General features: G+C 36.1%; 4 protein-coding genes and 1 pseudogene across 4 annotated transcripts; all 5 read left to right on the plus strand.

The window, feature by feature from the left end:
* The first annotated feature begins 37,648 nt into the window (after window positions 1–37,648).
* On the plus strand, window positions 37,649–38,719 carry LOC141692577 (uncharacterized). The gene is made up of 6 exons (XM_074497459.1): window positions 37,649–37,789; window positions 37,880–37,901; window positions 38,024–38,103; window positions 38,192–38,249; window positions 38,332–38,388; window positions 38,475–38,719. The coding sequence occupies exons 1-6, from the start codon at window positions 37,749–37,751 to the stop codon at window positions 38,565–38,567; spliced, it is 351 nt and encodes a 116-aa protein (XP_074353560.1). The 5' UTR covers window positions 37,649–37,748; the 3' UTR covers window positions 38,568–38,719.
* A 797-nt stretch (window positions 38,720–39,516) lies between these two features.
* On the plus strand, window positions 39,517–52,117 carry LOC141690790 (26S proteasome regulatory subunit 7-like). The gene is made up of 7 exons (XM_074495561.1): window positions 39,517–39,640; window positions 39,834–39,955; window positions 40,219–40,284; window positions 40,402–40,620; window positions 40,705–40,883; window positions 45,789–45,967; window positions 51,319–52,117. Exons 1-7 carry the CDS (start codon window positions 39,517–39,519, stop codon window positions 51,474–51,476), a joined length of 1,047 nt encoding a protein of 348 aa, XP_074351662.1. The 3' UTR covers window positions 51,477–52,117.
* Window positions 42,043–44,363, plus strand: LOC141689548 (serine/threonine-protein kinase BSK1-like; annotated as a pseudogene).
* On the plus strand, window positions 46,758–51,309 carry LOC141689550 (serine/threonine-protein kinase BSK1-like). Its single transcript, XM_074493892.1, has 6 exons — window positions 46,758–46,890; window positions 47,051–47,196; window positions 48,280–48,355; window positions 48,709–48,794; window positions 49,233–49,421; window positions 50,593–51,309. The coding sequence occupies exons 1-5, from the start codon at window positions 46,758–46,760 to the stop codon at window positions 49,338–49,340; spliced, it is 549 nt and encodes a 182-aa protein (XP_074349993.1). The 3' UTR covers window positions 49,341–49,421; window positions 50,593–51,309.
* A 4,214-nt stretch (window positions 52,118–56,331) lies between the features above and the next one.
* LOC141690791 (uncharacterized) lies at window positions 56,332–56,985 on the plus strand. Its single transcript, XM_074495562.1, has one exon. The coding sequence runs from the start codon at window positions 56,332–56,334 to the stop codon at window positions 56,983–56,985; it is 654 nt and encodes a 217-aa protein (XP_074351663.1).
* The last annotated feature ends 15,104 nt before the right edge of the window (window positions 56,986–72,089 follow it).

Raw genomic sequence — 72,089 nt, forward strand, 5'->3', positions numbered from 1 at the left:
CAATTTTAGCAATTCATCTCTAACATAAAAAGCATCATCTCTCTCTTTCTGAGTTTGATGGAACATAACTAACTCATTTTCTAAATAATCGTTCCTTTTCTTAAAAGCAAGATTTTCAGAAGTTAATCTTTCACATGTTAAAGTTTGATCTCTGTAGCTAATAAACATGGTTTTAAATATAATCTCAACTCAGTAATATCATCAGTATGAAAGGCATAAGTTATTTGAGGTACCTTTAATTCAACAGTTTCAGGGTTGCCATCAGCATTTGCCATCAAGGCATAGTTCACCTCATCTTCAGAATCTGAAGAGTCTATCCAGCTTTTCTTCTTTGTGACAAGTGCTTTGCCTTTATCACTTTTTCCTTTCTTGCAATCAGGAGATATGTGGCCTTTCTCACCACAATTGTAGCATTTGACATTTGAGTAATCTCCTCTGTCAGACATTCCTCCTCTGCCTTCTGATTTTATGAAACCTTTCTTATCAGTACTTCCACCTCTCTTGAAAAACTTCCTTCCCCTTCTGAATTTCCTGTAGGCTATCTTTGTGATACCCTTCACCGTAAGAGCACACAATTTCATCATCTCTTCATCAGCATCTACTTCAGGTAAACTTTCAGTTTCTGAATCATCATCATCAGAACTTGGTGATTTTGAATCAGACTTTGTGATGAGAGCTTTTCCTTTTCCTTTCTTTGAGATAACCACTTTGGGGAATTCCTCTCCAGCCTTAAGAGCAACTTTCCTTGACTTTCTCCCTTGTCTATTGCTTCTTTGATCCATCTCAAGTTCATAAGTCTTGAGCATACCGTAAATTTCATCAAGAGTAGTTTCATCAAGAGCATAATTATCTCTTATAATAGTAGCCTTCAAATCCCAACTTTCAGGAAGAGCTAAAAGGAATTTTAGATTTGAATCTTCAAGATCATATTCCTTGTCCACCAGTGACAAATCATTCAAGAGTTTGACAAACCTGTCATATAAGTCAGTTAATGACTCATCACTTTTTGAGTCAAAGTGCTCATACTCTTGAGTGAGTATAGTCCTCTTATTTTTCTTGATTGTATCAGTTCCCTGGCATCTTGTCTCCAAGGCAACCCATATCTCCTTCGCAGTCTTGCAGTGAATTACCCTGTTTGACATGACATTATCAATGACACTATGCAGCAAATGCCTTACCTTTGCATCATTGGCAATGGATAAGATATCTTCAGCTGTGTACTCACTTTTCTCCTTTGGTATGGTCTTTGCTGGCTGATCTGCAACTACAACAGAGAGCTTGGTTGGCTTAGGCGGTCCTTCATTAATTCAGTCAAGGTATTCTGGATCTGTAGCTTCTAGAAACATAGCCATCTTCACTTTCCATATGGGTTACTCAGAAGGTCTTAATATGGGAACCCTAATAGTCTCATATCGACTGTGGATTTGAGTCTTTTGAGTTTCTTCAGTTTTGGCGGGCTTGGTTGGATTTTTTGCTTCTTCAGACATGATTGTTTGGATCTTTACTGTATGTGTGTTAACAGATAGGCTCTGATACCACTTGTTAGGTCACACAACACTATAGAAGGCGGTTGAAGACAGTGTAGAATACAATTACATCGATTTCGAACACAAGTAACAGTAAACAAATATATTCGATATAATAAACTCTGTTAAAATGGAACAGTTCTCTCTCGGTGATGAACAAATATAACGAGAGCTGCTAGGTTACAATATATAATCTTCTCGATAATGATAACACATATAGTATAAACCAATGTCTGTGTTTATATAGTACACAGTTACAAGATAACTTCTAATTGATATGGAATATAATTTTGTCTCCTAAAATATATCAATCAGATATCTTATACAATTCTTTCAGTCCTCTAACTCTTTCCATGCATATCTTCTTTTTATATTAGTCTCGATCTTCTTTCCTGTAAATCAGCTTCCTTCCTTAACCGTTAGTCCTCCAGTACTTAAATTCTGATATTCATCTTCTGATATTATATTCTGATAATCTAAGTCCTGATATCCTTAAGTTCTGACTTCCAGTAAGTAATGATATTTCCTGTTTGTTAAGATCTGAAAACTAAACATGAAACATATAAGACATGACATCATAAATATATCTAACATTATTTAAAGATAATTGATATTTACTTCAAATTCGATAATTATTAAAAATAAGTTACACAATTATAATTTATACAAGTCTTAAAATGTATGTCAAAGAAATAGAAAATAGCTATATAGAAATGAGTGGAATGGAAGAATAGTTCTTATATATGTATGGGGTATAATACATGTGACGCCCTCAATCTCGGGGTTAAGAAATGAGGACCCACACGCCTTTAAACTATGAGTAAATAAGCATAAACCCCGATTAACTACTAACAGGATCAACATGATAAAGTTTGAGACAAGATTACAACTACCAACCAAAATATATAATTTACAACCCAAATATAAAACCAAATTTACATAATCGATTTTGTATTGAAACCGATAGATAACCTATTGTATCTTTACAACTCTATGACTAAGCGCTTGCTCACACAAAACCTGCACTACATGCTCTGGCATCTGGAAGCCCACAACACAGTAGGGACCACCAGGTACGCTCTTACGAGCAGTGCGTCTAAGTCTGGCCATCCTCTTGCTTAACTGCCATGGTTAGATCAAAGCAAAACATATGAGTATAAAACTCAATAAGTAACTATATATGGCAGTTCTACAATACAATATCCACAATATACCATTTCTGAGTTCAAGGCATTCTACTTTAACATTTCTAGGTGGCAGATTTCTGTCTTTGGGCTTATGAAAGGGTACATGAAGAAAGGATTTGGGCTTTAGGAATCAAAGCTCAAGATAGGGTGAAAACCGACATTCATCACAAATCATTAACAGAATCTCAAATGATCTTTTAAATGGAAAGCGAGAATCTATTCAACTTTGGAAATCAACATGATTGCTAACAGGATAAGAATCAGGGTTCACAATTTGTACATAAATCGATATCATCATCAATTTTCTTTTCAAAACATTATAAGCCATTTAGGAATCAATTACTGAATAAGGAATTCAATTTCTCTTTTAATAGTATAGACCCTTGATTGGACTACTTTCACTTTTAATAATAATAATACGGGTGATCAGCCCGTACCGACCTCCATCCGGTCTTTAAGGTACCTATGGCATAATTTCAGCCTTAAATTGGACTAGCCTTGCTAGCCTCTTAACATGACTAGACTAGTCCCACTAGTCTCTTACGTCTTAATCCAATCCATCAGGAATTCGTTTGGAAAACCTTGTATTGGAAAAGAAAGGTTTTACTAAAATCATTTTAACATTACTAAGAATATGAAATCATTCAGATTCTTTCAAGTCGAAACTCATTCTTAAGTTCAATTTCAAGAAATCAAAGAAGGTGAATGAATCAAAGATAACAAAGTACAACACTAGGGATCTTGATCAAATGATCACAAAGTATACAAGTTAGGGAATCAAGCAGTTTCAAGGATCATTGTGGACATGATTATAAAGGAATGAAGGTTCATTACACAAATGGGTTCGCAAAGGTTCTTATAAGGTTTACAAGAATTCAAGGTATTAACAGGTGATTAGGATAAGAAAAGGTTACCAAAGGGTTTGAACAATAATCTTATCAATAACAAGTTCGCAAGGACAATGACATGGTATCTCAAAAATCAATAACAGGGGTACATCACTATAATAGTTCAATAATCTACATGGCATAAACAATATCCTCTTTATAACAATTTACACAAATAGAGTTACTTGTATGAATTCGCTTTCCTGTTTTACAAGGGTTGAACTACTGTCACCTAGTATACTTTTCCCTTTCCTAGCCCGAATGCCTTCACGCTCCGAATCTACAATCCAACAATCAAAACCCTAATTAGATTCTCACTCGATGTTCCCAGAACGCTTAACAATTAACCCTTTATTGAAAAACCCTAAGAGTATACATATACTCAATTATAATCACACAACACGCTTATACCATAACTCGTATACTCTAACTAAATAGACATCGAATCATATATTGTGATGCAAACACAACACATAGCATATAATCCTTATATTTTAAACTTTGTACCTTGAGTTATTATATTAGTTATATAACTTCATACAAAGACAACTCAATCCTTCCTTTTTCATCATTTAATTCGAACCAAAACACATACATAAATCACATAACTTCTAGAAATTACACATGCATTCACTTAGCATCAAATAAATCCCTTTTATACCTATATTCCATTCGGCTATAAGCATAAAACACAACCCAAAGAATCAAACATTAACATGCAAGCACCAAATTGCATAAAAACTTGAGATCAACCCTTTTTAAATCACTTTTAACTTGAACATTTACATGCAAAGATATTGATTGACATGCGTTAGATATGTCATCCCAAACTAATTCAATTTCATTCTTACAACCCATTTAAACACATAATTTAAACCTTAAACATGGTTGATCACTCACTTTAACATATAATTCAAATTAATTTCTCAAAAACAAGTAGGGACATTCGAAATTTCCAAGAACCGAAACAGGCATGCATCACTTTGGACCTCTAAACCACAACTCAATCTATTTACTCTATAATATTTCTAAAAAAAATTGTCAATAGATCATTTACACTAACAAAAATCAACTTAATCTTCTCAAAAAAATCAAGAACCATTCGGCTTTTTAAAGAAACACCACATGCAAACGTTATTCCAAATCCTTGAATCATTAATCACTCTAATTTCTCAACATTATCCTAGAATAAACATCCATAACCATTTAAATCAACAAAATCAACTCAACAACTTTTGAAACCACAAATCCCATTCGGTTTTTGATCAAAACACCACATGCAAACATAGAAAATTGATTTAAAGATACTAGAGCTCAGTTTTTAACATCATCACTCACCACCGGTTCACCGGAGTTCATCACCGGTGGCGGTGGCTTCACGGTGGTGCCCCCACTCGGGGATTTCCAACCTTCAACCACCAATTTTCACAACAATTATACGCATGCAAGCACATATCAACACTTCAAATCATTTAGAAATCAAAACCCTTTTTGTTCTCATAAGAACCGAAACAAAACCACCAAATCCAACTTGGATTTTTTAAAAATTTTAGAGATAGCAACATGCATCTACATATATAGATAGATGAAGCAAAATCTCATATAATCTTGGTCTTACAATTGAAAATGATTAAGAATCAAGGGGAGGGTTGAATAGAGAGAGAGAGTACCAAGAGTGAGAGAGAGAAGACTCGAGAGAGAGAAAACGAAATGAGAGAATGAGAGAAAAAGAGAGAGGTCGGGGTGAGAAAAGAAAAGAAAGGGGGTGGGGTGGGATTATATACTACCAAGGAAGGGTAGTTTGGTAATTAGGCAATTCTATTTCCAAATCACTCTTTATTCTCTTTTAAAAACGAATTTTTAATTTGTAAATATCTCTCTCGGAAAAGATGAAATTGATACGAATAATAATTTTAGAATGTAAATCTCAAAATTAGCTTTTCAGCCATATTTTTAAAAATAATTTTTGAGCGAACGGTTGATTTACTACGGATTTTACAAGATTGCGCTCAAATAGAATTATAACACGATAAATTCATATTAAAATGCACCGATCACGAAATAAATCCATCTATCATTTTTATAAAGTCCCTTGGACTATTTGGAGGATAATAAAACAACTTTAACACCTTGGACACACTCGGATAATTTTATAAAAATATTTAAAAGTCCAATAAGCCTTATTTTAAATCAAATAAATCCCTTAAAATCACTTAAAAATTAGCAGGGCATATAATCAAGCATATATCCAAGCAATAGCACATAATCACGTATCATGACTCATACTCGATCATAAATCTTCCTTTTATTATTATTATTCCCTTTTTGCGTATCGGGTCACGTTCTGCTTGACGGCCCGACGTTAAGCGTTTCAACTGCGCTTCACAATCGATTATTTCTACCGACTGACACGTCACTAGAATATATTACTTTCTTATACATTCCATTTCTCATAATACCACATAGATCACATTTAAACACTTTATTCCCTTTTTAAGACGGGTTCCGTTCTATCTAACGGCCCGACTATAGAGCTTATCTCTTAAGCTGACTCAACAAACTGGAACGCGTCATTTTACGCTCCCAGCTACTTATATATAATAAGGACAATTTAACCAACAAAATTATTTAATTTAATCACATACATTATAATTACACCACAGAATTATACCTTATTCACTTAATCACGTTGCGAAATTCCCAGTCGTTACAATACAAATTTCTGATAAATTTTATTTTAATAAGCTATTTTATATTTATGAATAAGAAATATTATTTTTGAAACTAAGATTATTAAATTTTTTTTATAGATTGATATTTACTAAGAATATATTTTAGAAATTCATAAATTATTATAGACATTAATGATAATATATAGGCATATATTATTTTTTTCATTTTGGAAGATGTTGTGCAAGACATGTCTGTATATTAACAAGATTAAGTTAAAATTGACAACCCTAAATAAGTTGTATGATATTTTATGTTTGCACTATATATTATAATTCTTAAGTTTGTAAAAATGTTCAAGAGCAGGCTGGAGTCTTTTTCTGTAAATAGTATCAACCCTAAGAATTTTATCTGGAAGAAGATCAAGAAGATCATGCCTCGGAAGAATTATGAAGAAATTTGGAGTTGAATAAATGTGTTTTGGGAAAAATATTGTAAGTCAAGTCCTCTACAAGTCACAGATTAAGTATTTTAGAGAAGTCATTCGAGAACTACAAATGACTTATCAAGAAGTCAGGAAAGCTACTAGAGAACTCAGGATATCGACAAGCCAAATTGAAGATATGAAGATTGGAGATATCGACAAGTCAATTCTTCACTAGAGTACTCTAGAGATATCGACAAGTCAAAATATCACTAGAGATCTCTGAGATATCTATAAGTCAAAATATCACTAGAGATATCAAAGATATCGACTAGTCAAGTGAAGACATGAAGCTGAGAGATCTCGACAAGTTAAAGTCTCTTATAGAGAATTCAAAGACCTCTACAAGTCAAAACTACTATGGAGTATTAGAGATCTCGATAAGCCAATATACTTATCGAGATGTCAAGTTTTCTATATGCCTAACTGGAGATCTCGAGGTAAATCTCAAAGTACAAATTGCAGACCAGTTTAATATTCAAGATTATCAAACAACCAACAATCTAACCAGTTGGATTGACAACTCTACAAAAGCAGCTTGAAGAGTACAAGATCAATGGCCAAGATTAACTGGCAGAGCAAAGTCACATGCGTGCAAGATTAACAAGATACACTCAGCCAGAAATAGAAAGATTTGATATCCAAAAATAGGGTTTAGTACATGTTGTTGCATGCTGTGTAATAACCAGTATTTACTATTCTATAAAGTAAACACTGGATGTTTTGTTAGAAATGACAATTAAGATAAGAAAATCTTGTATTCTCTCAAGAAAGAAGGTAAGCTCTTTATTAATAAAGTGCCTAGAAATTTTGTAGTAAGACATTCTTAATTTTAATATAAAATTAAGTGAGTTTTGAACATCTGTGTTCTCTATTATTAACTGCTAAATTTTAATATTAACACAGTTCACTACAAGATCTAATTTACTTTGTTCACCACCAAATATAAATCAAGAAAAGCATAAAAACACTAAAACACATTCACCCCCCCCCCCTCCGTGTGTTATTCATTACCTAACAAGTGGTATCAGAGCAAAATCTGAAAGTAAACAGATTCAAGATCTTGGAAGAATGAATACACAGAAAATTAGTAGCATCAAAATCCCTACTTTTGATAAAGCTAACTACACTCTATGGAAGAAAAAATGATGCTGTTTGTTAGGATGGTCAATCCACTATACATTCAGATCCTAAAAAATGGGCCATTCACTCCTATGGTTAGAGTTGAGGAATTTACATACGGAGACATGGTTATCCCAGCTCATTATGTTCCTAAGGATCCTTCATAATACACTGAGCCCAAGAAAGAAAAAGTCTCCCTAGACAGTGGCTTGCAGTTAATCTTAATAGAGTCACTTGACAATGTAATGTATAATAACATTGTCAATTGTGACAATGCTAAGCAGATATGGGAAAAGATAAAAATACTGTGTGAAGGAACTGAGGAAGTTAGGTCAAATCAAAGAAGGATACTGATTTCACAGTATGAGGGTTTTATGGCTAAGCCAAAGGAAAGCATTACTGATGTGTTTGAAAGGTTTAACAAGCTGATTAATGACTTAAAATTTCATGATATATATTATGAAGCTGAAGAAGTGAACTTGAAATTTTTGCTCACTCTTCCTGATCATTTGGAACAAAAAATCTCAGTAATCAGAGAAGGGAGAGACTTGAGCAGAATAACTCTGGAAGTTCTATATAGAATCTTAAAAATATATGAACTAGAAATGATTCAAAGAAAATCATTAAGATCTGGTCAAGGACATGTTGTAGATGGCTCAAGTGCCCTAATTGTCAATGAAAGCTAGACCTCTAATGATGAGCCAAGATTCCAGACTCCGGTTGCCTCAACAAGTGAGAAAGAAACAATGATTCACAGGAACAAGTCATACTGGAATTGAAAGAAGATGAGTTGTACACCTTGGATTAACTTGATGAGCTAGATCAATCAGTGGCCTATCTGGCAAGAAAATTCTCTAGCATTAGAGTAAAGAAGCCAAGATTCTTCAAGGGTAAATGACAATCATTCAATAAAGACAACAACTGGAAAGAAAAAAGGAAGTACACATCTAATAGCAAAAATGGTTACAAAACTGGATCTGTGGATAGATCAAAGATAAGGTGCTTTAATTGTGATGAGTTAGGCCATTTTGCTACAGAATGCAGGAAACCCAAGAAAGCAAAGAAAGATAAAGCTTATCTTGAATTGGAAGCAAAGTATGAAGCTTTCTAAAGAAACAACAAAACAAAGCTTATACTGCAGAGGGTAAAAGTTAGGATGATTCTGATAATGATGAAGATGAGGAAGTTGGAAATTATGCACTAATGGACTTGGATCAAGGAGAGTCATCCTCATCAAAAACACAAGTACCAACTCTTACCATCATTGATTTAAATGTGAATCAATATAAGGAAACTGTTGAAAAGATGAACACATAAATGTTTCACATTCATACAAGTATGGTTGCTGCTAATGAAGAAGTTAGAAGACTGACAAAGATAAATGAGAAGCTTGAAAATGAGAAATAAGAAACTGAATTATTGATAGTGGAGCTTGAAGCTGTAAAACAAGAAAATGCATACCTGAAAAACAAGCTCAAGTGTGCAAATAAGATTGAAGTTGTGTTAAGGGAGAAGCTAGAGAAAAAATGAAGTCAAATTGAAGTCTTTCAAGAATGCATCTGAATTGGTTAGATTATACCATGAGAAAAACAAACCATGTGCTAACATAGCCATTGTATTTGATTATGAGGCCTTGAATAGCAAAAAGAAAGTTGCAGACGACAAAGACAAGAGCATTGCTAGTGAAGATGTCCCAGTAATTTTGAGAGAAGTGAAGTCACCCGTGTTCAAGGCTGGAGAAATTAACTTCAGTGAAAATGAGTTAATAATAAAAAAGAAGCTGGTAGATGAAGATGATGCAAAGACAAATAAAGGAAGCTCTTCTGTCACTGAGATTAAAATGAAGCTCATGGATAATCAAGACTCCAAGACACCTGTCAAGGAAATAAAAACTGAAGATGCAAGAAAGAAGAAGAAGAATATGAATGGGAAAATTGGAATAAACAAAAGTAATAACTTTTCTTATGTTGCAGATGCTCCAAGAAAGAAATGTGAAAAATGTGGTTTTGTAAATCACCTAACCTATCTTTGTAAAAGGTTGGTTAGCAAGCCAGTTGAGGGGGCCTGCAAGTACAATAAAGCTAAGGAAAATGATCCCTACTCATTCTGTGATAAGTTTGATTGCATTCCCTGTAATTTAAAAGTAATGAAGAGTTGCCACAAGCTGGGAGTAGATTTTAAAGAAGTTAGTATTGGATCTACAGCTGCAAGGGAGAATGCACAAACATCTATGAATGCTATTCTTTCTGAGACTTCTAACTCTAATTCTGCTAAATCAGTTAACAAGAATAAAGTACCCAAAACTGCTTGGGTTGCTAAACACACATAAAACTCATTGTGTGCTTGGAAAAATGAAGAAGGTCATATGGATGATAGACAGTGGATGTTCGAGACATATGACAGGTGATAAGGCCCTGCTATCACAATTTGAGGAAAAGGCTGGCCCTTTGGTGACCTTTGGAGACAACAACAAAGGATTCACAATGGGATATGGCAAAAATGTTTGTGGAAATATTATCATTGATGATGTAGCATTGGTAGCTGGTCTTGAAGTAAATCTTCTCAGTGTCAGCCAGTTTGCAGATAAGGGTTTTAAAGTTCTAATTGACAAAGAAGAATGCATCTTCATCAGCAAGAAAACCAATGAAGTTGCTCTAAAAGGAGCAAGGAAAGAAAGCTTGTTTGTTGCAGACTTGGACTCAACAAATGAGGATGAAATTTGTTGCTTCTACACCAAGGCATCCACAGGGCAAAACAAATTATGGAATAAGAAAGTCTCACATCTAAACTACAAGGAAATCAACACTCTGGTCAAGAAGGAGTTGGTGAGAGACATGACAAAGTTAGAATTTGCTCAAATTGAAGTTTATGAAGCCTGTTAGAAATGAAAGATAAAAAGATCAAGTCATAAATCAAAAATTATAAATTCCATAAGTGCACCATTGCAACTTATTCACATGGACTTGTTTGGGCCAGTAAATGTTTTATCAATTTCAAGGAACAAATATGCACTTGTGATGGTGTATGATTTCTCAAGATATACTTGGGTAGAATTTATGCATTCTAAGGATGAAACTCCACACATCATAATTGAGAACATTAAAGAAGATAGAAAAATAGGCTGAAGATCAAAACTGTGTGAAAAGATTGAAAAATGATAATGGGACAGAATTCAGGAATGCAACATTGAGTGAAATCTGTAAAGGCAAAGGCATTGTTCAAGAATTTTCTGCTGCTAGAACACCTCAACAAAATGGTGTAGTTGAGAGAAAGAACAGAACATTAGTAGAAGCTGCAAGGACAATGTTGCAAGATGTCAACTAGTTTTTTGGAAGAAGCTATTAATACCGCATGCTACACTCAAAACAGGTATCTCATCAACAAAATACATGGAAAATTATCCTACTCAATCATGTCTAAAAGAAAGCCTACTGTAAAGCATCTTCATGTGTTTGGAAGCAAGTGTTACATTTTAAAAGACAACTTTGAATATGTGGGAAAATTTGACTCAAAGGTTTTTGAAGCAATTTTTCTGGGATATTCATTGGAGAGAACTGCTTACAAGGTTTATGTGGTAGATCAAAAGAAAATCATGGAAAGCACATATGTGACATTTGATGATGACAAATGTCCAGGCTTGGAATGCCTTAATGAGAATGAAGCTGAAGCCCTTGCATTTGAAAATCTCAATATTAACAGTGATTCTGATGAAGAAGGTGAAGTCAATGCACAACAAATAATGAATGAAGAGTCTACTGAACAGGGAAAATCATGGAAATGGAAGCTCATCTCAAACACCTGATTTTGATAGCACAAACTCAGGGGAAGAAAGAGAAGAAGGATCTACAAAACATACCAATAATGAAGAAAATGATGAAGGCACTAGTCAACAAACTTACACCAAAAAATGGGATATAATTCACAATCCAAATGCAATTATTGGTGATCCAAATGTTGGTGTGAGTGCCTACATGCATGCTTTCTGTCTCAAGTAGAACCCAAGAAAACTGAAGAAGCTCTAATGGATCCTGATTGGATATCTGCCATGCAAGAGAAGCTTAATCATTTGAAAGAAACAAAGTTTGGGAGCTAGTTCCTGCACCAAAGAATAGAAGTGTAATTGGAACAAAATAGGTGTTCAGTAACAAGATGGATGAAAATGGTGCAGTTACCAGAAACAAAGCAAGGTTGGTTGAAAAAGGCTACTCACAGGAAGAAGGAATTGATTATGATGAAACTTTTGCTCCAGTTGCAAGACTTGAAGCAATAAGAATTTTTCTATCATTTATTGCACATTCAAATTTCAAAGTGTATCAAATGGATGTGAAGAGTGCCTTCCTAAATGGTGAGTTAGAAGAAGAAGAAGTATATGTGCAACAACCACCTGGATTTGAAGATCCAGAATTTCCCAATTTATGTACAAGTTACTCAAGGATCTATATGGACTAAAGCAGGCACCTAAAGCTTGGTATGATATATTGTCAGAATTCTTGCTTAATATGGTTTTACTAGAGGTACCATAGACAAGACTCTCTTTTACAAAAATCACGGTGATGATATGATCCTATTTCAGATCTATGTGGATGACATTATCTTTGGTTCTACAAATGAAAAGTTTTTCCAAAGATTTTCTAAGCATATGCAGAGTGAATATGAAATGAGCATGATGTGGGAATTAAGTTACTTTCTTGGACTTCAAGTTAGTCAAAGAAATGACGGGATCTTCATCAGCCAAACTAAGTATGTCAAGGATTTATTGAAGAAGTTTGGTATGCTTGATTGTTCATTTTCTTCTACACCTATGTCTACAACACAAAGTTGGATGAAGATAGAAAAGACAAAAGTGTAGATATTTCAAGCTATAGAGGAATGATTGGATCATTGCTTACTTAACTGCAAGTAGACCAGACATCATGTTTGCAACATGTTTATGTGCAAGATTTCAAGCTAATCCAAAAAGAATCACATTTGATGGCTGTTAAAATAATTTTCAGATATTTAAAAGGGACTCCTAACTTGGGATTATGGTATCCTAAGGGAACTGATTTTGAAGCTTTTGGATACACAGATGCATATTTTGCTGGATGCAGGGTGGACAGAAAGAGTACTAGCGGGAGCTGTCAGTTTCTTGGACAAAGACTTATATTCTGGCATAGCAAGAAACAACAATCTGTGTCAACTTCCACAGCTGAAGTAGAATACACAGCTGCTGGAAGTTGCTGTACTCAAGTGCTTTGGATTAGAAATCAGCTAATGGACTATGGCCTAGTGTTACACAAAATTCCAATTATGTGTGATAATACTAGTGCTATATCTATTGTGGCTAATTTAGTTAATCACTCTAGAACAAAGCACATTGATGTAAGGTACCATTTTATTAGAGAACATTCTGCAAATGGTACCAATGAGTTCATTTTTATTCCAACAGAAAAATAATTAGCTGATATTTTTACTAAACCTTTGGATGAAGCTACTTTCACTAGACTTATAGGTGAAATTGGAATGTTAAATTCTTCATCCTAAGGCAAGAACTCAGCTAATGTGTTGCAGCAGATTAATTTCAAGTAAATCAAAATTTATTTGATTTTTTTAGATTTAACTGAAATATGAATTTCAAAACCGATTTCTCTCTCATTTCAAACACTTTTTCACTAATTTTTCTTACCCATTCACTCCTACTCAACAACAATGGCACTCAATATTGTTAGAGCTACTATCCCAGAGAAAGGAACCAATTATCTAACTTTTACTGATGCTAAGCAAGCCCCTGATAGTTTCAAAAGGTTTGTGAAATTCTTGTCTGAATCCTATTTTGCAGGAGCTTTAACTGCTAACCCGATCTTGTACTTGGATGTTCTGCATGAGTTTTGGACAACAGCTACGGTGAGAACAGTTATGAATGATAACTTTGTATCTTTGGTGATAACTCTATATTGGAGGCCAACAAATAGAGTTCAATGAGCAAGATGTGAATGCAACTTTGGGTCTTCCAACTACAAATCTAGTGGAGATGCCAACACACGATGAGCTTGCTGAGTTCATCGACTTCATCAACTATGATGAAAGAATCAACCTGGCAAGCTTGAATAGAACAAACCTAAGGAATGACTGCTCCTTTGTGTTTGATTCTATAGTAAGGGCCTTCACATGCAGGAAGACAGGGCATGACAACATCTCAAGTGTGGTGTAGAAGCTGATGTTCTCAATAGCCCACAACAGACACTTGAATGTTGGTCTATTGATCCTGAAAGAACTTGTAACCAGGCTGACCATGCCCCAATCTGCTAGAGGTAAGGAAATTTTCTTTCCTAGATTTATTATGTCTACGTTAAATCATAAAGTAACAGACATACACTTGTTGAATGGTATAGATAACACTAAAATAGGCAATTGTAAGCAAGTGTCCACAATAATATTTGGTTCACTTACTACAAAGAACGAGATAAATGTAAGTCTGAAAATCACTCCATTCATGATGGAGAGGTTTAAGACTTACCCTTACCCAATACCTGACATGAGATCAAATGTACAATCTAGTACAACTATGGTCCCTGAACCTGTAGAAGTTCAAATACAGGAAAACCAGCAGTGACCTTCCCAAGCTGAGACTATTTCTTCAAACCAAGTAGCAGCTAGGAAACCAACCACTTCATCCTCTCAAAAGGGTGAAGTAAGTAAAAAGAAGAGAAATGAGATAACCCTGGGGAAGTACTTGGAACCAGTTGCGGGGAGTTGTGCGAAGAAATCAGCAAAATCATAAACAAGAAGTGGAATTTTCCAGAAGGTGTGCAGGCGCCCGCCTGGAGACTGCAGGCGACCGCCTGGAGAGCAGGCACCCGCGTTGGATTGGAGGTGACCGCCTGGGGTCGGATTGTCAGATTCTGGATTTTCTAATTTGAGTTCTATTGGGCTTCTGCAATTGCTGTTTCTTGTGAACTCTTATATAAGTAATCTTGGGAGACATTTTCACAACAACAAGTAACAAGCAAGGAGCAAGTAACAAGGAGAGAAGATTAAGAAGACCGTTTTAGCACGCAACAACGAAGAAGGGGAAGCATACATTTATCTTGTGATTCTTTTAATTCATTGTAACAGTGGATGCTAGTTTTCTTTACTCTTTGAACCTTAATGTTAGGTCAAGCAACACTGTAGAAGGGGCTGAATACAGTGTTTATATAATCAAATCGATTTAACACAAATATATAACAAAGATCAAGTATATTGAATAAACTCTGTTACAATAAGAACTGTTGTTCTCTCTCAATGATGAACAAATATCACTAAGAGCTGCTAGGTTACAATGTATGATCTTCTCGATAATGATAACAATTATAGTGTAAACCTATGTCTGTGTTTATATAGTACACAGTTACAAGATAACTTCTAATTGATATGGAATATAATTATGTCTCCTAAAATATATCAATCATATATCTTATACAAGTTTTTCAGTCCTCTAACTCTTTCCATGCATATCTTCCTTTGTTTTAGTCTCGATCTTCTACTGCAAATCAGCTTCCTTCCTTAACTGTAAGTCCTCCCATACTTAAGTTCTGATATGACCTTAAGTCCTGATATCCTTAAGTCATAACTTCCAGTAAGTCCTAATTTCAGTAAGTCCTGATATTTCCTGTTTGATAAGATCTGAAAACTAAACATGAAACATATTAGACATGACATCTCAAATATATCTAACAATCTCCCTCAACTTGTAAATTATGCAAAAATATAGAAGTTAACAGATTTGATGATGTCAAAAACATTTAAGTTCAAATGCAATAAGAGTTTAATAAGACTATCAATTACAACATATAGAACATCCAGTTTTACCAACATCACTGGATCAATTTGAATCCATAATGATTCTTAACAAAATCTTTTACCAGCTTATCTTCAGCTTTTCCCAGAACTTCAACTAACTGCGCTTTGACCTACATCAGTCCTTCATCTTTACTATCACCAATTTGATAAATGGTTATTCTGGGAGCTTGAATTGATGTTCTTTCAAGTCCATCACCAAGTCTGATAACTTTAGGATGTGAAGAGTTTTCATTATTAAATAAGCATCTTCCTTTCAGAATAACTTCCACCTGAGCAGAATTCTTCAGCATAGAAATTTCTCTTTCATCATCTTCGGTAATTATTGGACTGTAATGAGAAGTCTTTATACCAGAATTCTGAGTAGATCTCTTATAGCCTTCAAAATATATTCTGACCAACTTCTTGTAACATCAGATTTTACATCCAAAAGATAATGAATATGTTGAAGCTCTCTGACATACTTCTTTAGTACATCGATATCAGCTAGTCTATAAGTCATTCCATTATTGAGAAATAAAATCAATTTCTCTTTCAGATCATCCTTATCATGAGCATCTATCACAATTTGAGCGGACAACACCTTGTCAAGGTGCTTTTGTTTGATTTGTTCATATGGTTTGTCTGTCAACATGAAAGGATCTCTTAGAGTAACCTCTACTCCTGTTTGTATCTTTTCTTCATCAGGACCTAATTCAGCTCTATCTCTAGGTTGCTTGGCTCTCAACCCAAATGTAGTGAGTTGATTAATCATAAGATTGGACTTTGGTTCAGCTGGAGTAGAATTTTTCCATAACAGCTTCTTCTTATCAGCAATTGTCATCTTTTTCAAATCAACTTAAGTATTGTCAGTAGTTGATGTCTTGATAGCTTGATCAGAATTTTTTGTTTCTTCTATTGCTTGTTGTCCTTCATTCTGAACAACTTGAACAATGTTAGAGGTTGTTTTAGATTCTTCAGTTACCTTTCTTCTTTTCAAAATTTGAACAGTTTCATCTTCAACAAGATTATCATTAGTAACTTGAACCATTTTGCATACTGGTTTCATCAGAACTTGAGGAATTTTCATCTTCAGTGGCTTGGTTGGTTCATTAACTTTTCTTTTCCCTTTGTCTTTGGGATCAATCTCAGTCTGTGATCTAGTCTTGGACTTTGAAGTCTCAAAATTTGACTTTTCCTTGATCACAATGCCTTTTTCCTTAGGCCTTGGAGGTTTCTTTGCATCAGAAGCTTTAGACTTTTGATTTGTCTTCTCAGTTGCAAATCTAGCTTCCTCCTCCTTGAGATTTTCCAAATCCATTCCTGGATTGTGCTTCATGAATAATCTTCTAGCAATTTCTTCATCAAAAGTCTGAATCTTAGGATCTTTGTAATAGACAGTAGTCTGCTTCCCCTTGTACTTCAGAGTTTGCATGAACTTCTGTGAGTCTTGACTTCCACCTTGAATCAGAATATCAGGCTTTGTCATCAGACTTTGCTTATCAGAACTTGACTCCAGACTTTTAGCATTCACAGTATCAGAACTTGACTTTTTCTGTGTAGAAGATTTTCCTTTAACTTTTCCTTGTTGACCTTTGCTCTTATCAGAGTTTCCCTGGTCATCACCTTTGTCATCCTTCTTCTTCAGTATTTGAGTAGGTGAGCATTTGGACTTAACTACCTTCTCCCCCTTTTTGGGATCATCAAAAAGTAAGAGAGAGAGAGAAGAAGTTCAACTGAAGATTGGATTTCATCCAATTGAGCTTTCTGAGAAGCTTGATTTTCTAGGACCTCAGTAATTTGGGTCTGTTGCTTCTCTTGAATCTTCTTAATGGCTTCAATTTCCTCAAGAGTAGGTCTGATATATATGGTCTTGTCAAGCTTGATCTATAGATCTAGCTTATCAGCTTGTTCCTTGAGTGTATCAACCTTAGCATGAGTAATAGAATGTAGACCATGAAGACTTCTTATACTCATAGCTGTAACCTTGAGTTGAGTCTTGAAATCAGAATTTGACAATAACTCATCAGCTTTTGATACATGCTCTGTCAGAATTTTGGTGCTTGGAATAAAATCTGATTCATTCCACTTCTTGGTCCACTCAACTCCCCTATGAGTTTCCTCCCAAGATACAGGAGCATCCTGTTCAACAAATTTCTTCACCAAAGCTTCCTTGCCCAGAACGGGAACTGGAGTTTCAACAGAAATACTGTCTCCAGAACTTGAGGAATATTCATTATTTTCTGACAGCACAACAGTGTGTGAAGAAACTGGAGATTCAGAAATAGCATCATCTAAATTCTAATCATCGGAATTTATCTCCAGAGCTAGTGTCTTTGATGTAGATGGTATCTCAACATCTAAGATTGGAGAATGAGTTGGTGATGTATGAGCTGCTGTTGGTGGAGCTTCCAGAAAAAGAACATTGAGTATATTCAGATTATGAATATCTATTTCAGAATTTGTAATTTGTTCTTCAGCACCATCTGTAGCTTCAATGAAATAACCGAAAACTAAAGTGATAATTTTTTCCTAACCGAACCGAACCAAACTTATGCACAATCCGAACTGAAAACCAAACCGAATTATTTCAGTTAATTCAGTTCGGTTTCTAAAAACCGAAATATTTAAAAAAAATCAAAATAATTTAAAATGAAAACAAAAAATAATTTGAAATGTTAAAAGAATACATATTATATTATATTATATATGTAAAAAATGGAAGATACATACATTAACCAATTGAAGATACATACAGTCTATTTTTTTATTTATATTTACTATATTATATTATATATATATATATAATATAATTCAAAAATATATATATTTAGATTTTGGTTATTTCGGTTAAACCGAATTAATTTTTAAATTAACCGAACCAATATTATTTAGGTTAAAACCGAAAAACCGAATTAATCGAAATTTTTGAAAAAATTCAAACCAAACTGAACCGAAATTATACGGTTCGGTTCAATTTTTCGGTTTTGGTTCGGTTTTGCTCACCCCTACTTTAGGTGGGGATGACAAAGATTCAATTACAACAGGTTTTGATGAGATCAAAGATTCCTGATCCCCTTCCTCAGCTTCTGCAATATCTTTAGATGGAGATTTAACATTATACCTCTTTGCCCTCATTTTCTTCAACCTCCTTGCTAATGAAGGAGTTGTTATTGCAGCATCAGAATATACAGATTTCCTTTTCCAAGTAACAGAACTTTGAGCTACAGTTTCTTTATGAGAAGTAACATTCTCAGCTTCAATAATCACAGGTTCTGATGCATGAACCTGTGCTTCACCTGTTTCTCAAATCATTACAATTTATTATCGACCATTATTTTAATCTAAACATTCATCAAGAGATATAGTTTAAATAGATGAAGTAAAGATTAACAAACCACAACAAGAACATTCACATCACATAATACGAGAGAAACAGAGACTAGATCTTGCAATCAAAGGGAATTTCATTAATATATCAAACAAGTACATGTCATAAAATTTAAAGATTACATGCAAAAATTACAAAATATCCTAGTCTAGGTCTTCCTGCTGCTGACAAACAGCACGACAAGACGGATGATTTTCTCCCGCTGTTTAAGAATGCGGAGATGAAATTCTCTTTGAAAAGACAACAGATCATTTTTGATGTTATCTGGAAGTGGAATCCAGATGTCGTATGGAATGTTGTTGATAGGATATGAAGTCTGAATTCCATTTCTGAAAATGGTCACAGTGTATGTGCCATAGCAGTAAAACCAACTGAAATTTTCCATTGTTTGAGAGAAATGAAAAGATGTGTTTGGGTAGGAAAAGATGTGATTTTACTAAAGGATGAGCAGTCATTTAAATAGCCAAGTGAATATCAAGGGACTCGAGGACTGTTTAACGATTAAGAGTAGAAGTAATGATACCTCGTCTCCCTAGACTGATGTGTAACAATAACAGTCAGTAAAAAGTTAAAACAGGAGTTAATGGGCACGGGAAATAAGTAACAATTACTGTGCATATGATGTTTTTCAAGACAAACACGTACCACTAACCCTTAATGATTATGACTGTTTTTCATCTCACCTAATTATATTCTGATTAAATATGACCGTTCAGTATCTACCACAAATAAGCCAAGTAAACAAATAATGCCACGTAAGCATCAGGGTTTCCATCAGGATTTACATCAGAACTTGACTATTATCATAACTTAATGGTCATCAGAATATGGCTTCTGTACTCAAACAGTGAATGTTTGTTTCTGTAATTCTCCATACAAATACTGACTTGTTTTCTTCATAGTTTTAATCATCATAACTTCCATCAGAACTTGTCCTCGGAATTTATGCAAATAACACGTAACTGTTTATCTGAAACAACTTGATCACCACAGTAATTTTCATCATTTACATGGAGTGAGAGTGTGTGCATTTAGCAGAATATCAGATAAAGATTAAAGTCTGATCAACTTTGGTACATCTTAGAAATAAGGCATAACTGAGAAAGGTGCTTAAAATCTGTCATAAATCATGAAGTCTACTATAGAACAAATTTATGCAAGAGTCCACCTCAACTGTTTGTGCTCATTTTTATGCATCTTTTGAAATTCCTTTTTATAGTGGCTTCCCAGTGTAAGTGAGTCACGACTGCTCATCAGAATCTATGTTGTTGTCAAAGTATTTCTCCAATAATCAGAGAATGGGAAAAGTCACCGAGAAAAATTTATTTACTTTTCTAATGCATATAACCTAATACCAGCAATGCACTTGGGTCTTCCCTTCCACATATTTACTCTAGATCTCAAAGGAGTACCTGACTTTAATTTTCTTTTCTTTTCTTTTCTTTTCTTCAGATAAGTGAGGCTTATCAAGCATGTAGTTCATCCTTAAGATTTACTGACATCAGAATGTGACAGATGAGAAGCAAGAATCTAGTTTGTGACTTAGTAATAAGATACACAAAGTAAATTTGACTAAGCTCTAAATTAGAATTTGCTTGTGTTAATGAGTTTCCACATAAATAACTAATTCAAACATGGGATTTCTAGTATGTTAAAGACTACTAGGTCAGTATCTAACACATGCATCCTCATTGGATTGAATAGTCACAGACCCTTCAAATCACTATCAGAGTTTAAGAATCACATCAGATAACAATCAGTATTTAATATATTAACAATTTAAGCACAGATCACATAGAGATAATGCAATCTGTAGACACTGATCATAAAGTCTGATACATGAGAACAAAAACTAAGCATATTTTGAGAAAGAACCTGAAACCATTCCAAGTTCATTTACCAATCTTATAAAAGTAGCTTCACATAGTGGTTTTGTGAAGATATCTGCTAGCTGTTGATCTGTTGAAACAAAATGCAATTCCACTGTACCTTCATCCACATGTTCCCTTATGAAATGGTACCTATGCTGATGTGCTTTGTCATTGAGTGTTGAACTGGATTACCTGTCATAACAATAGCACTTTGATTATCACAGTAAATAGGGATTTTAGAAATTTTTTACCCATAATCCATTAACTGATTCTTCATCCAAAAATCTTTCACAAAGCTTTGTATTTGTAGAGCCAAAGATGATATCATCAACATGGTCCTTTACATGGTTGAGGTAGAATAAAGTCTTGTCAATTATACCTCTGTTAAATCCACTTTCCAGAAAAAATTGAGCTAAAGTCTCATACCATGCTCTTGGAGCTTGCTTAAGGCCATAAAGTGCTTTGTCAAGCTTGTAGACATGATTGGGAAATTTAGGATCTACAAAGCCTGGAGGTTGTTCAACATATACCTATTCCTCCATTTCTCCATTGAGAAAAGCACTTTTCACATCCATTTGAAAGACTTTGAACTTTTTGTGAGCAGCATAAGCCAAAAAGATTCTTATGGCTTCCAATCTAGCAACTGGTGCAAATATTTCATCATACTCAATACCTTCCATTTGAGAGTAACCTTTAGAAACCGGCCTTGCTTTATTCTTTTTAATTATGACATCACTGTCAGTTTTGTTTCTGAACACCCATTTTGTACCAACAACTGATATGTTCTTTGGTCTTGGCACCAGGGTCCAGACTTTGTTTCTTTCAAATTCATTTAACTCTTCCTGCATTGCTTGCAATCAGCATCTTGAAGAGCTTCTTCCACTTTCTTTGGTTCAGTCTGAGATAGAAAGGAGTGATAGAGATATTCATTTGAAGTTGCAGTTCTAGTTCTGACACCTGCTTCAGGATCTCCAATGATTAAGTCAGGTATGTGTGCTTTAGTCCACTTCCTTGCAGATGGAAGTTGATCTCTAGAAATGGATCCTCCCCCATGATCCATGTTGTCTCCATTAGCATTTTCTGATGCTCCCCTGTAGTTATGCTCTCTGAGACTTCAGAATTTGAGTTTGATTTTTCAGGAGTTGAAGAATCAGAGTTTCCATAATTATCAGAATTTGGCTCATCATAACTTGAAGAGCCAGTGATAGGTTCTGATGCTTCTTGAGAGTCTTGAGTTGTGGTAGGATCTATAACTTGCTCCCCTGGACATGTGCATTTTCCCTTGGAGTAGTTACCATAGTTTCAATGACATCAGAATTTAGCCCGTCAGAACTTACAGGATCAGGATTTAAGTTATCAGAATTTACAGAATCAGAATTTAAATCTTCATTTTCAAATCTCAGCTGATCATGATCATTGAAATCTTCAAGTCCAACAATCTTCTTATCATCAAAAGACACATTGATAGATTCAATGACATCCCTTGTTCTTACATTGTAGACTCTAAAGGCTTTTGTGGAAAGTGGATATCCAACAAAAATTCCTTCATCAGCTTTTAGATCAAATTTTGACAGTTATTCAGGATGAGTCTTAAGAACAAAACACTTGCATCCAAATACATGAAAATATTTCAGATTTGGCTTCTTTTTCTTCACCATCTCATATGGTGTTTTTCCATGCTTGTTGATCAGTGTAACATTCTGTGTAAAACAAGCAGTCTGCACAGCTTCAGCCCAAAAGTAGGTTGATAGCTTTGCTTTATCAAGCATAGTTCGTGCAGCTTCAATGAGAGTCATGTTCTTTCTTTCTACAACTCCATTTTGCTGTGGAGTTCCAGGTGCAAAAAATTCCTGTTTAATCCCATGCTCTTTGTTGAACTCTTCCATGATTGAATTCTTGAACTCGGTACCATTATCACTCCTTACGATTTTCACAGAATCTTTGACCAATTTATCCAGCTGTCTGACATGTTCAATTAAAGTATATGCAGTTTCACTCTTCTTGTGCAAGAAATACACCCAAGTGTATCTTGTGAACTCATCCACTATAACCATAGCATATTTCTTCTTTACAATAGACATGACATTTACTGGACCAAATAGATCATGTAGTAGGTGATAAGGCTCAAGAATTGAGGATTCAGTTTTGCTCTTGAATGAAGATTTTATTTGTTTTGCCTTTTGACATGAATCACAAAGACCATCAGGAGCAAATACTGATTTTGGCAGTCCTCTCACAAGATCTTTCTTTACAAGCTCATTTATATTGTTGAAATTTAAATGAGAGAGTTTCTTGTGCCAATCTCACCTTTCTTCAATTGATGCTCTGCTCAATAGACAGATTACAGAACTATCAGAACTTGTTGAAAGTCTGGCTTCATAAATGTTACCATGCCTGTAACCTTTCAGAACCACTTTGCTTGTAGAATTGCTTATAACTTCACAGTGTTCTTCAAAGAAATCAACATAATAACCTTTGTCACAGATTTGACTTATACTCAGCAGATTGTGTTTAAGTCCAGAGACAAGAGCTACTGACTCAATGATGACATTCCCAAGATTGATCTTGCCATATTCCATAGTTTTTCCCATGTTGCCATCTCCATAAGAAACTCCTGTGTGAGCTTTCTCCACAAAGTCTGATAGTAGGGCTTTATTTCCAGTCATATGTCATGAACATCCACTGTCCAAAACTAGGATGCTTTTCCTGTTGCCCTGCAATCACAAAGACCACTAATGATTAGTTTTAAGGACCCGGACTTGCTTGGATCCTTTGGCCTTATTAAGTTTGTTAGCATTTGCAGCGGATTTAACTTCAGAGTTTATGCTAACATTTTTCTTATCATATTTTACAGTATCAGACTTTGCATCAGAACTTACACTAGAAGGAATAATGCTACTTTCTTTAAAGAAGGTTTTATTTGATAATAATCATAGATAAACTATGATATTCCTTACAAGTATAAATGGAATGCCATAAACTACCACAATGAAAACAAGGATTTTGTGGTTTATACCTAACAGTCTGACTCTTAACTCCTGATTTAGGAGGTAAAGAGTTTATATTCGTATTCTTCCTGCAAAAAGAAGCAAGATGGTTAGTTTCCACAGTTATAACATTTCTTTCTATGAGCATTACGAACAGGCATATAATTATTGCTTTTATTCACACCTTCCTTTCCATTCCTATTTTTCCTAGCTGCCTTTACCTTGTTCACACTGCTAATCTCTTTCAGCTTATGCTTAAGCTGCTTCTTTGTCATTAAGCCTATGTTAACTTCAGCTGCTTTATCCTGTTTTAATTTGTCAGAAGTAGACTTTTCTTTGACTTCTGTCTCAGAATCTTTCATCTTTTCAAAATTAGACTTTACAGTTTTAGCTACAAACTTAACAGGATTTACCTTTGGCTTGACAGTCTGTTTAACAGTAATTGGCTTAATTTGTTCAGTTCCTATTTCACTTTTATTATCTCCATAACCTAAGCCCTCTTTCTAGTTTCCACTACTTAACAAATTCTGAGTTGTTCTGCCAGAGTTAGTCCAAGTCCTGATAATCTCTCTTTCCTTTTCTAACTCAGTTTTTAGAGATTCATTCATTTTTAGCACTTCATCTCTAACATAAAATGCATCATCTCTTTCTTTCTGAGTTTGATGGAACATAACTAATTCTTTTTCTAAATAATCATTCCTCTTTTTAAAAGCAAGATTTTCAGAAGTTAATCTTTCACATGTTAAAGTTTGATCTCTATAACTAATAAACATGGTTTTAATATATAATCTCAACTCAGTAATATCATCAGTATGAAAAACATAAGTTGTTTGAGGTACCTTTAACTCAGCAGCATCAGAACTGCTATCAGCATTTGCCATTAAGGCATAGTTCACCTTATCTTCAGAATCTGAAGTGTATGTCCAGCTTTTCTTCTTTGTGACAAGTGCTTTGCCTTTGCCACTCTTTCCTTTCTTGCAGTTAGGAGATATGTGGCCTCTTTCACCATAATTGTAGCATTTGACATTTGAGTTGTCTCCACTGTCAGACTTTGCACTTTTGCCTTCAGACTTTCTGAACCCTTTCTTATCAGCACTTACACCTTTCCTGGAAAACTTCTTTCCCTTTCTGGTTTTCCTGTAGGCTATCTTTGTGATACCCTTCACCATAAGAGCACACAATTTCATAATCTTTGCATCATCATCCATTTCAGGTAAGCTTTCAGTTTCTGAATCATCATCATCAGAATATGATGATTCTGAATCAGACTTTATGATGAGAGCCTTTTCTTTGCCCTTCTTTGAGACAACAACTTTAGGAGATTCCTCCTCATCCTTAAGAGCAACTGTCCTTGACTTTCTTCCATGTTTCGTGCTCCTTTGATCCATCTCAAGTTCATGAGTCTTGAGCATACCATAAATTTCATCAAGAGTAGTTTCATCAAAAGCATAGTTGTCTCTTATAGCAGTAGACTTCAAATCCTAATTTTCAGGAAGAGCTAAAAGGAAATTGAGATTTGAATCTTTAAGATCATATTCCTTGTCCACAAGTGACAGGTCATTCAAGAGTTTGACAAACCTGTCATATAATTCAGTTAATGACTCATCAGCTTTTGAGTCAAAGTGCTCATACTCTTGAGTGAGTATAGTCCTCCTGTTCTTCTTGATTGCATCGGTTCCCTGATACCTTATTTCCAAAGCATCCCATATCTCCTTTGCAGTCTTGCAATTAATTACCCTGTTTGACATGACATTATCAATGGCACTGTGCAGCAAATGCCTTACCCTTGCATCCTTGGCAATAGATGAGATATCTTCAGTTGTATAATCACTTTTTTCCTTGGGTATGGTCTTTACTGGTTGATCAGCAACTACAACAGAGAGCTTGGTAGGCATATGTGGTCCTTCATAAATTCTTTCAAGGTATTCTGGATCTGTAGCTTCCAGAAACATAACCATCTTCACTTTCCATATGGGATACTCAGAAGGTCTCAGTATGGGAACCCTAATAGTCTCATATCGACTATGAGTTTGGGTGTTTTGAGTTTCTTGAGTTTTGGTGGGCTTGGTTGGAGTTTGTGCTTCTTCAGACATGATTGTTTGCATCTTTACTGTATGTGTGTTAACAGAAAGGCTCTCATACCACTTGTTAGGTCACACAACACTGTAAAAGGGGGTTGAATACAGTGTTTATACAATCAAATTGATTTAGCACAAATATGTAACAAATATCAAGTACATTGAATAAACTCTATTACAATAAGAACTGTTGTTCTCTCTCAGTGATGAACAAATATCACTAAGAGCTGCTAGGTTACAATGTATGATCTTCTCGATAATGATAACACTTATAGTATAAACCTATATCTGTGTTTATATAGTACACAGTTACAAGATAACTTCTAATTGATATGGAATATAATTCTGTCTCCTAAAATATATCAATCAGATATCTTATACAAGTCTTTCAGCCCTCTAACTCTTTCCATGCATATCTTCCTTTGTTTTAGTCTCGATCTTCTACTGCAAATCAGCTTCCTTCCTTAACTGTAAGTCCTCCCATACTTAAGTTCTGATATGACCTTAAGTCCTGATATCCTTAAGTCATAACTTCCAGTAAGTCCTGATTTCAGTAAGTCCTGATATTTCCTGTTTGGTAAGATCCGAAAACTAAACATGAAACATATTAGACATGACATCTCAAATATATCTAACACTTAATATTCTTGTGACGTACTCTATTTTTATTAAGTATTTTTATTAGTTTATATCGTTGTGTTATTATCATGTTTTCATATGAACCCATGGTGACAATGACTTCTATTATGGGCTAATCGTGATCATGGGGTCGTAGCAGATTTACTATGGATTTCTTTAGTTAATTATTTAATACCTTGGTATGTGATGATTTTTTGATATCTAGCATAGGTTGTGCTTAATCGTCTTATGTGTGTCGTGAACATATAAGATAGTGTGTTAATCTCTTGTGAAGCGACAGTGAATCTTGAGATTTAGAACTTGCCATGCTAGCATAGGTTCATGTATTGTATGCATGATTAGTAGGTAACTCTAATCATTTTACTTGCCCTGTGTAATCATAATGAATAACTTGCGCTTAAATAGTTATGTTCTGAAATTCTGTAGACATATAGGGTCTCAACATAATTGATGCTTATTCAACTTCTATCTTAATTGTGGATGCTTGGTAGAATGGTACTTGTGCAACGAAAGTTGGCTTTTATCAGTTTGATGTTGTTCGATTAATATCATCACCATTACATGCTAAGGGTAATAACAATGACTATTGAATAAAATAGTAATGAAGTTATGATCTCATGTGTGTTTAATATTGTTAATTCAAGTGTTAATTTAAGTGTTTAATTCTCATAGTTAATAATTAGTTAATCAACCTTAAGTGTTATTGTCTTGACATTGAAGAGTAATCATATATTGGTGAGTAAGTGCTAATTAAATATAATTAATCAGAGTCTCTGTGGGAATGAACTAGAAATCATTATATTTTACTTGCGAACGCGTATACTTGCGTGAATTATTAGCGCATGCTTTGTGCCTAACAAAAAGCCTAAAGTTAATCCTGTTAAGTTTGTAGCAAAAATTGTTATGTCTGATTCTGAAAAGATGAAAGATTCTAAGACAGAAGTCAAAGAAAAGTCAACTTCTAACAAATTAAAACAGAACAAACCAGCTTCAGTAAACATAGGTTTGATGACAAAGAAGCAGCTTAAGCATAAGCTGAAAGAGATTAGAAATGTGAACAAGGTAAAGGAAGCTAGGAAAAATAGGAATGGAAAGGAAGGTGTAAATAAAAGTAATAATTATATGCCTGTTCATAATGCTCCTAGAAAGAAATGCTATAACTGTGGAAACTCTAACCATCTTGCTTTTTTTTTACAGGAAAAATAAAGATATAAACTCTTTACCTCCTAGATCAGGAGTTAAGAGTCAATCTGTTAGGTTTAAACCACAAAATCCTTATTTTCATTGTGGTACTTTATGGCATTCCATTTATACTTGTAAGGAATATCATAGTTTGTACTATGATTATTATCAAATAAAACCTTCTTTAAAGAAAGTTAGTGTAATTCCTTCTAGTGTAAAGTCTGATGCAAAGTCTGATATAAAGTCTGATAAACAGCATATTAGCATAAACTCTGAAATTAAATCCATTGCAAATGCTAACAAACATAAAAAGGCCAAAGGATCCAAGCAACTCTGGGTCTTTAAAACTAACAATAGTGGTCTTTGTGATTGCAGGGCAACAGGAAAAACATCCTAGTTCTGGACAGTGGATGTTCAGGACATATGACTGGAAATAAAGCCCTACTATCAGACTTTGTGGAGAAAGCTGGCCAGGAGTTTCTTATGGAGATGGCAACATGGGAAAGACTTTGGGATATGCCAATATCAATCTTGGGAATGTCATAATTGAATCAGTAGCTCTTGTCTCAGGACTTAAACACAATCTGCTAAGTGTGAGTCAAATCTGTGACAGAGGTTATCATGTGGATTTCTTTGAAGAATACTGTGAAGTTATAAGTAATTCTACAGGCAAAGTGGTTCTAAAAGGTTACAGACATGGTAACATTTATGAAGCCAGACTTTCAACAAACTCTGATGGTTCTGCAATCTATCTGTTAAGCAGAGCATCAATTGAAGAAAGCTGGAATTGGCACAAGAGACTCTCTCATTTAAATTTCAACAACATAAATTAGCTAGTAAAGAAAGATCTTGTGAGAGGACTACCAAAATCAGTATTTGCTCCTGATGGTCTTTGTAACTCATGTCAAAAGGCAAAACAAAGAAAATCTTCATTCAAGAGCAAAACTGAATCCTCAATTCTTGAGCCTTATCACTTACTGCATGTTGATCTATTTGGTCTAGTCAATGTCATGTCTATTGCAAACAAGAAATATGTTATGGTTATAGTGGATGAGTTCACAAGATACACTTGGGTGTATTTCTTGCACAAGAAGAATGAAACTGCATCTACTCTAACTGATCATGTCAGACAGCTGGATAAGTTAGTCAAAGATTCTTTTAAAATCATAAGAAGTGATAATGGCACTGAGTTCAAGAATTCAATCATGGAAAAGTTCTGTAAAGAAACTGGAATCAAGCAAGAATTCTCTGCACCAGGAACTCCACAGCAAAATGGAGTTGTGGAAAGGAAAAATAGAACTCTTATTGAAGTTGCACGAACTAGGCTTGATGAAGCAAAGTTACGAACCTATTTTTGGGCTGAAACTGTGCAGACTGCTTGTTTTACACAGAATACTACACTCATCAACAAGCATGGAAAAACACCATATGAGATGGTAAAGAAAAAGAAACCAAAGCTGAAATACTTTCATGTATTTGGATGTAAGTGTTTTATTCTTAAGACTCATCCTGAACAGCTGTCAAAATTTGATCTAAAAGCTGATGAAGGAATTTTTGTTGGATATCCACTTTCCACAAAAGCCTTCAGAGTCTACAATTTAAGAACAAGGGTTGTCATGGAATCTATCAATATATCTTTTGATTATAAAAAGATTACTGGACTTGAAGATTTCAATGATCATGATCAGCTGAGATTTGAAAATGAAGATGTAAATTCTGATTCTGTAAATTCTGATGACCTAAATCCTGATCTTGTAAGTTCTGACGGGTTAAATTCTGATGTCATTGAAACTGTGGTAACTGCTCCAAGGGAAAATGCACCTGTTCAGGGGGAGCAACCTGATGATCATACCACATCTCAAGATTCTCAAGAAGCATCAGAACCAGTCATTGGCTCTTCAAATTCTGATTCATCAAGTTCTGATGAGCCAAATTCTGACAATTCTGGAAACTCTGATTCTTCAAATCCTGAAGGATCCAACTCAAATTCTGAAGTCTCAGAGAGCATAACTACAGGGGGAGCATCATAAAATGCTGATGGAGACAACATGGATCATGGGGGAGGATCCAGTTCTAGAGATCAACTTCCATCTGCAAGGAAGTGGACTAAAGCACACACACCTGACTTAATAATTGGAGATCCTGAAGCAGGTGTCAGAACTAGAACTGTAACATCAAATGAATGTCTCTATCATTCCTTTATATTTCAGAATGAACCAAAGAAAGCAATAATTACTGCACATTTCCCGTGCCCACTAACCACTATTTTGACTATTTACTGTGTGACAGGTGTCAAATGTCTGTTTTACTTCCAAAAAGAGTCGTTGAGTGGAAAGAGTATATATATTAGAGTTAAAAGATTTCACAATCTTTTACCTACTCTTACTTTATCTATTATTTCTTTTACTCTCTTTCTCTCTCTTTTTCTTTCTATTTTCTGATGGACTCTCTTCCAGGCATTTTATCAAACACCTTTCGTACTCACAACTTTTCACTTCATTTTTTACAGAAATGGCACCAAAGGACATTATTTTTAATGGAGCCAAGTTCGTCCCCAACAACTACATGGCTATTCTCAGCAAGGACGAAACTCCATCAGATCTTCACTTCATCCAAGACTTTCTTACTCGCAGTGAGATTGGGTAAACTTTAGCCCAACCACAATTACTCTCAGGAACACAGATACTGGAGTTTTGGAGGAGTGGTGTTTATGATGATGGTGGTGAAGCTGGGTCCCCAAGTATTATTTTCACAACAGGGGAAGATGAGCATCCGGTTACTTTGTCTGTTGTTCGATAAGCTCTACATCTGCCAAAAAATTGTAATTTCAATGCTCAGATTGAAGATCCACTACTACAGAGTATGATGGCCAATCTTGGCTATGAGAAAAGTTTATCCAAGCTGGGACAACTGAAGAGACCCTCAATGAGAAGGGAGTGGAGTTTCTTCTTTGACTGCATCACCAGAGCTTTTGTCAACAAATGCTCCAACTTTGATGCCATTCCAATTCTGAGTCAGCAAATAGGGTATGCACTTCTAAATCAAACTCACTTTGATTATGCTACTGCTATTTTGGGTTTTATTGGGGATAGGATGAAGGAGGACCCAAATACTGTTTATTTTGCTAGATTTTGTCAACTCATTTACAGTTTATATTGTTCTGATAAGCCCCAAAACTTTAGTGAGTCAATTCAACCCTTTAAACTTGCTAAAAGGGCCTTCACAGACTTGTTATCTACTGATAATAAGAAAGAGATACTAAGACCCCTTCAAATTCCTACATCAGTAAAACACTTCTTAGTAAATTTTGATCCTCACAAATACACACCCATATATCCTGATGCAGCACTAGCACAGCCTCCACCTACAGAACCTACCAATACTCAACCAGCTCCATCCTCTCAACTACAGCCTACCATCAGAACCTATTTCCAACCAACCTCTGGTACTTCTCAAAAGGTGCCAGTTGTAAAATCTAACAAATCATTTAGGCCCAAAAGAACTATCTCTGTGCCTAAATCTCCATCAAGGAGAAAAAGGAGTATTATTCTGAGGGATGAATCTGATGAGGATGAACAGGTCCAGGTTCCAGCATCAGAACCTGTGACAGTAGAAGCTGAAAATGTAATTTTTCAGAAGGAGGTGGAAGCTGAAGAGTCAACTCTTCAGAAAGAAAATGAAGCTGAAGGTTCTGAAATTCGGATTAGGAAAAGATCTGCAAATTTTGATGCAGATCATGTTTTTCCTCCATCTAGTAGAAAAAGGAAGACTAGAGCATGTGTGAAAATTACACAATCTCAATATGAAGATGCTGAGGAAGGGGATCAGGAATCTCTGATCTCATCAGAACCAATAGTGATTGAAGCTTTGCCACCTCCACCTCAAGCTGAAGACACTGTTCAAGATACAGTGATCACACCCCCTATCTCTCCAATCAAAGAAACTGTTACAATTGAAGATTCAGGATTAAGTCCTGAAATTGATATTCACAGGTTAAACATACCAACTGTCTTGTATCTGGAAGCACCAACAAAGGAGACAACTCCACCTGTTTCTCCACTAAATGCTGAAGTTCCTACCACACCAATTTTGGATGTAGAAATAGATAAAGTTGTACCAGAATCACCTTCAGTGACACACACTTTAGTACTCTCAGAAGATGATGAGATTCACTTAAGTTCTGGAGACAGTGCTCCAGTAAATGCTCCAATTCTTGGAAATGAGGCACTGCTTAAAAAGTTTGTTGAAGAAGATGCTCCTGTTCCATGGGAAGAAATTCAAAGAGGAGTTGAATGGACCAAGAAATGGAATGAATCTGACTTCATTCCCATCTCAATAGTTATGTCAGATCATAATGCAAAAGCTGATGAGTTGTTGACAAATTCTGACTTCAAAGCTCAACTTGAAGTCACAGCTCTCAATACTAAAAGTCTTCAAGGTCAACACTCCATTACTCATGCCAAGGTTGATAAACTACAGGAAAATGCTGATAAGCTGGACCTGATGCTCAAGCTAGACAAGAATAGGTTTATCAGACCAATTCATGAGAAAGTTGAAGCTATTGAGAAAGTTCAAGAAAAGCAGCAGGCCCAACTGGATGAGGTCTTGCAAAATCAAGCTGCTCAACAAACTCAGCTAAATGAAATCCAATCTTCAGTGGAACTTCTTCTCTCTCTACTCCTATCAGATGATGCCAAAAAGGGGGGAGAAGGTAGTTAAGTCCAAATGCTCAATTATTCAAGTACTGAAGAAGAAGGACGATAAAGGAGATGACCAGGGAAACCCTAGCAAGGGAAAAGGTCAAGGTCAAGGGCAAAGCAGCAAAGTTTCTTCACATAAACTAATTTTTTATTCTAGCAAATCTTCTACACAGAAGAATACAAGTTCTGAAGCTGTGAATGCTCAAGTTCTGAAAGCAAGTTCTGACAATCAAAGTCTGATATCAAATTCTGATATTCTCAATCAAGGAGGAAGTCAAGACTCTCAGAAGTTTTTACATACTCTGAAACTTAAGGGAAGAGAGACTACTGTCTACTATAAAGATCCCAAGATTCAGACACTTGATGAAGAGATTGCTAGAAGATTATTTCTCAAGCATAATCCTGGAATGGATTTAGAGACTCTAAAGGAGGAAGAAGCTAGATTTGCGGTTGAGAAGACAAATCTTAAATCTAAAGCTTCTAATGCAAAGAAACCTCCAAGGCCTAAGGAAAAAGGCATTGTGATCAAGGAAAGGTCAACTTTTGAGGCTTCAAAGCTCAAGACAAGATCACAAGTTGAGATTGATCCCAAAGCAAAAGGGAAAGAAAAGGTTGATGAACCAACAAAGATTCAGAAGAAGAAAATTCCTTCAGTGCTAATAGATCCTGTCTATCAAGGTACAATGCATGATGATGATACTTTGATAGAAGAGGAAGTTGAATCTTTGAAGAGAGGGAAGAAACTGAAAGAAACAGAGTTAACTACTGATAATGCTCAAGCTACTCAAACTCTGGAAGCTCAGAGTTTATCAAATTTTGAGAAGCTATCTGTTCAAGAAAATAATGAAACAGCAAATCCTGATCAAGTCATCAAGACATCAACCTCTGACAAAGCTCAAGTTGATTTGAAGAAGATGACAGTTACTGATAAAAAGACACTCCTATGAAAAAATGTTAAACCATCAGATCCTAAGAAAAGTCAACTGCTATCTGATTTCATGACTGTTGGATTGAAAGCCATAGAAGCGAGAGACAGAGCTGGATTAGGTTTTAAAGAAGCCAAGATCAAAATAGGAGTTGAAGTAATTACCAGAGATCCATTCTTATTAACTGACAAACCTCTTGAGGAAGTTACACAGAAACACCTTGACAAGGTTATATCTGTTCAAGTGGTACTGGATACTCATGATAAGAGTAATGTCAAAGAAAAGCTGATTCTATTCTTGAAGATGGAAGAACATACAGAATGTCAGAATCAGATGTGCTGAACAAATCTCTGAAAGAACTTCAATTCTTTCATTATCTTTTGGAGATAAAGTCTGAGGTTACCAGAAGATGATCAAATTTCATCATGAAGACCATAAGGGATAAAGCCAGAATCTCTGGATCAAGGGTTGCAGAATTTATTCCAAAGATAGTTGAAGATGATGGAAATGAAATTTCAATGAAGAAGAATTCTGCTAAACTTGAAGTTATTCTGAAAGAGAAATGTCTGTGCTATAATGAAGATTCATCTCACCCAAGGGTAATCAGACTTGGTGATGGTTTGAAAAGAAATCACATCTCAGTACTTAGGACTGCAATCTACCAGATTAAGAGTCAAGATGAAGAAATGAAGCAAGTCAAGGCTACATTAGCTCAAGTCCCGAGGAATGCAGAAGAGAAGCTGATATCAAACTTTGTCAGGAATCACTTTGGATTCAGATTGATTCAGTAAGATTGGTAAAAGCTGCAAGGAATATAAGTTGTAGTTAGTTGTCTAAATAAACTCTCATTACATTTGTACTTAAATGTTTTTGACATCATCAAATCTATTAACTTGTATATTTTTCATAATTTACAAGTTGGGGGAGATTGTTAGATATATATGTGATGTCATAACTAATCTGATGTGTTTAGTTTCAGAACTTAATATCAGGACTTACTGGAAATCAGAACTTATTGAAGTCAGAACTTATATCAGAACTTAAGGCCGTCAGGATTTATATCAGGACTTAAGTGCGGGTACTTCAGATAAGGAATGCGGCTGATTTATAGGAGAGTATCTGGACTAAAATAAAAGAAGATATGCATGAACAGTTGGACAACTAGAAGACTTGTAAAAGGATAAGATCTGATTGATATATTTTAGGAGACATAATTATATTCCATATCAATTAGAAGATATCTTGTAACTGTGTACTATATAAACACAGCTTAGGGTTTACACTATATGTATTATCATTCACGTGAAAGATTATTCATTGTAACCCTAGCAGCTCTTAGTGATATTGTTCATCACTGAGAGAGTAGTTTAACCTACTTTGTAACAGAGCTTATTATATTGAATAAACTTGATTACTGTTACATACTTGTGTTCTAAATCGATTTGATTGTATATACACTATATTCAACCCCTTCTATAGTGTTGTGTGACCTAACAAAATTAACTATAGGTATCTATAAGTAAATCTGTTAGAATCCCACGATAACGATTAGTTCATAATCGAACTCATTGTCACCATGGGTTCCAATGAAAGCATGATAATAAACAATATAAGAGTACTAGGGTTCAAAGACAAATCGAAAACTAGCATCCAAGTATCAACTATATTAAAGAAAATAAAAGTCTTATTCTCCGTAGCCATCTCTTGCCCTCTAGGTCTTCTTATTGCTCTCACATGCCTCCTTGTTGTTAAAAACATCTTTTTACGGGTATATATAGGCTCAGAATGACCAGGACTCTAAAAATCTTCAATTTCGACTAAAATCAGGATTCTGGGGCAGAAATCGGGCGCGGGCGCGCTGGTACAGTGCGCGGGCGCGCTGGTACAGTGCGCGGCCGCGCTGGTACAGTGCGCGGCCGCGCTGAAATAGTGATTTCAGCGGCGCGGGCGCGCTGACCTTCTGGAATTTTTCTTACAATTCTTCTTTTAGCCATATCTTGAGTTCTGCTCATCAGAATTAGGCGATTCAACTGTCCACGCGAAGCTAACGAGATTCTCTACAACTTTAGAATGGCCTAGACTTCCAATTCTGATTACTTTTAAACATATTTCCTTTAAAAGCTCCTTTCTTCATATAACTGATGCCTGAAATGCAATAACGCAAAAACACATCAAAAATACCAACAACTTGAGTTCAAAACACCAACTTATGCCTGTAATGAAGCGTTCCAAGTAGATATAAAATTCACTTATCATATGCCTACTGAAGGAGCCAAAATGGTTAAATCTTTAGGAAAAGAAGTTCTTACTTTCAATCCTGATGGAAAGAAAATTGAATTTCTGGAGCTGGATAATTTGGAACTTGGAGAATCAAATCTACATGACCTCAGAGTTGTTGTTTATCATAATGATGAGTCAACAGAGGAGCTCAAGGATATCAAACAGAGAATGGAAATATATGTGAATGTTCTTGAAGGACAACTACTCAGGAAACTCTTTGATGAAACTACAGACTGTACTGAAGTTCAAGACTGAAGATAAAGTTTGGAAGCACTGACTATAAGATAAATTATTTGTTTGTATTTCTACATTTAGATAGTTTTGACATTCGCGGTTCGTAGGTGGGTTCGGGTGGAGTCGTGGGACCGCAGAGGGAGTCTTCATCGATCTTTTCTTACTCACTCTTTCTTTTAAATAAGCTTCTAAATCATCAATTTAAAACTTGTACATATTTCATAATGCACAAGTTGGGGGGGAATTGTTCGAAGAAATTGATAATATTAGCTTATAAACTATCAGAGTTTATTATCAGTATTTGATATCAGAGTTTAGCAGAAGGTGATGTCATCAGCATATGTCATCAACATTTGCTGATCAGTAACTAATATCAGTATTTAGTCACTTCAGCTAAAAGTCAGGAGATATCAATGATGGAAAGGATTTGCATAATACAAGTCGGTGAAGGACTTTACTTCTAGTAGCAATCAAATTAAGGATATGTTTTATGATTCCTTATTGTAATTGAATAGGATTTCTTTTCTGATTGTGTAGTTGTGCAGTATAAAAGCCAGATTAGGTTAACACTTTGTGTGTCACGTATTGATACATCCTTTTTGTAATCTAGCAGCTCTCAATGATATATGTTCATCCTTTGAGATATTAGTTTGTAATCAGTTTTTATCAATCAATAGAAAACTTTTCATCCCGTTGAGTGGTTATTTCGATTTATCTGCATAAATTGTATTCACCCCTTCTACAGTTGTATTAAGGACCTAACAGTGAAAATAGAAAAGTTAAATGAATGAAAACTAAAATTCTTAATATTTCGTATATTATATTCTTATATAATATAATATGTATAAGAGGGATCTTATCCAAATTATGATCCCTGTACTGCCAATGTAATAAGGACCATTAGATCATGGTTTAAATAAATGATAGTCGTTGGATTTAAAATAAAGGAATATTCTATTTTCATAATCTAAACCGAATATAAGTAGGTATTCTAAATCAAATATAAGTAGATATTATAAATTCAATAGAGTATTTAGGTACATCGAAATATGAGGAGGTATTCTAAATGTAATATGAGTAGGTATTCTAAATTACAAAGAATATTTAAGTATATCCATATTTAAGTAGGTATTCTAGATCAGACAAAAGTAGTTATTTTAAATTGTGTATAATATTTAAGTATATCCAAATATAAACAGGTATTTTAAATCAAATATAAGTAGTTATTCCAATTTGTATATAATATTTAAGTACATATCCTAATTTGAGTAAAATACTTAATGTAATATTCATGACCGTCTTTTTCTTCAATTTTGGGATAATTTTACGGAGATAATATTTTTTAAACAATCACTGAATTAAAGTTTATTTCGTGAGTTTTGAGTGGGATGTAAAATCGTCAAAATCTTATTTGCAGAACTCAAAATAGAGTCGAAATAAAATCAAACGAAACCCCGTTGTCGGAACAAATCATATGTAAAATATTTTCATTTATAATTCATTTATTTAACTAATAAATATCTTTTTCTGCATTAAAATATTAAACTCGATATAAAACAAATATAATTTATTCATTCATTTATTTATTTTATTAAAAAAAAATTAAAAACCCGTGCTTTCGAACCGGAATAATTTTAACGAGATAAGGTGGAGGGGGCTTTTTGATTCCCAAATTCGGTCGGCCCAAACAAAACTCCCAAACACCCATATGTATCCATCATCTACTATCTCCATCGTCTAACATATAAGGGCTTAAAATTGCAGATAGGGCTTAAAATTGCAGTACCATGGTGGTAACAAGAGGGACTAAGGAAGCTGATAGCAAGAAGTAATTTTTTTCCCCTATTAACTTTGTTGGTTTTAACGCATAAACGATAAATCTCAACTAACAAGTTTTTTTTCTTTTAATTTTCGCTAGGAAAAACGGAAAAGCCAATAAGGTCTGTTTATATCGAATTTCCTTTCAGATTTTGGGGTTATTTGTCAACTTTTGTTTTTCCAATTTGCTAGCATTAGCCCCTGTAATTTATATATTGTTATTTATAATTTGTTGTTTAAACAGACTGTGGCAACCACATCCATGAAAAAACAAAGAAGAAAAACTCTGTTGGCGAGAGAGATGGACGCATACTCTATGTTCATGTAATTTTTAACCTCTTTTTTTTTCTTATTCAAGAAAAGGTGTTCACCAAATGTTTTGATTCTATTCCGTTATCTTGTTTGATTATAGGATTACTGACTTTCTGAAGCGTTATTACCAGAATCATCCACGCTCAACCACTGGATTGGTAACATCTCTACTTTCTATCCAACTATTTTATATCACTTCCTTAGTGTTAATTCAGTTCTTTCTCTTTTTTTCCATCAAAGATTCCAGATGATGCCGAAAAATGTGGATTTAATGAATGGATTAACATGAGTGAATCTGTAAGTATCTTTTGTTAAAATTAAATATTAGATATGCTGCAAGTTTGTTATGATCTCAAATTTCCCCTATTTAATTATTTTCTCAGGAGAAAGCTTCGTGGATTGAAAATGTCAATAATATGAATGCTGGAGGAAAAACCCTGTTCCAGCTTCGCTGTGAATATTATTATCTTTATTGATCAGTGTCTATTGTGTGTTGACTGATACAACACTATTTTGTTCGTAGTTACCTGAGACTTGATTAACTTTTTGTATTTGAATTTCAACAGTTGTAACTGTGATTTTGGATACTGGGGCTTTTTTTGGGATATATGACTCGGGTTGTGATTCAGATCGGTTTATCAAGTGGTTTCATGTTGGAAAAGTGACACTTCTTACCGGCCGAAAAATTGAGCCATAGAAATGCGAAGCCTTAGCAGTTTGTTGGAACAATTTATATTATTTGTTTTTACTTATTATTCTGTCTTGCGTAAATATGTAGATAGTTTTTGCTTATCTTTAGTGGCAACTTATGAACTTTAAGTTTACTTGTTTTCCTTCTAATTTGCTATGACTCCGGCTTTTCTTTTTTTCTTTAGCTACTAGGTCGCCTCTGTAGGAGTAGTTAACCATTTTACTTTAATTTTGATAATAACTATAATAATTTTATGATTCTGTATAATTATTCATTTATTCATTGATGAACCTTGTTTTGTTGATCAATCGAGTATTTACACATACGCATATCGATTGAATATGCAATTGATCAAATACAACTCAAAAACTGATCTTATTGTTAAGAATCAAAATGCTTGCTTCCATTGTACATTTGTTCTTTGAAAAGTTATTTTACATGTATAGTTAGAGAATGTATTTCGTGTCTCTATATAAATAAAGTGTTATTCGAGGAGTGCGATGAGATAGTCTAGTGATAGTCTTGTGGCATGAACATATTCTTTGGCTCAGAGCTACAATTTATGGTGTAATAGTCATTATGTTAAAACTGGGAACCTCATTTCCTTTTCCAAGGCCAGCTAGAGAAGAGATTTCGGCATTTGGTGAGTTCAGGTTAAAAAAATGTCACTTGGAACTAAATCAGCTATCATTTGATTCCTGACAAAATAAAATTTTTGTGGTGAGTGCAGGTGAATGGGGGCATGTAGATGTGGAAGAGGTTGTGAAGCAAGGGAACATCTTGGGATTGCCCCCAAATATGTCAATGCACATACAATTAATGGCAAACTAGGGCCTCTCTTTCCTTGTTACGAGAAACGTTAGTAGGATATGTTAATTAAGTGACACTGCTAAATGAGGAATTTCCGAAGTCACATGTTAATCAGTTTCATGTTTGCAGACACCCCTGTCATACAGGTTGAAAAGGGAAGACATATCTTTTAAGAATCATAAATACAACCCTCAATGACGAGCTTTTTCTTTTTTGCAATTGCTGGTTTACAATTTGACAGTAGTTGAGATTGATGCAGTCTACACCAAACCTTTCACAACTTCTGCTATACTAATTGCACCTGGTCAGACCACAAACGTGTTAGTCCATGCAAACCAAATGTCAGGTCGATACTACATGGCTGTTAGGCCTTTTATAGATGTCCCATTACCAATCTATTCTATATATTAATTCTTAATTTCAGAAGTTTTATTTGATAAAAAAGAAAAAGAAAAGACGAGTCTTGCTGCTTGTTGTGGTTGCTTCTGGAGAAAGATCGAAGGGTCGCCAAAATCATCTTCATGCATCGCCTTCACCAACTTCTGATATCCTGCACAATACTAACCGACCGAAAATAATATAGTGTGGATCTGTATTGATCCAAGTGTCACTATGATGACTGTTGAGGAAAGTCTGATGTTACATATAACGACGTAGGTGGATGCAATGAACAGATTGAGAAAATTCGAAAGGTTTGTAATAATATCTTTTTTAATGTGAAAATTGATATCAGTTACATATTTGCATTCATGTAAGTTTTAGTTATCAATGTTGTTTTTTACTTATTGGTGTTACCTGTTCAATTTTAGGTTGTTGAGTTACCTATGCTTCACCCTGAGATGTTTGTCAAGCTTGGAATTGACCCTCCAAGGGGAGTTCTCTGTTATGGTCCTCCTGGAACGGGTAAAACACTTCTAGCTAGGGCTGTAGCCAATAGAACTGATGCGTGCTTTATTCATGTGATTGGAAGTGAGCTTGTTCAGAAGTATGTTGGTGAGGGTGCTCGCATAATTCGCGAGTTGCTTCAGGTTACAAGATGTCAAGATGTTTAGTGTCCAAAATCCCTCGTACATGTTATTTAGAATACAACTAACACATTTTCTTTTTGGCAGATGGCACGATCAAAGAAGGCTTGCATAGTGTTTTTTGATGAGATAGATGCAATTGGAGGTGCACGATTTGACGATGGTGTGGGGGGAGATAATAAGGTTCAGCGCACAATGCTTGAGATCATAAATCAGCTTGATGGATTTGACGCTCGAGGAAATATTAAAGTTCTGATGATGACAAACAACAAACAGGTTAAGATCGCATCTCTTGTATATAGCCGATGAATTGTACTCGCAAGGTTGGAACCCAGGCATTTTTTTCCACTGGGTTAGTCTTTACTAGAGCTAAAAAAAATAAAATTGCCAAAACAATAAGAGACCAAATTTGTCACTAATGTCTTCCACATCAAACTCATTACATTAACATTTGTTGTGTTTGGATTTTCACTTTTAGTCACTCTCACGATAAATTAAAATGTACAGGGGCTAGTTAATTTTAGGTTATTGCTTGAGATTTCAGGCTGTAAAGATTGATAAATAAAAAGGAATTGAATAGAAGTAGAATGTATAAAATATAGAATATAGACACAAATAGAATAATTAGTAGAATGAATCAAATGTAAAAATAATCAAAGAAATAGATTAAGAAAAATAGAAGCAGTTTATCTCAGCGTAATGATTTAGGTTTTTGCCATTGTAATGTGTAGTTAGGATGCCGATTACCTATTTTTATGGACTCCTGAACTGGTTTATCTGTAATTGTAACTTGCCTACTGTCTAATGATTTATTTGTTCCAGGCCTGACACACTTGATCCAGCGTTGCTTCATCCTGGGAGGTTAGATCGAAAAGTTAAGTTTGGCCTACCTGATCTAGAAAGTAGGACGCAAATGTTTAAGATCCATACACGTACTATGAACTGCGAAAGGGACATTCGATTTGAATTCTTAGCTCGTCTTTGTCCAAATTCGACAGGTATGGCTTCTTCCTATAAGCTTTTCCTTGCTATCTTTTAGTTTCTTCTGGAAATTTGACTAATTTGCAAAGAACTGATATACTACATAAATTGAACAAAAAGTAGTGGGGTTTTTTGGTATTAGCAGGCTTTTCAAAAATTAGATCTATTTATGATTACACGTTTATAAACTATAAGATACTGTACAGAGACATTGTGACCAAGCTTCTATATATTGAATAAAATTACAATGGACCCTTCTAAAGATGGACATGGCATTTAGTGGCATGTTTAAATATATCACATTCCGGAGATGCAAAAACAAACTCATTGTCCAAGAACAAGCTTGTATATGTATACCCAAAAAAAAAAATCTGCAAGAGAGGGAGCCTTTTTAAGATAAACCTGACTTTTACCCAAAGAGAAACCAAGAGTTAGAATACAAGTATGAAATGGTTGGCTTGCATTGTTTGTTGCTGTGATGGAGATGAGAGATTACTTGTTGCTGGGTACATGCCTAATGACACTCTTGCTATGCATCTGTTTCACCGTATGTATTTGATTAGTAGCTCTCGAAAGATTATTTTTGCATAAATGGCTTTGTTAATTCTCTTCATATATCAAGTTAAGCATGTTTCGATGTGCCTTTACCTATCAAATGTTTGGTTTAGAAAATATGCAAATGTACCATGCATTTGGTGGAAACTCTCTCTTTGCGCATTTTTATTGGACAATGTAATAAGCAGGTCCAGCTGTTTCAAAAAAAAATTAATAAGCAGGTTCTATATTATGTTGTGTTTGATTGGAGTGAATGGACTTGCATGGATAAAATCGAAGGAAACTAATGAAGATCGGGGGGAAGATTTGGAAAAAAATGGGGGAGTGCAAATTTGTTATGATAAGAATTGTGAAGGAAATGGGAGGAATGGAACTTACCTTCTCAAATTAGGGTGCTTGAATTTTGGTGTAGGTTGTTATGAATGAAATGGAAGACGGAATGAAAATTTTGAATATTTACCCATTTTATACTTCAAATCTCATTCCATTCCCTCCCATTTTATTCATCTTAACCAAACACAATTACACAACATTAAACTATAAATTAGTCCATTGTTTTATAAAGTATAATTTATTAACTTGCAATGCAAGGACAGATTGTAAGAATTTGTTCTATATATGAATACTTTGTAGGCTCAATCCAATATGCTCTTATTACCAAATTTTAAATTACATAATTAATTATGTGGAGTGGACTAGACAGTAGACACGATTTGGAAATCAGTGAATTTTCGTACTTGTAGTGTCATATTTCAGTCGAGCTATTTTGTACCATCTTCTACTTCCACACATGGTCCTCTCTAATTGAAACTTTTTCCTTCAAATTGTTTGATGAAGTTTATTCTAATGACAGAGGAAAATCAAACCATTAAATGCGTCATGCGCTTAAGGGTTGCATTTTATATTGCGGAAGCCTTAGATTATTGTTGCAATGAAGGTCATTCACTCTATCATGACTTGAATGCTTATAGGGTTCTTTTTGACCAGGTTTGTTTGGTTGTCTACATCTCAAAGCATCAAGTTTTAGTATTAACATTTGGGCATCTTCACAGTTTAATCTTCTACTTCCTGCTTTTTATTTAATAACGGCTAATAGTTTTGAGTATCTTTTAGGAAGGAGATCCTCGACTCTCATGTTTTAGTCTGATGAGAAATAGTAGGGATGGGAAAAGCTATAGCACAAACTTAGCATACACACCTCCAGAGTACTTGAGAAACGGTGAATACTTCTCTGTGATAAGCACTAAAACTAATCTTTTTAGTTTTTGGTTCTAGTCACTTGAAAAAGGAAACTAGGAGGTAAATAGATGTTCAACTTTCTTGAACGATATTCCATCTAACATCTATGCATTTTTCCATTCAACTATAAATATGCATTGGAGTGGTGTTTTCTAGATTTGGTTCTCTACTTTAGTTTTAGAACCGATTCGTAGTGTCATAATATAGAAATGACTATATGTATTTTAGCATTAGCTTTGGTCATGCTGTAATATATTTTTTTTCAAATATACTTTCTTTGTAGGAAGAGTCACACCGGAAAGTGTCATATTCAGCTCCGGAACCATTCTCTTGGATCTGTTAAGTGGAAAGCACATCCCTCCAAATCATGTAAGCTGTTACTTAAATGTCTATTCAGGTGAAAGTATATTTTTTGTTTATAAGCTGAGATTTTTTTTCAGATTTTGTTGATTTATAGTTCTCAGCCTGATGAGGCACTAGCTCTATGCTAGTCTTAGTGTCTTGTTGATAGTTGTATTGATACCACTGGTCCATCATATAGTTGGATATATGTAATATACGAAAACACTTGTACATGTGTGTTCCTGTGCATGTTGTGTGTGTGGTCACACACGTGTGCACATGCACACATAAACACATATTTAAAAGATTTTTTCCTCGCAAGTTTCAAAATATTTGGATTAGGTTAGCCTATGGTGCAATTGTAAATGATGAATGGTGATAGTTCGAAATTATGAATAGCTTTAAACTGTTTCTGAAGTAAAAATATTCTTCTTATCGATTCACATTTGGAAGGAAAGTTTTCAATAGAGGAAGCTACAATAGTAGTTGATATTGCCTCTAAATGTTTGCAATATGAACCTAAGGATCGGCCTACTGCAAAGGACCTATTGGCAACACTTCTGCCTCTGCAAACGGGAGTGGATGTAAGAAACTTCTGTTTTTTGGCAGAATCCTTACATATTTTCTGAATTTTTAATTATATATATTATCATCCGCAATTAGTTGATGATATCCCATTAAACCAGTATAAATATCTTCAAGCAAAGTGACATTGTTAAAAACTTAGCAAACAAATTTTGTCATTGCTCAAATATGTATCGAGTTAAACTTAAATAACGATTACTGAAAGCTCAAGAGGGTCTATATAGCCTTATGGGAAAATGGATACAAACTTTATCTCACCGTCAACTCAATTAATTTTGATAGGAGATCTACAATATATATGGGCAGTTCTAAAATACCTAAAGCTAGGCTGCAAATGAACAGAAAAGTAAATAATTAGTGTTTTGATGGTTAATGTACTGCCATGCTTTGTTGTTGAATTTCAAGAGTTTTTTTTCTGATGTAAGTCATCTGGAGAGGTTGATAAGAAAGTTAACTGCTTCTTGCATGAATTCATTTATAATTTTTTTTATCGGGAATGCTCTTCCGAGTGCAGCAACACAATTCCTTTCCTGTGCCTTTCCTTTATATCAAAATTTAGAATGTAGCAAATCTGCTTGACGGATCTGACGCTTGAGGAAATATTAAAGTTCTGATGACGACAAACATGTTAAGATCGCATCTCTTGTATATAGCCGATGAATTGTACTCGCGAGGTTGGACCTCAGGCATTATTTTCCACTGGGTTGGTCTTTACTAGAGCTAAAACAAATAAAATTTGCAAAACAATAACAGAACAAATTTATCACTAATGTCTTCCACATCAAACTCATTACATTAACATCCGTTGTGTTTGGATTTTCACTTTTAGTCACTCTCACGATAAATTAAAATCTACAGGGGCTAGTTAATTTTAGGTTACTGCTTGAGTTCAGGCTGTAAAGATTGATAAATAAAAAGGAATTGAATAGAAGTAGAATGTATAAAATATAGAATATAGACACAAATAGAATAATTAGTAGAATGAATCAAATGTAAAAATAATCAAAGAAATAGATTAAGAGAAATAGAAACAGTTTATATCAGCGTTGGATTTTCACTTTTAGTCACTAATGTCTTCCACATCAAACTCATTACATCAACATCCGTTGTGTTTGGATTTTCACTTTTACTCACTCTCTAGATAAATTAAAATGTACAGGGGCTAGTTAATTTTAGGTTACTGCTTGAGTTCAGGCTGTAAAGATTGATAAATAAAAAGGAATTGAATAGAAGTAGAATGTATAAAATATAAAATATAGACACAAATAGAATAATTAGTAGAATGAATCAAATGTAAAAATAATCAAAGAAATAGATTAAGAAAAATAGAAACAGTTTATATCAGCATAATGATTTAGGTTTTTGCCATTGTAATGTGTAGTTAGGATGCCGATTACCTATTTTTCTGGACTCCTGAACTTGTTTATCTGTAATTATAACTTGCCAACTGTCTAATGATTTGTTTGTTCCAGGCCTGACGCACTTGATCCAGCGTTGCTTCGTCCTGGGAGGTTAGATCGTGAAGTTGAGTTTGGCCTACCTGATCTAGAAAGTAGGACGCAAATGTTTAAGATCCATACACGTACTATGAACTGCGAAAGGGACATTCGATTTGAATTCTTAGCTCGTCTTTGTCCAAATTCGACAGGTATGACTTCTTTCTATATGCTTTTCCTTGCTATGTTTTAATTTCTTCTGGAAATTTGACTAATTTGCAAAGAACTGATGTTCTACATAAATTAAACAAAAAGTAGTGGGTTTTTTGGTATTAGCAGGCTTTTCAAAAATTAGATCTATCTATGATTACACGTTTATAAACTATAAGATACAGTACAGAGACATTGTGACCAAGCTTCTATATATTGAATAAAATTACAAATGACGGACCCCTCTAAAGATGGACATGGCATTTAGTGGCATGTCTAAATATAGCACATTCCGGAGATGCAAAAACAAAGTCATTGTCCAAGAACAAGCTTGTATATGTATACCCAAAAAAAAAATCTGCAAGAGAGGGGGCCCTTTTTAAGATAAACCAGACTTTTACCTAAAGAGAAACCAAGAGTTAGAACACAAGTATGAAAAGGTTGGCTTGCATTGTTTGTATTGAATAAATAACCAAAACTAGAGGATAAACGTTGAACCAAATTATACTCCATTCCGGTTATTATAGTATATATGTATATATACATATATGTATATATATTCTTACTCTTTTCTCAAGTTTTAAATTTTAGTCATCATAAAAATAATCTCTCTTTTCAAATTTTCACTGAGCATAATCAAAATTCACATATATTGTTTTCTCGAATTAAATTAAGCACATTATTTTTTTTCCGAATTATCACAAAAATAACTTACATTTTAAATTCGTGTCATCAAAAAATTCAGAATCAGCAACCCATCACCGGAGTCTACCGTTTTCCAGTGGAGAAACGATGGTTCCGGCTACCGGAGTCCCACCCTTTTCAAAGTTTTCATTTTTAGACCTTAAAGCTGCTCCTAAGAATTTTAGCTCTGAGTTTATAGTATCTGAGAGTGGTGAAAAATCCCCTAATCTAGCTTATAAAGGTCAACTTCAAGATAGCCATTGGATTACTGTTAAGAAATTCTCTAAAGTGGTTTGGCCTGATCCTAAGCAATTTGCCGTATGTAATATTTATAAGTTAGTGAATTGTGATTTTTTTGTGAATTGTGTTTGATGGTATGATTGGATTGATTGTGTGTTTAGGAGGAGGCACAGGTAATGGAAAGTTGCAGTTTTGGAGGCTTGCTAATTTGATTGGTTATTGCTGTGATGGAGATGAGAGATTACTTGTTGCTGGGTACATGCCTAATGACACTCTTGCTATACATTTGTTTCACTGTATGTATTTGGTTAGTAGCTCTCGAAATATTATTTTTGCATAAATGGCTTTGTTAATTCTCTTCATATATCAAGTTAAGCATATTTCTGTGTGCCTTTACCTATCAAATGTTTGGTTTAGAAAATATGCAAATGTACCATGCATTTGGTGGAAACTCTCTCTTTGCACATTTTTATTGGACAATGTAATAAGCAGGTCCAGCTGGTTCAAAATTTTTTTAATAAGCAGGTTCTATATTATGCTGTGTTTGATTGGGGTGAATGGACTGGAATGGATAAAATCGAAGGAAACTAATGAAGATCGGGGGGAAGATTTGGAAAAAAATGGGGGAGTGCAAATTTGTTATGATAAGAATTGTGAAGGAAATGGGAGGAATGGAACTTACCTTCTCAAATTAGGGTGCTTGAATTTTAGTGTAGGTGGTTATGAATGAAATGGAAGACGGAATGAAAATTTTGAATATTTACCCATTTTATACTTCAAATCTCATTCCATTCCCTCCCATTTTATACATCTTAACCAAACACAATTACACAACATTAAACTGTAAATTAGTCCATTGTTTTATAAAGTATAATTTATTAACTTGCAAGGGCAGATCGTAAGAGTTTGTTCTATATATAAATACTTTGTAGGCTCAATCCAATATTCTCTTATTACCAAATTTTAAATTACATAGTTAATTTATGTGGAGTGAACTAGACAGTAGACATGATTTGGAAATCAGTGAATTTTCTTACTTTTGGTGTCATATATTTCAGTCGAGCTTTTTAGTACCATCTTCTACTTTCACACATGGTCCTCTCTAATTGAAACTTTTTCCTTCGAATTGTTTGACGAAGTTTATTCTATTGACATGGGAAAATCAAACCATTAAATGGGCCATGCGCTTAAGGGTTGCATTTTATATTGCTGAAGCCTTAGATTATTGTCGCAATGAAGGTCATTCACTCTAGCATGACTTGAATGCTTATAGGGTTCTTTTTGATCAGGTTTGTTTGGTTGCCTACATCTCAAAGCATCAAGTTTTAGTATTAACATATGCACATTTTAATCTTCTACTTCCTCCTTTTTATTTAATAACGGCTAATAGTTTTGCGTATCTTTTGAGGATGGAGATCCTCGACTCTCATGTTTTAGTCTGATGAGAAATAGTAGGGATGGGAAAAGCTATAGCGCACAAACATAGCATACACACCTCCAGAGTACTTGAGAAACGGTGAATACTTCTCTGTGATAAGCACTAAAACTAATATTTTTAGTTTTTGGTTCTAGTCACTTAAAAAAGGAAATTAGGAGGTAAATAGATGTTCGACTTTCTTAAATGATATTCCATCTAACATCTATGCATTTTTCCATTCAACTATAAATATGCATTGGAGTGGTGTTTTCTAGATTTGGTTCTCTACTTTAACTGCAGAACCGATTCGTATTGTCATAATATAGAAATGACTATATGTATTTTAGCATTAGCTTTGGTCATGCTGTAATATATTTTTTTTCAAATATACTTTTTTTGTAGGAAGAGTCACACCGGAAAGTGTCATATTCAGCTTCAGAACCATTCTTTTGGATCTTTTAAGTGGAAAGCACATCCCTCCAAATCATGTAAGCCGTTACTTAAATGTCTATTCAGGTGAAAGTATATTTTTTGTTTATTAGCTGAGATCTTTTTTCAGATTTTGTTGATTTATAGTTTTCAGCCTGATGAGGCAGTAGCTCTATGCTAGTGTTAGTGTCTTGTTGATAGTTGTATTGATACCACTGGTCCATCATATAGTTGGATATATGTAATATACGGAAACACTTGTACATGTGTGTTCCTCTGCATGTTATGTGTGTGGTCACACACGTGTGCACAGGCACACATTCGCATGCACATACAAACACATATTTAAAATCTGAAAGATTTTTTGCTCGCAAGTTTCAAAATATTTAGATTAGGTTTGCCTATGGTGCAATTGTAAATGATGAATGGTGATAGTTCGAAATTATGAATAGCTTTAAACTATTTCTGATTTTGATAAATAAGCTATTTACATGCAGGCCCTTGATATGATACGAAGTAAAAATATTCTTCTTCTTATCGATTCACATTTGGAAGGGAAGTTTTCAATGGAGGAAGCTACAATAGTAGTTGATATTGCCTCTTAATGTTTGCAATATGAACCTAAGGATCGGCCTACTGCAAAGGACCTATTGGCAACACTTCTGCCTCTGCAAACGGGAGTGGATGTAAGAAACTTCTGTGTTTTGGCAGAATCCTTACATGTGTTCTGAATTTTTAATTATATATATTATCGTCCGTAATTAGTTGATGATGTCCCATTAAACCAGTATAAATATTTTCAAGCAAAGCGACATTGTGAAAAACTTAGCAAACAAATTTTGTCATTGCTCAAATATGTATCGAGTTAACTTAAATAAAGATTACTGAAAGCTCAATAGGGTCTATATAGCCTTATGGGAAAGGGATACAAACTTTATCTTACCGTCAACTCAATTAATTTTGATAGGAGATCTACAATATATATGGGCAGTTCTAATAAACCTAAAGCTAAGCTGCAAATGAACAGAAAAGTAAATAATTAGTGTTTTGATGGTTAATGTACGGCCATGCTTTGTTGTTGAATTTCGAGAGTTGTTTTCTGATTTAAGTCATCTGGAGAGGTTGATAAGAAAGTTAAGTGCTTCTTGCATGAACTCATTTATATTTTTTTTTATCGGGAATGCTCTTCCGAGTGCAGCAACACAATTCATTTCCTGTGCCTTTCCTTTATATCAAAATTTAGAATGTAGCAAATCAGCTTGATGAATTTGACGCTCGAGGAAATATTAAAGTTCTGATGACGACAAACAGGTTAAGATCGCATCTCTTGTATATAGCCGATGAATTGTACTCGCAAGGTTGGACCCCAGGCATTATTTTCCACTGGGTTGGTCTTTACTAGAGCTAAAAAAAATAAAATTTCCAAAACAATAAGAGACCAAATTTTTCACTAATGTCTTCCACATCAAACTCATTACATTAACATCCGTTGTGTTTGGATTTTCATTTTTAGTCACTCTCGCGATAAACTAGAATGTACAGGAGCTAGTTAATTTTAGGATACTGCTTCAGTTTTCAGGCTGCAAAGATTGATAAATAAAAAGGAATTGAATTGAAGTAGAATGTATAAAATATAGAATATAGACACAAATAGAATAATTAGTAGAATGAATCAAATGTAAAAATAATCAAAGAAATAGATTAAGAAAAATAGTAATAGTTTATCTCAGCCTAATGATTTAGGTTTTTGCCATTGTAATGTCTAGTTAGGATGTCGATTACCTATTTTTCTGGACTCCTAAACTGGTTTATCTGTAATATTAACTTGCCAACTGTCTAATGATTTGTTTGTTCCAGGCCTGACACACTTGATCCAGCGTTGCTTTGTCCTGGGAGGTTAGATCGTAATGTTGAGTTTGGATCTAGAAAGTAGGACGCAAATGTTTAAGATCCATACACGTACTATGAACTGTGAAAGGGACATTCGATTTGAATTCTTAGCTTGTCTTTGTCCAAATTCGACAGGTATGACTTCGTCCTATATGCTTTTCCTTGCTATGTTTTAATTTCTTCTGGAAATTTGACCAATTTGCAAAGAACTGATGTACTACATAAATTAAACAAAAAGTAGTGGTTCTTTTTTGGTATTAGCAGGCTTTTCAAAAATTAGATCTATCTATGATTACACGTTTATAAACTATAAGATACAGTACAGAGACATTGTGACCAAGCTTCTATATATTGAATAAAATTACAAATGACGGACCCCTCTAAAGATGGACATGGCATTTAGTGGCATGTCTAATTATAGCACATTCCGGAGATGCAAAAACAAAGTCATTGTCCAAGAACAAGCTTGTATATGTATACCCAAAAAAAATTCTGCAGGAGAGGGAGCCTTTCTAAGATAAACCTGACTTTTACCCGAAGAGAAACCAAGAGTTAGAACACAAGTATGAAAGGGTTGGCTTGCATTGTTTATATTGAATGAATGATTGTTATCAAGTCTTCTTGCAGAAGGTAGGAATATCTTCTTTTTTTCACATGTAATTTGTCATGTGAATAATAAACGTTTTTGTTCAGGAGCGGATATAAGAAGTGTATGCACAAAGGCTGGTATGTATGCTATTCGAGCAAGAAGGAAAACTGTAACAGAAATGAATTTCCTTGATGCTGTGAACAAAGTCATCAAGGGGTATCATAAGTTTAGTGCCACCCCCAAGTATATGGTGTACAGTTGAGTGATTACTTTGTGCGAAGAGGAGCTTTCTTCTTGGGGGGAGGATAAGTGTGGAAGATTATTAATCTCTCTTTCGCCTCGCACCTCACACATGTGCTCCGGACACTTTTAATTTATATCTTATTTTCTCCCAATTTAGTTCGTGGGAAATGATCATGTTATGTTGTGATGCAAGTTTAAACTTAATCTACTTAATGCAGGTGAAATATTCCTTTTGGATGCTTCTACGAATTTAGTTTTTATCTTCATATTAACTCTTTGTGCAACATACTTGTCGGGTAATGGTGTTTTATGACAGATCAAATATTTCGTAACGATTGGATTGGTAGAGCCGGAAATGATTGGACTATTACTAATACATGTGTCTTGTATTTCAGACTCAAATCATCCGGGGCCAGACAATTCAATGGCCTGGACATTAATCACAAGATTTTTTTGTGAGACGATACATTTAATCTCCGGTGATTTAGAGTATTTTGAATAGTTTCTTAAATATATCTGAAAATCGCTCTGATGAGGACAGTTCTTGTGTTCTGTATTTGCTCGACTCCACTCTCTGAGATGTTTCCCATCTTTCTACTAGTCCGTCACCTTCAAGCATTCTTACCATTTCAGACATTTTTAGCTAGCTAGTTGCTCGTTTAACAGTTTTTTCATTAACTGTAACAGATTAACACTAAAACTGATGCTTTATGGCTACTGTATTTATTTTTGCAAAGGGTGTATTAATCTTTTTAATTATGAATATCAATTGTTATTGATTTATAAATGTTGGATCTCGTATCTTTTATATACGTATTCTTTCTATTTAAGCTGCAATTTTTTATATAAAAGTTAGGTTTTTCTTTAACCGAACAGAAAAAACTGAAGTATTTCGGTTCGGTTTGAAAAACAAGTTCGGTTCAGTTTTCAATAATATGAAAGTTCGGTTTTCAGTTATTTCGGCTGGGTTCGATTTTTAACCGAACGGACCAGGCTTGCTACTTCTTGCTACTCCTGAGGGGGAATTTTTTTTGACAAATTTCTCAGAGGCTTTGAATAAATAAAATTTACTGATATATCATTATCAGCAGCTAGAATTGCCAAAAATAAAATTTATTAGTAGCTGAGAGCTGTTGGGTTTGGATAAATTATGTTATTTTCTATTCTGGTACTTATAGTTGCCACTGTTGACAGCTTGATTTCAGATTGGTCTGTCATTTTAGTTATGTTAAATTGCATAGAGCTCTAAAGTTTTCTTATGCGTGTCACAAAAGTTCTAACATTATTTACATTATTTGAAGATTTTTTCTCATATTATTAAATTTTTATTTTGATTATAAAAATGATAAATATTGTTTTACCTCAAAAAGGAAATTATTTTTATATGATATTAAGAGAATTTTCAACAACCTCTTAATTAACTCTTAAATATATTATAAAATATCATTCTCCTATTAAGTTAATATAAATTTAAGAGTCTCACCTCTAACAATGTTGTTTATACGCGGTCTTAAGTTTATATTTTGTTCTTGTTTGGACTTATATATGACAAAAAAATTAATTGCAATTGGAGGGAATGAATATTTTATTATAAAAATAAGTTAAAAGTTTTGCAGGGGCTCTTAACTCTGAGGAGAGAGTTTTTAAAGCAACTCCAAAGACATCTCTACTCAAGCTCCTAAGCTATATTTTGAGGAGAAATCATAAAAATCAAGCTCCAAGAAACTCCTAAGTTTTCTTCAAATTTTTACTATCTTGCTCAATTTTAAGAGTCTCTCTCCTCTCCTCTTTCTATTTTTTATTAATATACTTAACTTTCTTCCAACTTTTTGATAGTATCACTTTTTTTATTTAATTAGTATGGGTACATTAACTAATTAAAAAATGATAGGAAGTAATTTAAGAGGCTAGATAGATTTATTGTTGGAGATGACAAATATTTAAAGCTCTTCAATACCTAAGAGTAAATCTTTTATTTTATTTTTGAGGAGTATGGTTAGGAGATTGTTGGAGTTGCTCTTAGTGATTACAAGAGTTGCTCAGAGTCTCTCGTAGTAACAACAACAAATTCTTTCGCGCTTCTCAAATTTCAGTTTAAGAGTTCATCTAAGAGCATCTTGAAGATATTCTAAGTTAACTATTATTTTTAAAATAAAATATTTTAGCGTACAAAGGGTTATAAAAATTTATGCGAGATGCTTAAACGTTTTCACCGTTAGGGCCTAGGGGTGTGTATTCAGTTCGGTTAACCGGAAATTGAACCGAACAAATATAAAATATATTTAGGTTCGGTTTTTGGTAGAGAAATTTCTGAAATTCGGTTACTTGGTATTTTGGTTTTTAACCGCGATTAACCGAATTTTTAATTAATTTACAAAATACTTATATTTTAATGTGATAGTACATACAGCTCCTGCAAGGTCTTACCCTGGACTCCTAACTATATAGCTCCTGGAAGGACTAGTCTTGCACACTAGCAGTCCTGAGTGGCCCAATCCCGCAAGCCCAACCTTGATAAATCCCAGCACGTGAGACACTGGTCCAAGCACATGATGGGGACAACTGTCACACATCAATCATGAAAATAATCAGGGCACGTGTCAGAGGATCCTCAGAACATTCCTCAGTCAGTCCCGCACTGACACGTGTAAAGCATCCACTCCAGCCAGGTGTCCTCCGCTCCCAGAACCAATGGCTACGATTTAAAGGTACCAACCCCAAAACCCTACCCTGGGTGAGGTTTTGGGGTTAATCACTCTCTCACACTCACATACACACACAGCCACCCTTCATTCATATCTATCTTCATCTTCTCCAAAAGCAAGTTCTTACTCTCACGCCAGAGGCGCCGCGAGACTCAAACCCCCCTTTCGGTGTTGTTTTAGGAACCCCACCACGGCTACACCTCCACAGCGGCGAAGGATCCAGGCACGGCGTCGAAGGAGCGGCCCCGCCACAAGGAGTTATCATTTGGCGCTAGAAGGAGGGGTCTCCATCCTTGGGTCTCGGTGCCCCTGGATTCACCTTCATCAGTAAGCTCTTGAAAGAGTCCATTTATTCAACTTGTAAGAACCCAAGCAACCAACCTCTTCCATAAGTATGAATGTTGTTTATTTAAGCCATATTTGGGTGTGCTCGTTATTTTAGGCCACGTTTGTGTGAGCCCTATTTTGTTTATTTAAGCCACGTTAGTGTGAGCTATTGTTAGTTTTAATCGTTTTTGCTCTAGTTTGACTATTGCATTTGTGTTCTACTACATTGTTGAGTAGTCCCAGGAGATTGTTTAAACTACTCCCAAGAAGCTATTTGTTGGTGTTTGTTGTTATTCTGGGTAGTTTTTGCAATTTTTAAAAAATAACCTTAGATCGACACTTTGTGTAGCATATTGTTGTTAGTTGTTGTTGGTATTGTTGAGAAATGGCAAGACCAGGAAAGCATACTTCTGGGAGACCATATGCTAGTACTCAGGTCTAGGAGCCGGACCATTCCCAGGCCCTTGATCCAGGAACCGAGAGAGAAACGTTCCAGGAGCAACCACTGCACACTCCCGTCGTGAAGAGAATTGCAAACACCAGGGACGCCAGAACCTTATTGAGCTCAACCAATACAAATACACCAATGTCCCGGTAGCCGAAGAGCACATGGCCAACCTTACAAGTGATGAACTAGCAAAAGCAGTCAGGCTCTACAGGCAGGAGCAAATCCGGCTCCAGGAAGAAGCCGAACTCGAGGAGGAACTGGAGGAGTCCGGGGACTCCCAACAATCTAAGAGATCTGTGTTTGACCGAACTGGAGCCAAGGGGAAGAAAAGCAAAAAAGATCAGGGCAGTAAAAAAGAAACATAAGCCGCTAAGCAGAGAAAGTTGGAAGAGGTGCGGGAGCAAATCAGGAAAGAGGAAGAAGCAAAGCTTGAGCTAAAGATCCAAAAGAGAATGCAGCTAGAAGAAGAAAAGCTACTGGCCAAATCTAGGAGCAAAAGAACCCGGAGAGACCCTATTCCGGAGCTGATCTCTGATGATGAAGAAGAAGAGAGATGGAAGGACATGAAATATATGATTTATGAATTACAGAGAAAGATGAACAGAGATTCAGGAGTAGAAATTGGAGAAACATTAACTCCTTTCAGCCACTCCTTGGAAGTCATTCCCCGGCAGCGGAACTTGAAGCATTACAACTTTGACTCCTTTGATGGTCTAGGAAACTCGGAGGAGCACCTGAACTACTTTGAGCAGATAGCGCGGATATATTACTGCAATGACTTGACGAAATCATGGTTCTTCGCTTCAGGGAGGGGCCCAGAGATGGTTCAGCAGGATCTCCTCCCGCAGCATCCATAGTTGGAAGGAATTCCGAGCCTCCTTCCTTCGAAGATTTCAGGCAAATAAAACGCACGAAATGCACATGTGTCACCTGGAGACAATCCGGCAGCATGACAACAAGTCCCTCTCTGCATACATGCGCCAGTTTCAGGAAGCAATCAACAAAGTTTCGAGCTTGGATGAGAGGGAAGCTTTGAGCATTTTCGGGAGAAACTTGGACCCAGAGCACAATGAGATATATATAGTGGAGCTAATCAATAAGGAGCCGTAAAGTCTGGCAGCAGCTTACTCCATGGCTACCAGATTCATAAAGGAAACAGATGTGCTCCAAGAAGGATGACCTGGAATGGGGGGTCCAGGAGTAAAAATACTGATGACCGACCGTAAGGGGGTTACCATCAGGATAAGAAGTTCAATCAAAGCAACCAAAACTAAGAAAGACAAACTACTCCGGTTTTCCAGAGACTTGGTCCTAAGCAGGAGTCAAACAGCGATTCAGGACCCACGAAGCAACCCCGGGAGCCAAAGCAGGAGCCGGACTGGACTCCACTCAACATGACCCGGGAGGAAATCTTGAAAGAGGTAAAAGACAAGCCTTTCTATTATCCTCCGAAACTAATGCAAACTCCTCCGGAGAGCAGGCCTTATAATAGGCAGTGTGATTATCATGAGACCTTTGGCCACAAGACCGAGAACTGCTTATCACTCAAGTACTTCATTGAGGACCAAGTGAAGAAGGGGAACATGAACAAGTACTTAGTCCGGGACAGCAACAAAAGGGGGGAAGCACAGAAGAGAGGAAAGAATGTGGTCAATGTAGTCCTAGGAGGCTCCCACTCCCCACCTCGGAGCCCGGACTTCGGCGAAGAAGTGCTCTCAATCCAGTCACTCCCAGACCTAGTGATATCCTTCAGCAGCAAGGACTATGAAGGAGTCAACCCTCATCACAATGCAGCTTTGGTTGTCACTTTAGATATCTTTGATAATGAAGTAAGAAGAATACTAATAGACAGTGGTTCCTCAGTAAATATTCTCTTCAAACACACAGTAGATCGAATGCAGTTAGGAAGCGTCCACTCGAACGAGTGCCGGGAGGACCCACTCTATGGGTTCGGCCACAACTTAGTCCCAATCCAAGGAACTTTATATCTGCCGGTCATTTTTGGAACTGCTCCTAAACAAGTGACTCATGTATCAAGTTTTATATGATAAATGCTCCTTCGTCATACAACGGAATCATTGGCAGATCAGCTCTAACCATGATGCAAGCGATAACTTCAATCTCCCATCTCAAGATCAAGTTCCCAACCCCAACAGGAGTCGGGGAAATAAAAGGAGATTATGGAGTTGCTGAAACATGCTACACCCAGGGGTTAGTCATGGCAGAAACCCACGAGGCAACAAAAGGAAGACAACAGTCCTTCGCAAGCAAAAAAGTATGAAGGAGCACAGACCCCAGACAAGGGAAGAAACGACAAAAGAAGTACAACTCGTTGAATCAAGTCCGGAGTAAGAAGGAAATATAACAAGTCCGGAAGGACTGGCAAGCAACCAAGTTATGGTAGTCGACAAAGCAAATCAGGTCCCAGACCAAGCTAGTCCTACCATGCAAGCAACCAAAGAATCTAAACAAGTAAACTTCTATCTGAAGAAGAACTCTAAAGCCCGAATTCATCAAATGGTTTCAAACAAAGAATAAGCAAAAATCGAAGCTGCAGTAGAAACAGAAAAAGTCCAGGTTGATGAGAGCAGTCCTAACAAAAAAGTGAAAATTGGGCCAGGACTCGAGGAGTCATTCAAGGAAACATTAGCATCCCTACTCCGGGAGTACAAAGATGTTTTTGCCTGGAGCCCAAGAGACATGCCAGGACTACATGAGTCCATAGCAATGCACATCTTGGATGTCAACCCCAATAGAAAACCAGTCAAACAGAAGAGAAGAAATTTTGCCCCGGATAGGCAAAAAGCCATTGACGAAGAAGTGGAGAAGCTACTCAAAGCAGGAATCATCAAAGAAATCAAATATCCGGAGTGGCTAGCTAATGTTGTTATGGTAAAGAAGTCCAACGACAAATGGAGAATGTGTGTGGACTACACTGATCTTAATGATACATGCCTGAAGGACTCATACCCTCTCCCAAATATTGATCAGCTGATAGATGCCACCTCTGGACACATCATGCTTAGTTTCATGGACGCCTTCTCCGGATACAACCAGATCAAAATGAACCCGAAGGACATACCTAAGACAGCATTCATAACTCACAGAGCAGTCTATACTTATGTGATGCTACCCTTCGGACTGACAAGCGCATGATCCACTTACCAAAGAGCCATGAACAAGATATTCAAGTCCCATATTGGGAGGAACTTGGAGTGTTATGTTGATGACATGATTTCCAAATCAACAACTATATCAGGACATGTGAAAGATCTGAAAGAATGCTTTGACAACTTAAGGAAGAACCAACTCAAGCTGAATCCGGAGAAATGCGCCTTCGGAGTAGGAGCGGGTAAGTTCCTAGGATTCATGATCAGCAACAGAGGCATAGAAGCCAATCCGGAGAAAAAAAAAGTCCAGGTTGATGAGAGCAGTCCTAACAAAAAAGTAAAAGTTGGGTCAGGACTCGAGGAGTCCTTCAAGAAAAGATTAGCATCCATGCTCCGGGAGTACAAAGATATTTTTTCCTGGAGCCCAAGACACATGCCAGGACTACATGAGTCTATAGCAATGTACATCTTGGATGTCAACCCTAACAGAAAACCAGTCAAACAGAAGAGAAGAAATTTTGCCCCGGAGAGGTAAAAAGCCATTGACGAAGAAGTGGAGAAGCTACTCAAAGCAGGAATCATCAAAGAAATAAAATATCCGGAGCGTCTAGCTAATGTTATTATGGTAAAGAAGTCCAACGGTAAATGGAGAATGTGTGTGGACTACACTGATCTGAATGATACATGCCCGAAGGACCCATACCCTCTCCCAAATATTGATCAGCTAATAGATGCCACCTCCGGACACATCATGCTTAGTTTCATGGACGCCTTCTCCGGATACAACCAGATCAAAATGAACCCGAAGGACATACCTAAGACAGTATTCATAACTCACAGAGAAGTCTATGCTTATGTGATGCTGCCCTTCGGACTGACAAGCGCGGGATTCACTTACCAAAGAGCCATGAACAAGATATTCAAGTCCCAGATTGGGAGGAACTTGGAGTGCTATGTCGATGACATGATTTCCAAATTAACAACTATACCAGGACATGTGGAAGATCTGAAAGAATGCTTTGACAACCTAAGGAAGAACCAACTCAAGCTGAATCCGGAGAAATGCACCTTCGGAGTAGGAGCAGGTAAGTTCCTAGGATTCATGATCAGCAACAGAGGCATAGAAGCCAATCTGGAGAAAATAAAAGCAATCCAGGAGATGAAGGCTCTTAGGACCCAAAAAGATGTTCAGAAGCTAGCAGGATCCCTAGCAGCACTCAGGAGATTTGTCTCAAAGCTAGCAGAGAGGTGCCTACCATTCTTTGATTTACTCAAAGGAGCAAGCAACAAGAAAGAGGTGAACTGGAGTCCGGAGTGCCAAAAGGCATTTGAGGAAATTAAGTCTTACCTCTCTCAGCCATCAATCCTAACCAAAACTCAGCCAGGAGAGCCTCTCTACTTATACTTGTCAGCAGGAGCACAAGCCGTAGGAGTTGCCCTAATCAGGGAAGAAAATGGAAAACATCAACCAGTTTACTATGTAAGCCAAGTCCTCAAAGACGCAGAAACAAGATACCCAAGATTGGAGAAGTTTGCCTTTGCCTTAGTCACAACTTCAAGAAAACTAAGGCACTACTTCCAAGGAAGAGAAATCAGAGTGGTGACAAATCAGTCCCTAAGGAAAATAATTCGCAAGCCAAATGTCTCGAGAAGACTTGTCAATTGGATTGTGGATTTAAGCCAGTTCAATTTAAGCTTCATTCCCAGGACTGCCATTAAAGCTCAAGCACTTGCAGACTTCATAATAGAATGCAACTTTCCAGAAGAAGAGCTAGAACCAATGGACATAGATCTGGAGCCAGAAAAAGAAGTAAGTCCAGGAGTCTGGACCTTGAAAGTAGATGGTTCTTTAACAAGCGAAAGGTTTGGAGCCAGACTCATACTCAAAAAGTCCTGAAGGATTCACGATTCAAATAGCTATATCTTTCGGCTTCCCCGCAACAAATAATCAAGCAGAATACGAGGCGTTGATCGCAGAACTAAAGCTCTCCAGGACTCTGAGGGTCCAGGACTTACAAATCTACAGCGACTCCCAGATAGTGGTCAAACAAATAAATGGAGAATATATAGCAAAGGACCCCACTCTGGCGAAGTACCAAGCACTGGTTCAGAGCTACTTAGCCTCGATACCAAACCATCAAGTCCTTCAGATATGTCAAGAAGAAAACGAAGAAGCGAATATCCTATCCAAATTAGTCCGGAACTCATCAGATCTGGACTGCTCAATTTACTTCGAAGAACTCCACAAACTATCTATCGAATCCGGAGAGATCTTGGAGATCGAAAGCAACCAGAACTGGATGACTCCCTTCATCAACTACTTGGAGAAAGGGAAGCTCCCAGAAGACAAAGGAAAAGCTCAAAGACTGAAAGCAAAAGCAGCCAAGTTCTTCCTCGAAGAAGGACTACTCTACCGCAGGACTTTCTCATCTTCTATCCTGAAATGTATTGGCCCGGAAGAAACAAAGTACTGTTTGGACGAAGTGCATGAAGGGATATGCGGAGATCATATGTCGATTAAAGTGTACTATTTTTGCATGTTTTAGGCCGCAAAGGCCCTAGCTCATAAGATTATAAGACAAGGCTACTATTGGCCAACTATTCATCATGATGCAATGGAGTTCGTGAAAAAATACAAGAAATGCCGAATCTTCAGCAATGTGTACCGGATCAGCCCAATCCTACCCTCCTCAGTCCTGTCACCTATCCCCTTCGCTGTCTGGGGTATTGACATCATGGGACCCTTTCCCCGGGCCAAAGGAGATCTCAGGTACTTGTTAGTCTCAATTGACTACATGACCAAATGGGTTGAAGCGAAAGCAATGAGAACAATCAATCAGCAAGACTACATAAAGTTTATGGACAACATTTTGATGAGGTTTGTGATACCACGAGTCCTAGTATCAGACAATGAACCCCAATTCATCGGATCAGAATTCGAGTCCTACCTTCAAGAGCGCGGGATCAAGCACAAAAAGTCATCAGTAGTATATCCCCAAGGAAACGGCCAAGTAGAAGTCACCAACAGAATCCTGCTCCGAGGTATTGAAAAAAGACTCAAAAAGAGCAAAAGCAAGTGGCCAGAAGAACTGCCAAGTGTACTTTGGTCCTACAGGACAAGCCCCAGGACAAGCAAAACTCCATTCAAACTAGCGTATGGAACAGAAGCAATGCTTCCTATTGAAGTGGGATCTCCTTCCCACAGAGCAATAAACTTTGAAGAAGAAGCAAATGAAGAAGGACTCAGAACAAACATGGAGCTAATTGATGAGGTACGGGACCAAGCTATAGAAAGGATGGAAAAATACAAGGAGAAAACAAGAGAGCACTTCAGTAAGAAGTCTAGAGTCAAAAACTTCCAAGTTGGAGACTTAGTCCTTCGAGACACAGAAGCATCAGATCCCACAGATACTGGAAAGCTAATGCCCAAATGAAAAGGACCATACAAGGTCAAAGAAGTCCTAAGGCCAGGAACCTACAAGCTCCTGAACATGGATGGCTCAGAAGTCCCAAACACTTGGCATGGACTAAGGCTAAGAAAATTCTACCAGTAGAAGGACAAACAAAGCAACCAAAATCTTGTAGCCAATATATGCCAAGCAACCAATTTGTTTCAACTTATATTTTGTATGAATGATTAATGAGAAAACATCTCCTCTTTACTTTTATCAAAGCTAATCACTAGTTCGGACAAGATATTAGTCAGGACTAGTGCAACCATTTTACTTAGAATTAATTTTCTAAGTGAAAAAGATAACCACTAGTCCGGACGAGATATTAGTCAGGACTAGTGCAACCATTTTACTTAGAATTAATCTTATAAGTGAAAAAGCTAACCACTAGTCCGGACAAGATATTAGTCAAGATCAGTGCAACCATTTTACTTAAAATTATTTTTCTAAGTAAAAAAGCTAACCACTAGTCCGGACAAGCTATTAGTCAGGACTAGTACAACCATTTTTACTTAGAAAAATTATTTTCTAAGAAAAAATTGAACTACAATAGCAAAGCAAAATAGAGGAAACAAAGGCAAATATCAAAAGAGTAACAGGAATAGAACAAGCCCGGAGCAAAGTACAAATATTACAAATATCAAAAGTCTTAAAGCAATATCAAAGTTACAAATCAGGGAAAAATCAAGGCTCCGGAGCATTAGGAAGAAGCTAGGGCAAGGGCCATCGAACGACTCCGGATCCCCTAGTCTGAGCTCAATGTCTTCCTTTTCCTTGATAAACTCGTTAACAAAGCTATCCCAATTGGCCTTCGGATCAGTCTTGATATCTCTTTCCGCAACCAACCAACAACGGACGATCTCCGGAGCACCAGCATTGGCCAGGGCCTTATCATACTCCTCAGATCTCTTGAACTCTTCGATGACCTCAGCTTTCGGCCACACAGCAGACATCTGCCTCCGGAGCTCAGCTAGTTCGGACTTAAGATCAGAAACCTCCTTCTCAGCACTCTCAGCCCGGGTAGTGACATCAGAAAGATGTTTGTTCAGTCCGGACAGAGAAGTATCCTTAACAATGATCTGATCCCGGAGCTCACCAATTTCAGTGTCCTTATCAGCAATAGCAGTCCGGGAATCTTTAAGCTCATGATAGGCCAAAGAAGCAGATCCAGCCATATAGCCACCAAGCTGCAGAAAATAGATTACTTAGAAAACTATTCTAAGGCAAATGAACAGAAGTAAAAAGAACATGAAGACAATGTACCTGACCCCAGATCTGGGAGCACTCCTTCATAGTGGCATCGAATCCAGCCAGGTTCATTTTCTTCCAATCAGCCTTCGAAGGAATTACGGCCATAAAGCGAGCAACTTTAACTTCCAGCTCCGGACTGCCTGCATTCAGACCTTCATCCTCCAAGCCCTTTCCCTTACCAGCTCCGGACCCAGAACCCGCTTCAAAATTCTCAGCCCGAGGAGGTTTCGTCCCAAGTGTCCGAAGCCTCTTCTTTTTTCGTCCGGACTCAATGCCCGAAACTTCCCCTATAGGCCCAAGATCCTCAAGGTTATCGAACTCATCACCAACTTCCAACTTAACATCCTTCTCCGGAGCCCTCTCAATAACATCAACCTCTGGCCTTGATACAACATTGCTCTGGGACCCCTCCTCAACAGAAGCATTAGATCCGGACCCAGCAGCAGCAAATTTCTTCGGCAGCTTGAAAGCATTGCCCAAACCCTTCAGTGCATCACTATATGCCGAAGACGATATATCTGGATTATAGTGCGGTAGGCCTGCAGAAGAATAGAGCAAAAATACAAGTCAAAAACAATGAAGAACAACAACAGAAGAAAGCAGACGATAAGTTCGGACAAGAAAACAGATAAGCAGTCCAGATATAAAAAATAGATAACTTACAGCCTAGCCTCTGCATAGTCTTGTGAATCATGAAAGTGTCACGGGTCATTTGGAAACCCAGACATTCGCAAAAATCAAAAACCATCCGGATAGCATCTCCCCGGAGAACGTCCCTACGGAACCGAGTCCGGACTCCCTCAGCAGCGATGTGGGGGAGAAAATGCAAGTCCAATCCCTCAGCATGATCAACTCCCCATTCCAGTACTTCAATGAAGACTGCTGAATGAAGGGCCTGTAAGAGCCACCATACCCACACTCCGGAGCCCGGAACCGAAGTTCATACAGAGGAAACTGACTGGACCGGACCAGATGGAAAATATGATGCCACAACTTAAATGTGGGCTGCACTTTAAACTATTTGCATCTAGCAATAAACCAACTCATCCATTTAATCCCATTCGCAGTTATTTGCATCGGAGACAGCTTATACTCTTACTTACACAAATGTTTGAGAAATAAGTGTCAGTGCGAATTCCACCCAGACCGGAGATGCTCCAACCACACAGGAACGAATCCATCGGCTGGTCTATGATAAATCCGCTCATCCGGCTCCGGACACCTCCACTCGATCCGGGGATCCAATTGAAATGCAGCCCGGACAGAGGAGTCCTGTGTCGCATGATCTAAAGCAACATACTCGGACCCAAGTTTGGCTGTCTAGCGTACCCGGACCTAATACTCCTGTAGTAGAAGATGTTCTCTATCTCATCACTTTTGGTGATGAAATAGCCCGGGATCACAACCCATAAGCCCTCCGGAGTGCAAGGCACCTTCCTAGAGGAGATCCGAGCTACAGAAAGTTTAGTTATGGCTTCGGAATCAGAGGTGGAAGCCTTCTTCCCCATCTCAACCCGCTAAGAAGACTCTAAATCTGAACCAGACGGCCCCGGATAGCAAGTAATGTAGGCCTTTGCATGAGTTTTAGTCCGGACCATAAACCTAAAACAAGTGATAAAGGTTAGTCTAAATCCCTACAGTTTAGTTATCTTTAAAGCTACATGGTCCGGACTACCCTATGTTCAATTTTATTTAAAGAGCAAACAGTCCGGAGACCCGAGCTCAGAAGCCAAATCATACATCAAAAATAGATAAAACACTCCTGACTACACACCTAGCCTATTAATTTGAACCCAAAGGCCACAATAACACAAAAACAACAAAAACCAAAAACCAAATCATCAGTCCGGATAGGGTAACCAAGTCCGGACCCAAACAAAAAACCCTAAACCCAGAAACACTATCAACCAGAATCAAAAAAGCAAAATCATGCCTAAAACCATATATATACACGCATATACAATAACATTCAACAAAAACAAAACACAATAAAACACAACAAAACAACCGGCCAAAAAATACAAAAACAAAATCCATTTAAACTACGCAATATCAAAGCAAATACAAAGCAGAAAGGAAAGCAAAGAAGAAATCTTACAAATTAGAGATTACGGAGAGATTGAGGACGCTCGATCAACAGCCGTGAACTCCAAAGAACTCTCCTGCGACGAACGGCGGCGACAGCAAGAAAAATAAAGAGAAACAAGAAAAGCTCAACTTCTTCCAAAGACAACCACTTTAGTCCTGATTCGCCGAACTAACGCAATCTGGACTAGGGGATAATAAAAGCTCAACTCCTTCCAAAGACAACCACTTTAGTCCTGATTCGCCGAACTCAACGTGTAAGTCATATGTCATAGCCTATTTGTATATTCGAGGATTCAACTCAACTCAAATAAGAATGTAATAAGTAAATAGTGGATCGACCGTCAGAGAGATCTCGCAAAGTAATATCTGTCAAAGGATTCAGAAACAAGGTTCATCTACAGACTTGAGGAATTAATTCACTGGAAGAAGTTCAAGAAATTGATCATGCCTCAGTGATATAAGTCAAGATCATGGATTTAATCAAGTGACAGAGATCTCGTCAGAGTATCAATTAATTACAAGGATTTAATCTGAAGAAAATCAAAGTGTCAGAGTCAAGACATGAAGAAACGTCATGGAAGTTAGTCACTCATGAACCAGACAGTACATCGAGTGTCAACGTTGAAGTGGTGGAATTGATTCATAATTTTCAGTGATTTTCAGAAGATTTGCAGAAGAATGGTTGCTGCTCAAGACTAGAATTAATTCTCTATTAATTAATTAAGTCATCTAATTTAATTAAGAAAATAAATTATATCTGCGAAGAATAATTTATTTATTAATTGAATTAATTGATTAATTAATTCTGAATTAATTCTAGGAATTTTAGGAATTTTCAGAAGCTTAATTGGATTAAATTCAAGCATTAAATCAGCAAGACAATTGAAAATGAACTAGCATGACAATCAGGATTGTCATACCAATTGTCATGCTAGGCCATATTCAATTGTCACACCGAAAGTTACTCTAGGAGGATGATTGTCTTGCTAGTTCATTCTGATTGTCATGCTAGTTCATTCAGATTGTCTTGCTAGTTCATTCAATTGTCTCACCGAAAGTCTTGCCAGCTATAGGATTGTCATGCCAAGTCAATTCTATTCGTTTGTTGATTTAAAAAGAAGCAGAGTAGCAGCAACTTATTATTAAGAACACAGAAGTCAAGAAACAAGGCAGAAAAGAAAATCAAGAAGAAATATTTCATCTTTTCATCTGCATACTTCAAGATTAAATTTCTAGATTGTAAAGTTAAATCCAATCCACTAGAAATCTTTATCTTGCTCTTGTGTATCAATCTAGCGGATTAAAATCCCTAGAACTTAATCTCAAATCGCGTTTAGCATTTGATTCTAATTATTGCAAAAATAGAAAAAGTTCATGTCGAATTTATTCTAGATTTGTGATAATTAATTTGAGATTAATTCCTTGTAATCGATACAGTTGTTGTAACACCTTTCAAGTTTAATAATATTTTATTTAACTTGAATTTTGTTTCACATTTTTTATTCCGCATTTAATTCGATTATTCGGTACTGTTTGTATTCAACCCCCCCCCCCTTCTACAAACACATTGGGACCCAACAATTGGTATCAGAGCCTTCTGATTAACGAACAAATCAAGATCCTAGACTTTTGTGATTTTTCAACTCCTTGAATTTTTATTTATTCAAAAATTCATAATGACTTCACATAAAGTTGGAACCGTTAAAATTCCACAATTTGATAAAGAGAATTATATCATGTGGAAGAAGAAGATGCTATTATTTTTACAAGTTGCAAATCCCAAATATTCAAACTTGTTAAAGAAGGGTATAAAAACTCTGATGATTATTGAACCGGAGGTAATAATAGATGGTGTGGTGACTACTGAAGCTAGAACCTATCCAAAAGAGCCTGAAGATTTTACTCCTGCTGAGAAGGAAGAAGCCTCCTTGGATGCCAGCCTTCAATTAATATTAATTGATTCCCTTGATCCCTTGATGAACAGACATGTGATGAACTGTAAAAATTCCAAACACATGTGGGAAACTATTGAGGTGATTAATGAAGGCACAGAGGAAGTTAGGGAGAACAAGTTGGAAATCCTAACCTCTGAATATGAACATTTCAAATCAAATCCAGGAGAAGGAATTACTGAAGTGTTTGAGAGGTACAATGCGTTGATCAACAACCTGAACATCAATGGAAAGTATTATTCAATCAGGGAGGTCAACAAAAAGTTCCTTTTAACACTACCAGCTCATCTTGAACATAGAATCACTGCCATTAGAGAAGCTAGAGATCTGAGTGAGATTTCTTTGGACAGGCTCTATGGAGTGTTAAAAACCTATGAGTTGGAGCAGATTCAACAGAAGGAAGTCTACGGGAAGGATAGAATGGTCAGCACATCTACTGCACTTGTAGCTGAAGGTCAACAACAACAGCAATCTCAACAATTGGAGAGAATGGTACAGTATTCCAAGGCTGAGGAAAATATGTTAGTAGCAGAATATGATCCTCCTACTACAAATCAATCAAGTGATGATTTTTATTCCTTGGAAGAGCTGGAGCAATTGGAAGACGAGTCAATGGCCCAAATTGTCAAGAGATTCTCCCATGTCAGATTCAAGAGGAATCCCAAGCTGAAGTACAAGTCCAACTACAACAAATTCCAGAAAGGTGGATCTTCATCCTCTAACACCAGCAGTGGTGGATACCAAACAGGGATGGTTGATCGGAGCACCATTAGATGCTATAACTGCAATGAGTTGGGACACTTTGCCACAGAATGTAGAAAGCCAAAGCAAGTAAGAAAGAACTCTGAAAGGGCTTATCTGGCAAAGGGAAGAAGCTAGGATGATACTGACAGTGAAGATGAAGATGAAGGAAATCTTGCTCTTATGGCTATTGATGGAAAAGCTTCATCGTCAAGAATAGAGGTAAAACTTTCTGATGCTGAAATGGTTTATCATCTAAGAGGTAACTTAGATTGTGCACGTCGTGATAATGAACTGTTAAGTTTACAGATCACAGACCTTGAGAAAGAGGTCAATGAATTAAGACTTGTGCACATTAATCAAGACAAATTAAAAGAACAGGTATCTTTTCTAGAGAATAGAGTTGACTGTTATAGAAAACTCGAAACTATTCTCAAAGACAAGATCACCGGTCTTGAGACTAAGGTTAGAGCCTACTTCAATTCTTGTTCGAAGGCTAAAGAGTTCTACAGTAAGCAAGCTGTTAATCAAACATCTGGAATAGGTTATGATTACAATGTTGCTATTGGAGAATTAGGCATAAACTCCCCTCCTCATGTATGTGCTAAAGGGAGGGAAGTACCACATGTGCTTAAGGGTGTTGATGAACCCCTCTATAAAGCATCAATTGCTGAACCATTTGATGCGACCTCTTCTGTTATTCATGAAGAAATACGTGCTGAAGATCATGCTAATGAGAAGATTGTTTCCAAGTCAAGTGAGTTGAAAGTTCCAGTCAAAGTTGTGAAAGCAACTGAGATTAACTCAGACACACATGAGTTGGATAACAATAATGCCATGTCTACCATGCATAAATTGCCTGCTGTTAATCACTCTCATAGAGCATGTAGTATTGCTAATTGTATGTCTTGTGCTTTTAATATGATGTATGCTTATTTTAATGGTAAGCATATGTCTAATGATAAGACTACTCCTCGTCAGCATGTGAATAACAAGAAGCATGATAGGTCTAAGACTGCTAGTCCTTCTAAGGCTAGAAAGGAGACATTTGTGCCTAAGCCTAACCAGAAATTTGTTAAGGCTATTTACAAGGTCAAATGTTCAGTCATTGAGAATGTTGAGATCGTTAAAATCAAAAATGTTGTTTTGCCTGACAAAGGACAGTTCTACAAGTATGCCGGGCCCAACCAAGTTTGGGTTCCGAAGAAGGTCTAATCCATTTGTAGTGCAGGGCATTAAACAGGTGTAACCGGTAGTGTGGATTCTTGACAGTGGATCATCAAGACATATGACCGGAGATAGAGCCCTGCTATCAAATGTGGATTGAGAAAGCTGGCCCCCTGATTACCTTTGGAGATAACAGCAAAGGTTTATCTGAGGGATATGGCTGTTTGCAAGCTGGGAATGTTATCATTGTAATTTTGTATATTGTGCTAGGTTATTATCAGGAAGCAGTATCCAACATATAGCACCAGTGACGAGACTTGAGAATATTACAACATATCAGGCACCTGCTGCACATTACACTTGGAATTGGACTCTAGTAAGATGTGTACAAGTGTACTCCTGGTTGGTAAGTCAAAAGAGGAAGTCAATGCACCACAGTTCATGGACTTTGCAGCTGCAGATCTATTGGACTATGCAATTTCTTCTTCACAATCTCACTTCAGGTTGGTATGAACTAGTATACTGCTCAAGCAATCGTCAAGAACATGGTATGGCACTCTAACAGAAATTATAATTTTATATGAATAAGTAGAGTCGTCATATTAATAACTATCTTATCACTAAGCACAATCATATTGTTTTATATGTGCAGTGGTATATTGATTATGCAACATAACAATTAGTATCTAAAGTACTTGACAAGTATCGGTCAATGATATCTTGTTAACATTATGTTGCAGATATTTGTAAGCTTTTGACATGAATGAGAATTACTTAGACTTTACCCTAAGTGATCAATGTTTTATCAAAAACTCATTCATAGTGAAAAATAAAAATTAAACTTCTTTCTACGTTAGTGATTTCTTATTTCATGTAAAATCTTTTGAAATCACTATTGTAAATCATTTTCTCTCTATTACCATATGTTCTGTGTTACAGGTTCAGTCTCCAATGACTTTCTTTCATTGACAGTTATGAGGTTGAAAACCCACAACGTCTATCCCAGACTGTAAAGACAAACACAAAAACAGAACCAACCAACACTCTCTTACCACTAAATATAGTATGAATGAGCGTGAGGGAGATAGTGCCTAGTGCACCACATAAGGAAGGTTCTGTAGTCAACCCAGTAGCTCTGTCTCCTACATAGATGAGTAGTATTTAAACCGAGACAACTGCTAGCCCCCATACATCTTCTCAAAAAGATGTAATGGCTGAAAAGGCACAAAAACAGTTACTAGATTCATTCTCTCAACAGGGTGAGTCTATTGAATTTTGCCTGTCGGCCAAGGTATCCGATGTAGTGTCACCACTTCAAAAATAAACAATTCTTGATGCACAAGGAGAGGTTACACACACAAAGGATGAGTTGACGGAAACAAGAGTTTCGACCATTTTAAGGTCAGATTCGATTGTTCAAGGTTCGTTAGTGGACCAATTGCCTTTACAGGTGTTAGGAGAGGATACTGATCCAAAAGCCATATGTCAGTGGTCAGTGTCTACCTCCCCAGGCTTAAATCCCCTGGATGCATCTGCGGATAGTGGATCTGACATAGGTGCAGATCGGCAACTTGTTGACAATGATTCAGATATTACCTGATGAGTCACAAGGAAATGTCTTCACAGGCATTAGAAGGGAACTGTGATCTTTATGCTAAATTCTTTGGATCATTGTTTACCTTCCCAGAATTCAAATCTGGAACCCTAAAAGGGAAACTAGCAACTTGTAGATTATGACTCAGATTTATCTGACGAGTTTAACAAGGATGGGGATTTGTGAACTCCCATTGCACCACCTGTGACCTCCTTAAGGATGGCTAAGGTGATTTTCCTTGCAGGTACAGCTGATTTTTGGAGCTATGAGAGGAGTGATACACTTGTGAGAATGAGTGTAAACACGAGTGGAGAGAAGAGTGAAACACATGTGAGGTACACTAAAACACAATCACACACTCACAGTGAGGAAGAAAGAGAAACTACTTGTTATTTCTTTTCCAACCAAGTGAAATATGAGAACTCCTTCAGACGACGGCATACATTCCTTCTTTAAGGGGGAGATAAAAGCTTAAGTAATAGTTTGGAGGATTCCTCAACTAAGGGGGAGAAATAGCAGGGAGGAAGAAAAAGATCCTACATGTACACTACACCACACCATTGTTGTTTGTAACTACGGATCCTATTGTACGGGAGAGGTGGTAAACACAAGGTGATTTCCTAGTAAGGGAAGAAGCTGTTAGGGGAGTACCATTGGTTTTTATCTGCGGATCCTATTGTACGGGAGAGGTGGTAAAACGAAGGTGATCTTCTTTAATCAGTTGATTCTCATAGGGGGAGAAGCAAGAGATATGGGCTTCTCAACAGGAAATGTGGTTGTACAAATGAAGATGGAACTACTTGAAGATATGTTCAGTCTAGAGGAACATCTACTTGGAATCTGGAAAATGTTAAATGTCATCCAGAACTTTTCTACTATTTACTTTGCATGTATGTTTATATCTTTTTCTTATTTGTTAGTTGAGTTATCCTCTAGGTATTTGTGTGTTATTGTCTAACAAACAAATAGGGGGAGATTGTAAGTCATATGTCATAGCCTATTTGTATATTCGAGGATTCAACTCAACTCAAATAAGAATGTAATAAGTAAATAGTGGATCGACCGTCAGAGAGATCTCGCAAAGTAATATCTGTCAAAGGATTCAGAAACAAGGTTCATCTACAGACTTGAGGAATTAATTCACTGGAAGAAGTTCAAGAAATTGATCATGCCTCAGTGATATAAGTCAAGATCATGGATTTAATCAAGTGACAGAGATCTCGTCAGAGTATCAATTAATTACAAGGATTTAATCTGAAGAAAATCAAAGTGTCAGAGTCAAGACATGAAGAAACGTCACGGAAGTTAGTCACTCATGAACCAGACAGTACATCGAGTGTCAACGTTGAAGTGGTGGAATTGATTCATAATTTTCAGTGATTTTCAGAAGATTTGCAGAAGAATGGTTGCTGCTCAAGACTAGAATTAATTCTCTATTAATTAATTAAGTCATCTAATTTAATTAAGAAAATAAATTATATCTGCGAAGAATAATTTATTTATTAATTGAATTAATTGATTAATTAATTCTGAATTAATTCTAGGAATTTTAGGAATTTTCAGAAGCTTAATTGGATTAAATTCAAGCATTAAATCAGCAAGACAATTGAAAATGAACTAGCATGACAATCAGGATTGTCATACCGATTGTCATGCTAGGCCATATTCAATTGTCACACCGAAAGTTACTCTAGGAGGATGATTGTCTTGCTAGTTCATTCTGATTGTCATGCTAGTTCATTCAGATTGTCTTGCTAGTTCATTCAATTGTCTCACCGAAAGTCTTGCCAGCTATAG

Source organism: Apium graveolens, chromosome 10 (genome assembly GCF_009905375.1).
Source record: "Apium graveolens cultivar Ventura chromosome 10, ASM990537v1, whole genome shotgun sequence".
In the NCBI taxonomy this organism is placed as follows: Eukaryota; Viridiplantae; Streptophyta; class Magnoliopsida; order Apiales; family Apiaceae; genus Apium; species Apium graveolens.

Coding starts and splice junctions, on each gene's coding strand:
- LOC141692577 (XM_074497459.1), top strand. CDS start 37,749: ATGGTGGTAACAAGAGGGACTAAGGAAGCTGATAGCAAGAA. Junction 37,790..37,879: donor AAGGAAGCTGATAGCAAGAA/GTAATTTTTTTC, acceptor AATTTTCGCTAG/GAAAAACGGAAAAGCCAATA. Junction 37,902..38,023: donor AAAACGGAAAAGCCAATAAG/GTCTGTTTATAT, acceptor TTGTTTAAACAG/ACTGTGGCAACCACATCCAT.
- LOC141690790 (XM_074495561.1), top strand. CDS start 39,517: ATGGGGGCATGTAGATGTGGAAGAGGTTGTGAAGCAAGGGAACATCTT. Junction 39,641..39,833: donor CTTTCCTTGTTACGAGAAAC/GTTAGTAGGATA, acceptor ACAATTTGACAG/TAGTTGAGATTGATGCAGTC. Junction 40,884..45,788: donor AAAGTTCTGATGATGACAAA/CAACAAACAGGT, acceptor ATTTGTTTGTTC/CAGGCCTGACGCACTTGATC.
- LOC141689550 (XM_074493892.1), top strand. CDS start 46,758: ATGGTTCCGGCTACCGGAGTCCCACCCTTTTCAAAGTTTTCATTTTTA. Junction 46,891..47,050: donor CCCTAATCTAGCTTATAAAG/GTCAACTTCAAG, acceptor TTGTGTGTTTAG/GAGGAGGCACAGGTAATGGA. Junction 48,356..48,708: donor AAATAGTAGGGATGGGAAAA/GCTATAGCGCAC, acceptor CTTTTTTTGTAG/GAAGAGTCACACCGGAAAGT.
- LOC141690791 (XM_074495562.1), top strand. CDS start 56,332: ATGACCCGGGAGGAAATCTTGAAAGAGGTAAAAGACAAGCCTTTCTAT.